General features: G+C 34.9%; 1 protein-coding gene, 1 non-coding gene and 1 pseudogene across 2 annotated transcripts; 1 reads left to right on the plus strand and 2 right to left on the minus strand.

Annotated features, from left to right (window-relative positions):
• Positions 1-15,801: 15,801 nt before the first annotated feature.
• Positions 15,802-20,280, minus strand: LOC149139002 (uncharacterized). Its single transcript, XM_089450552.1, has 4 exons — positions 18,319-20,280; positions 17,488-17,943; positions 16,358-17,394; positions 15,802-15,826 (listed from the first exon to the last, which is right to left on the minus strand). Exons 1-4 carry the CDS (start codon positions 20,278-20,280, stop codon positions 15,802-15,804), a joined length of 3,480 nt encoding a protein of 1,159 aa, XP_089306678.1.
• A 7,520-nt stretch (positions 20,281-27,800) lies between these two features.
• LOC149139003 (acyl-CoA--sterol O-acyltransferase 1 pseudogene) lies at positions 27,801-28,959 on the plus strand (annotated as a pseudogene).
• Positions 28,960-50,948: 21,989 nt separating this feature from the next.
• Positions 50,949-51,020, minus strand: TRNAI-UAU (transfer RNA isoleucine (anticodon UAU)). Its single transcript has one exon. It is a non-coding gene; the product is annotated as a tRNA-Ile (tRNA).
• Positions 51,021-72,089: the final 21,069 nt, after the last annotated feature.

Consider the following 72,089-nt stretch of genomic DNA (forward strand, 5'->3'; position numbering starts at 1 on the left):
TCGACTCTGCATTCACCTTGCGGCTTGCACAAAGGAGGGACTCTCCACCAGACTCACCATACTCCCTCAAACCAGCCATCCTCCCCCGCTTAAACTTCTCCATCGCTCTACTGCCCATCTGCCTCCCTCGAGCCGAGAGGACAGGCATTAATGCCGTCTCATCTCCGCTCTTAACTTCATTAAACCTCCTTAACGCGTGGTACCACCTTTGAATGTGGTCGTGACACCCGGCCATGTGATGGCCCGTGTCATTCTCTCTGCCTTTAATCACCCGCATCCGGGGGAACTCATGGAATATTAATATGCATGTGGTTGATTGATTTAATATCCTTTATATAGTTTATGCATGCATATTGTAATTAGGCATGAGATATAGATGCATGCAGAACTGTTAGGAGGTAAGTTCTATATAATCCAATAGACGAGGATTTCGTTACCATGCATGTCACTAGAGGTTTGATGGTTGCATGTTATAGCTCCTTCTTCCCTTCCAACTATAGTTGTGTTATAGAAATCATTTGATGAAGATGAGATAATGTGTCTATGGTATAAAGCTCCTTCCTGAAAGTGAGATAGCAGTCCAACTAGGGGAAAGGAACATGGAACCTTAAATATGTCTAAGGAAATTTTAAATTTTTTAGGGGATTTAGTCTTATTTTCCAGATGGGCCATCGAGGTTTGTTACAAATGGTATTAGAGCATAGGCTCAAACACTGAGGCCTATGGACCAATCCACCTTCATAGCGTTCTCATTAAAAATTTTGCAATTATGAAAATTCTATAATCCATAAAGGTGAAGTTTAAACTTAGAATATGGTCCTTGGCATTAAAGGAAAATTAGGATTCTTGAGAATGAATATTCACATGGTTATTGAGGGGTCAAATTTCATTTATATATATAATGTTATGACCTTTATAAAATAAGAACTTAATTGTTAATTTGTGGCATAATTATGCATAATAAATTATGCAAATGAGGTTTGTTTAAGGATGGATTGAAATACTTTGAGGAAGTGCAGACATTCGTATCCACACCATATAAAATAATATGACCATATAAAGCTACTTGAAATGTTCCTCATACGAAGCTAATAATTAAAAAAAAAAAAACAGGGTTATATGCCATCCTAAGGATATGTGGTCGTAATATTATTATATCTATATATATATATAGAGAGAGAGAGAGATAGATAGATACATACATACATACATACATACATACATACATATGGAAGATTATGTGACATCGAGCAACTTGACCAATTTTATATTAAAATATATCAAGGCAAATATACGCGGAATTTTTAAATTAAAGTGAAATTCATAGGCTGAGCACTGTAAAGTGCAGTAACAACACATGACTGCAATTCATTAATGCTTATTCAACAATGAAGAGGGAAGGCGATTGTTACAGGGTAACCAACCCATTCCCCGGACATTGCAGTTCTTTCCCTCCCTTCATATACATTTTTCTTTGCAGCTACAGAAGGGTGAAACTCTTTTTGCAATCAAAACTACTCTGTTATAACATCACTTTTACTAATCAATAATGAATCTATGCCTTCCCCTCTTCCTTTGATGGTTCGAGAAAGCTTCCATCTGTTTCTATGTATTGCGGTGTTATCCTTACTGTTGGGAATTCCCTGAGCCGAAGCCAGAATCATCAACTGATTATAACCTAAACTACATAGGAGGGTTTTGTGAGAGATTCAAATTTTTGGGCAGAGGCGAGTCAAGCCTAGAGGCTTCCACTTAGGACTGGAAACTTCATGATTCGACTGGATCAAGACAAGTTTCCAGAACTCAGTTCCATGTTCTTTTGTGAATAGTGATATTCTCTGCTATATTCTAGGTGCGGCAAGATCGGGCTATGCTTATCCTCATAGTCCAGCAAGGATTTTACATTCCTATGCACATAAATAAGCCAGCTCAGTCTTGGATGAGCTATCTCAATCTCAAGTTGTGAGAGTCGAGCCTAAGTATGAGGCTGTAGGAATAAGAAGGCTTACCCACCACCGTGAATGTGAGATAAGGAAGATTGTGCCATCACTTCCAATGTGTGGAGATCGAAGCGTTAGAAGGTGTTGAGCATTGCATATCCTTGTAGAGGCTTAATGCAGTTGGATGTCCCAAACTACAATAGGGTGGAGTATTAGAACAGCTACAACAACGACCAGAGGAGCTTAATATATGAAAGGTAACTTATAAATTCATTAGGGCGAAGGTTATATATGAAAATGAATATTGAATTATTATCACTTACATAATCATGTATATATAATAAAACGCAATAATAAATGACATCCTTAGTAATTTTATCCTTTAATATTATAGAAGTGGTTGTTGTGTTTTCTGCTTGTATACAAATTCAATGTACAGTTACAGATTATATATATGCATAAATAAAACATATGAAAAAAAGATGGAATACTCTTCGAATAGTTGTGAAAGCATATTGGAATAGTTATTGTGTTGCATGAAAAGGAGGCCAGTAGGCCATCAAAATCATATTTGTTTGAGTTGTGTGAAAGAAATCACACACCATGAGGGGTCTCAATGAGATCGTCGATGGCCACTGGCTAAACTGTATGGGATTTGTTTGGCGTCAACGATGTTTTCTTTTATATACTTGTGGCAAGCCGATACAGAAAATAATTGCTCCAGGAGTTTTCGCTCCACAGCAAGTAAGTCGTTCATTTCAGTTAATTACACAATTCCTCCACCAGAATATTCAACACCAACATGAAATCAAATAACTTTCACCCATGCAAAAATTATGGGTTGTACATTTTTAATAAATAAAAAATATATATATATATGGGAGTCACTTATCTTGATTCCATTGTAATTATGCCGAGGTGAAATGCAATAGCTCATAAAAATTGATTTCTTAGTCTTGAAATCCCCCTCAGAAAATTTTGTAATGCATTTAAAATTGTGGCTTTTTATCTGAGAGAGACTAGATAGTCGCCTAATGCTGTAATGAAATTGATTGTTCAACGCATTCAGAGACTGGTTCTAAATTTACATAGATCATATAAGATACTTAGGTTTAGTAAAGTTTTGAATCAGTTAAATATGCTAGTGTAATCCAATTACAAAACTTGTTTTCATGAAATAATATGTAAATTAAAACATCCTTTGGTTCACTGTTTCTCAAACCTATGTTAAGGTATGTGTCTCTGACCCAAGATAACCTGTAGAGCATTTCTCATTCAAACTAATATAATAATACCTCACATGCATTCAAATGCATTTCGTGCAATGACCATTTGTGTGCAGAGTATAGTAGTAACTGCATTGGCAGTAACAAAATATCAAGCATTTGTAGTGCACTAGTTGCCTCCGGAGATGATCAGTATATAATATTATATCATCCATTGAATATTGGATAATATAGCGATTAAAGTCGACTTGTAGATCAATATGAACATGGGGCACTATCCAATTCCTCATTAGCATTCAAGTTTCACCGAGGAAATGTTATTTCTTATACCTGTTCAATTTTCATTAAGGATATGGTTGTGCTTGTGCTCATGTTATAATAGGAATAGATGTAAGGGAGGATCATGTTGATTGAAAAATTTTAATCTTATTGAAGTCACCAGGGATATTCTTGTCCTTGCGGAAAATTAAAGCCAAGAATGAAATAAATTATTCCAAAAGGTAAATAGCAATTGATGAAGTTAAGGATATAGTCATCACGTTACTTCAATTACAAATAAAGCAAATTGACACTAGTACAAGTATGATGTAGGGACTTGGCTAAATGAAAGGATGATGGTATAAAATGGAAATGTTAAACCGTAGTAGGGTGTTATGCAATGAAAAAGGTTCTCATGAACAATGTTAAGAAATAAAGAGCAGGTAATGGCACAAATTTTTTTAATTTAATCCTCTATACAATGCATTTTGGAGTTGGAATTGTTCGAAAAATTGATTAAATAATAACAGGTATATATATATATATATATATATATATATATATATATATATATATATATATATACCAAGACCTATGCATTGGAAGGGCATACTAGTACCTATAAGCATTCTTGACACAATAATATGTAAACCATGATAATTAATAAGAAGCAAGTTCTAATGCTTCTTGATTGATTAAAAAAAAAGACTGTGTTAAGCTTATAAGTCACTCTTAAACAATATGAAATTATATATGGAGATACAGATAAGGTGTTGGGGTTAATACTTAACAAGTAGGAACCCTTCCAATTTAGGAATTGAGACACCAAGAGAGCTTGTGAGTATTGATGTTGTTTCTTATTAACATTGGCGTAATTGGCAAGTGTGGCCTGCATTTAAGATGTGGATATTGCTTGGTTTATTTTATAATAAATCTGCCATTGTAGTTAAGCAATGAAACATTTTTAGCATACATGAATTATTAAGTGGTTATGATAAGCAACAATGAGATGCAAACTATGAGAAATTCTCATATTTTAAACAATGGATTAATCACACCTTGAAAGAGTTATAGTCATATTGGAGGATTAATTAAGTAGGTATTAATTCCTACTGCTATATGAAAATCCTTATAACTAAATCATTAAGGCCTACATAACTATCTTCCCTAAACAAGTGGCGAAAAAGGAAGATGATAGATTGGGAAGATCAATGCCATAGGATATTATACTTGTGGTGAGAGAGGTGTGATGATGGTATGGTAATCATCCACTCTCGAATGTTTTATAGCATAAGAAACTGTGGATACAGTGAAATTAACAAGGTATAACGGTTAATAATTACTATCATGTCAAAGGTTATGCACAAATTGTAGTTCGCTACTATGTTTTTATCATAACATCTAATGTAAATATGGTTATGGAAGAGGGCTTACCCTGTTAGGTACTGACCATGAGCCTCTGTAATAAATATGGCCTATTGGTAGGATATGGTTAGTAGATGGTTTTTGAATGTGTTATGTATTAAGAGATGGTTATCTCCAGAATGTTGACTGAGGAAGCTTGTGAGCATTTTTGTAATTGACATATATCATCATGATATTAACATTATAGTTGGCTTCAATAGAGGAAGTCCATGTTTGCATCATTGATTTATTGTTTTATGATACATATAATCATGCATTGTCATGGACTATTTGATATATTGTTATCATAAGACTGGTTAAGGGGTCATCAAGATAAAATTGTTGTGGAAAGATTTATGCTAAAATCTACACATAATAATGAGGCATATGAATTTTCCATGTAAACACATGGGTGTACAACATTATAGCCTTATAACAATATTTTAGTTATCATTTGGTTGATGACAGATGTCAAGCATCCATGGCATGAAAGAGTCTCGACTTTAATGGATGGTTGGAATTATCTTGCAACTCATGATGAATTCCAGTATTGGTCTTGGTTCTTTAGGCAATTTATATAGAAATCATTGTACCAAAACCTTAAAAGATGTGGTTACCCCAATGCCTATAAAAGGGGAGTAATATGCAGAAGAAAAGAACATGATTGACATAATGATCACATTGGTAAAGTATATTGCAGAGTGGTTAAGTTGTTGAAACATAAAAAGGGAAATAATAAATCACCCGAGATAAATGATTTAAGAAGGAAGTATTGATCTAACAATTATTAAACTATGAGTTAATAGTCTTCTTAAGATGCAAATATGCATGAATACATACTATATTACTGATATTGTGTTACAAACACATGAAATTTGAAAATGATTTACACTTAACAAAACTTTCTCTGATTATAGAAATGAACCATGGTCATACAAATTCCTTGTGAACTGAGCACCATTGTTTTAATTGCTAGAAAAAGATAAAGGAATGCTTGGCATGATACTAACATGGTAGAAAAATATGTGGACAAATTTTTTGTCATGCAGGTGATACCATGGGAATGGTATGATGGGCTGTAGCACAAATGGTACTATGTACAACAATACATATAGTACCCGTATGACTACATATGTTACATGTTTGAAATATGATATGTATATCGATGTGTATAATACACATTGTGTGCAGGTATGCATGAAGACATTGGGTAGATGTCTGGCAGGACAACCGATTGGTGGTTTCACAGAAGAAGGAAAGTAAGAAGTGGTTCAAGGATAAGTAACCATGGTTAAGTTTGGCATACATACAATTACGAAGAATATATATGATGAATATATATGTTGTTATGTGAACTAATATTTTATGATATTGTAGGCATATTGAAGTGGAAAATATGCTAACAGATGTGTTTTATGCAGAGAAACCACAAGAAGGAGATGTTGAAAAAAGAACACAAAGGCTTGGAAGAATGCCAGAAGCGAACATGCATTCTTCAGATAAAATGAAAAATGAGCAATAGTTGCTTTAGTAATATTAAGTAACAGATTATGATATGTATCATAGTTAAAATTATGCATCTATAAATTCTCACAAATGGTTTGAAAACAATGTTACAAGTAGCTATGAAAGGAGAACACTCCTTGAGACCAATTTAGCTATGGAAGACGAGCATTCTTTGTGACCAATGTAGCTATGGACGAAGAGCATTCTTGGTGACCAATGTAGTTATGAAAGAGGAGCACTCCTTGAGACCGATGTACATCAGAAACAAATTGCATCACATGGCAAAGCCATGAGAGTTGTTGATTCAGAAACCTTCTACCTGTGAACGAGGACATGATGCAGTGATACACCAAGGATGGTGTAAAAAATTAGAAGGGAATATGTAACACCCCTCCCTTGTGTGCTAAATTATTGTAAACCTAAGTTGAGTTAAATATAGGTGTGATATTATCGCTTGTGTGTTAAATGAATGTAAACCTAAGCTGAGTTAAACCTAGGTGTGATACCCTCCTTTGTGGGTTAAACTATTCTAAACCTAAGCTGAGAAAAAGATAGGTGATATATAATATGAAAAGTAAAGGTGTTATTAAATAAATTAATAAAATAAATCACTTGGAGGGTGGAGCACCAATAGAGAGGAGATTCTTGCCAAATCCCATTAAGGAATGGGATAGAGATGAATCTTTCATGATAAAGCTTCTAGATGTGATTCTAGATAGTCTTGGATGGATTGGAGATCCATCAGATTTATGGGAGATAAAGATCCATCGGACATAAAAGCTTTGTGGGAGATAATGGAAATATTTTATGAAGAAAAGCCTCGTGGGAGATAAAGACGAGATTTTACGAAAAATACGTAGGCAAATGGAAAAATACATAAAAGCAAAATTCCACTAATGGAACCTAAATCATGAAAGAGGGTATTGAATACCCAGTGCATTAATCAATTAAGGACAGTTGATCCTTTTCAAGAACTTCAGCTCGAGGGGAATCGTAGGTGATTCATGGTTGGGTGGTGGTGCTCCTCCCTCCAAGTGATGGTTTTAGATTGATTCACATGTGTGGAATGTTGTATGTCAGTCTCTTACCCTTCATGTGATTGTTTTATTTGATCTAGTATTGGATATGTTGCCCTGTCTTGGTTTATGTGTTAGTATGATGCTATCTGTATTCATGTGATGGATTCCATTATTATGCCTATGAATGAGTAGGATATCAAATGAATCTAATGGTGATCTTCATTACATTAGTGAAGGAACCTTTAATGTTATATAAAGCCTCTAGTTAACATGGAAAATAGTGGTAGATGCTTGTAGATCATTATGGTATAATGTAAGTAACATAATAGTCTATGATGGTTAGATTATTTATTGCATAGATACTTAGTGAAGCTAGATTTCATTCTATCTGTTGCTTAGAAGTTATCTTATTATGGAACTGATGGAATATTACTATTTATGTGGTTGACTGATTTAATAGCTTTTATATAGTTTATGCATGCATATTGTAATTAGGCATGAGATATAGATGCATGCATAAACATTAGGAGGTAAGTTGTATATAATCCAATAGACAAGGATCTCGTTATTGTGCATGTCACCAGAGGTTTGATGGTTGCATGTTATAGCTCCTTATTCCCTTCCAATTGTAGTTGTGTTATAGAAATCATTCGATGAAGATGAGATAATGTGTCTATGGTATAAAGCTCCTTCCTAAAAGTGACATAGCAGTCTAACTAGGGGAAAGGAACATGGAACCTTAATTATGTCTAAGGAAAATTTAAAATTTTTAGGGGGTTTGTGCTTATTTTCCAGATATGCCATGGAGGTTCATTACAACTATCATCATGTAAATATACTTATATGTTTTACTTAAAAGCTTATGGAGTCTCGCCACCCAAAAGTGATATTTGTAATGACCTTGAATTTATGCTCGAGATGGTTTGAATTTTTCTTTAACAGTTATATTATACCACAGTTCATCTTCTGTTTATGTTTAATCCTTGATGGAACTAATGGTAATTTGTGGTGGTTTCCCTTCCATTTTATAATTGTAATCATGTTATCTAGTTTACACATGCCCTCCGCGGCTTTCTTGATAATATTTACTGAAATGAAATTCCCTTTTTCCAATCCCTCAATATTCATTTAAGTTCTAGTTTGTTTCATATATATGAAGGTCACTCAGACTTCTTCAAAGATTTATGCACGGTTGCTTGCAGCCTGTACTCACGCATACTTTTAAGTGTCAATGAGAACTCTATAATTGTTTTAAAGAATCTAGTAGTTGTTATTCACTTATATTTTTTTTTGGGTATTGATATAGTTGTTAGTCCAATTGTTTTTAATTCTCATGGTGTTATGTATATCTGTTTGGGAATTCGTACGATACTCCCTTCCAAGACATTTAATTATAATAGCATTTCTATGTGTGTATTTCCATTCCAAAATATTAGTATGAATGTTCATAACAATAATTTCTTACTGGGTAATTTCTTAATGGTTAAGTATAATTTTGTCATCCTTGTTGTGAGGTAACTGACTCCTCTCTCAATTTCCTCCGGAACCCAAGGATAAGACACATATGCCCAAGGTTGGACTATCTACAGAGGGCCTCCCGACGTTCACCAGAATAACCAATCCCTTCATTTGCTTTTGTTTAATACAAACACGAATAATAACAAATAGTTACTATTTCTAATAGGAAGTTATGGTAATTCGATTAACATGTATTTCTTGACCGAACTAACTGAGTTTTTATATCAACAATATCATTCTTATATTGTGGTAATTTTTATGTGGCATATGGTTTACTCCATGATACAAATCATGCTCAATGTTATGTTTCAGATTTAGTTCTTCTTTCTGTTTCTTATCCAAATAACTGCAAACATACAATGTAATATTTTCTATCGTTTTCATAGAAGTGTGAATTAACATAATATACACCAACATCGGTTTCTCTTTAGGTGCTCTATCTTCCACAAGTACTAATTCTATAAAAACATGAAGAAATTAAATCAATAACTATCAACATGTAAATATACTTATCTATTTTCCTTAAAAATTTAGGGAGACTCTCCACCCAACCATGAGGCTGATAATGACATCCAGTCTCCCCCTGAGCCTCCACTCATCCAGACAGATTAGGTTCAATCCTGAGTTGCCTGACCTCCAAACCTCAAGACCCCTTGGTCTAGTCTACAATCCCAACTTGCAAGGATTCTTTTGGGGTTCCACTGGCTCAAGTAGAGCTTAAGAACTCCTCAGAACAACAATATTCCACATACCTACATAGCGTCATGTGTGAGGTTGAAATTTTCTCTTCCTTCTCCTTCTTCGCTCCTCAAGATCCTTTCCCTTTTTCCCCAGAAAGGAGAGCCTCCCTTCCTTGGAACTACCCTTTTCCAATGAAGGGAAAGAGATCTAACTAGCCTAATTGTGTGGATAGTTTTTTCTGTTCAGTCATACATATTAAGACTTTCTTTTAATATTTAAAACTTAACCCAGTTTGAGTTGCTATATTTATTTGGTGTTCTACTCCAGCCGTAGTGGGTTCCCAGAGTTCATAAAAAGTAAATAAAGTTGAATTCATGAAAGCCTTATGGGTGTTTCACACAACCATTGTGTAAATAAAGTTAAAATCATAACATGAATTCATGAAAGCCTTATGGGTGTCACACACAATCATGATGAGACCCACTCAAATTAAGCCTTCTATATACATATTTAAAGTACACCAATAATAATATAGTTGTGAGTTCAAATATGCTAAAATATCTCAGAGTTAGCGTTTCTAAAAAACATTCTTGTAATTTTTCAAATGTGTTATAAGATTCCTAGTTATTCATTGTAATGAAAATAAAATCTTACAATTTCATAATAAAATTTTATGAAAAATAGTGGATATATATATATATATATATATATATATGAATTGATAAGAAATTGGAAACAATAATATTATATTTTTAAAGAATATAAAAAAAAATTAGATTACAATCTATCTTAATAATTATATATTTTAAATTTTATAAAAATTAAAAACTCATTGAAAATTTATTTTAAAATTAAAATATTATTAATATATGTTAATAATTAGATGAACATATTTAATCAAACATTAGAATTTTACTATCCATAAATATTCATTTACTATATATATATATAATAAATACTTATATTTTTATAAAATTAAAACTTTTAACATTTTTATAAATGTAAATTATAGTTTTATTTTAGATTAGGAAAAACACTAAACATAATTATTCTTGTGATGTGAAAATACAATAAAAATCAATAATGTGGTTGATTGATAACAACTATATATTAAAATGTTAATTTATTAGGCTTGTATGTTAATTTATTAAGTTTTTATGGTTAGCACCAATACAATGACACACACACACACACACACACACATATATACTCACAATTACAAAGAGATTATTATTAAGTTGTTTTTTAAATAATATTTAGAAGATCGATATTGTTTTATATTTTCTTATAATAATGGAATAAAAGTATTTACATTTTGATTTAATAACACTAAAAAATAATACTAACAAAAATATTTTTAATTTAAAGTATTATATATTTGAAACAAATTCCACTAGTCATTTTCTTGGGTTGAAACTTCCTAATTCCCAAAATAATTTCAGTCAACTAGGGATGTTTCATTCTCATTATTAAGCTCCACAAAACCTAAGACATTTCATTCCCATTACTAATTTCTCCTAAACATAGTTATATAGAAAAACCATAGAAAATAAATAATGATAAAAATAATACACAAGAATAATACACTTAGATTATGCAAACCATAATTTATTATGAAAAACTTCAATTGAGAAAACCAACAAACAATAAATAGATTATTATCTCATGAAAAACTTACAAACAATAAATAAATTATTATCTCAGGGCTTAAATGCAATTATGCTTTGATTGAAAAGTAGCCAAACAAATCAACATGTGGTTCGGTCAAGTAAGTGCTCTATTCAGCTAATACTTGTTACAGTGAAGAATACCCTAAGTTTTGAAAGCATTGATCACATATATTTGAAGGTCAGAAACCATCATTCTAAATCTCACAACTTTAACTCTTTAGCCAAATGAAAATTTATCTGACTTGTCAAATTTAAAAAGACACAAATAATTTCCATACCATTATAATATATATTATTTACCATCCATAGTCATAGTAATGCAGTTGTATTAGTAAACTCCCATATATTTTGGTGACAGACTTTCTGTTTCCGTCTTGAAAACATAAGTGGGCTCTGGAATTATGGAGGTTCCTTCCCCGCGATATGAAAAGCTTACCGAGAGTTTCACATCCAACGCGTCGAGAGAGTTAAAAAACCGACCGACAGAGAATTCAAATATCCGTCTAATCAAAAGTTATATGCAGGTCACCTTCAAAGTTCAAATTATTGGCATAAACGCAGTGGCATGCCCAATGCTTTTCCACAATCTTGAGTTGGTCCCAGCTACCATGTGCAATAAATATGTGCACGATTGACAATAACTATTGTGTTGTGACCAAAATAACTTTGAGTATTTCTAGTAAGAAACATTGTGTTGTGACTGAGTGCCATCAACCATATATGATATTTAAAACTATATTGGGTATATAATGCTTTTTTAGTAGGCTTACAGAAGTTTTTGATCTTTTTAGTCTCTTTAAAGAAAATTTTGACTTCTTCATAGTTTCATTTCTATCAGATTTCTTTTTAGACTTAAGTGTAACAGGTTGATAACAAGATTTTTGTCTTATATGTATCATTAAACTTTATATTAGTGTTTTTATGGATTTAAAGTTTTGGTATGACATGTTATGATGGTGAAAATTTTGTGTTTTGAGATGTATTGCATTGGAATAAAATTTCTTTAGTCATGACCGTTTGCATGGGTGTAAACTTTTTCTAGTCACCACATATAGCATCATGTAAAAGTTTCATTTTATGCAACATATAGTATTATAGAAGTTTTCTTTTGTGTGGCACCATGACATATAGTATATCTTAAAACTTTATTTTCTTTGTGACATAGCACATTGCATCATTTTTTTCCCATGCAACACAGTATATTGTTTCAAAAAAACTTCATTCTAATATATCACATCTCCTAAAACACTCTATTTTTGAGACACAACTCACTACAACAAAATTATGCTTCATGCTATACATAAAAGATAGAACATCTTCTCAAAGCATCAATCATACATATTAAATTGATCCAAAGTATTCATTTCCATGACATATCATAGTGTATAAAATTTCCTTCCCTTACAATAAATTAAGTTTCATCAAACTTTATATCTCTATGACATAGTGCGTTGCATCATATCAGATTGCTGAAAACTACTTTCTCATTTTTACCAGCATTTCTAATTGAGCTGCCATCACTAAGCTTATTGATGTCACACTCCCTTTCCAAAACCAAAATTACAGTCAAAAAAAAAAATTATGGTATGGTTATTACACGGTTAACCTTATATTTGAAATCTCCTAGTTAACATGCACTTGTCATAGTCCATCTAACACATATCCACAAGGAGGTTAGCGTAAGTAATAAGGGTCGAATGTTCCTTATTTGGTACCAAGGATATACTCCGGTTAATAAAGTTCGACCGCACGCTGCCCAAAACCTTTGTTAACCTTATATAATGATACAGCAATTACGAAAGGACGGCATTCATTTGAGTTTACTGCCATTTGGCAGAGCATTGCGCCAGCTCACCACAATCTAGACCAGGTGGCTCCTTATCACGTGAAGGCCATGTGGTCTGGGAGGGTTGACCAACCCCGGGTTTTGTGCACAGCTTCCCGCCCACAATTGACGATGGAGATCACTCGACACCATCGGACGGTCTGGCTTCACTTAGGGTTTCATCGGGTGTATAAAAGTGCCAGGGTTTCATTTCATGGATCATTTGTTCATTCGTTATTCATTGACCTCCTCCGCTGGTTACGCTGCAACATCCAGGCCCCTTCGTTCTGCACCGGATCGTCACTCCTCTGCCTTCTCCAGGTTTATCACGCCTCCCTAACTCATTTATTTGCTGGTAATGCTTCACTTCGACTTGTTTCAGTGCTAATATTTCTCGTTTATATCCCACTGGATGAATAATAATCCGACATGGTTCATTTTGAACGTTTGCTAGGTTTTCTCTTACACTACAGCTCGCATGCATCAACTGCTGAAGGATTACGCAAGTCTGATTCAGGTATGCCCCTTAACTCCCCAAGTTTTCTTCTGTCTGTATAGTGCGTTTCAGGGTTATGTTATGGCTGAGGCAGCCTACTTCTACCTGTGTCACAGGTGGCTCCTGGACCCATCCTTATGCGGCTATGTTTGACGGCCTTTCTGGAATGGTCGTTTTCTGCTGTACCTAGGTTATGGCTTTGATACTTAGATTCTTTTTACTGTTAAGCTCTGTTCCAAACTATGTATTCTGAAGCTTAATCATACCTAGGTTGATTCGGTGCTTTGTTGTTTACGAACAAGTTACACAGTTGTATAAACCCAACTTTATTCATCGTATTTAAAGATGTGGTTATCATGGCGGACTGGGTTTCCAAAGATCCCTGTTTCGGACTGAGTTTTATAATGGAAGTTCTGTTTTATTTTAATGTCTCAACTCCGTCACTAGAGAATGATATCGGTTTGTTTTCTGTTATTAATATTCACATAATTGCTATTATGTTAATCAACGACTATTCATAGCCTCGCTGCGACATTTGATGTGTCTGGTCACGGTTAAGGGTTTCATATCTAATCTGTTCTTATAGAATAAATATATGCCTCTGATTAGTCTCTGTTACTGCTAGGCTATTTCTATTCCGTGCCATGTAGATTATCAAGCTGGTAACGAGCTCTTATATGTACTGTGGTTATGTCATTGTTCGTTTGCTTCACAGATTTAATACGCTCTGGTTTAAGGTTCCTCCGAGTTAAGAAAACCTATGATTTCTCTACTGTATTGTTTTCTATGGCAATGCTTTCGGCCTACAGCGAGAGGATAGACTTACCTTCATTCCATGAAGGTGTAGCCTATCCCTTTCCGCGCACAGTCTCACCATATGTGTACTCATATGTCTGGTTTATGCGTTTATTGGGTTTCTGGTATCTGTCTTTCGACATGAGATTTACTTCTCGAATGCATTGATATTTCTTCATTTCTTTCTGCAACTAGGGATTGATATAAATGTTCATTTCAGCAACTAGGGTTTGATATAAATGTTTCTTTACTTCCGTTCTTCACTCGCCCGAAATACTTACACACATAACTGGAAGTAACTAATGTATGAAATGCTATTCTGTATAAACTAATATATTATCACAAATACTGTTTAACTGGTTTGGACGCATTCATAATTTCCATCCTTATAGTTCTGTCTCTCTTTAATTACTCTGTTGATTAAATGTACACCACAAGGTTATCTCGTCGGCTAAGAGTTATCAGACACTTCGGTGTCGGATTGCCTATGCCCTTGGTTAACAGCCCACTCGGCCCTTATCTACTCAGACCTTTACAAGCAAGGCTAATATCTTCCTGGTTAAACTATCGAGGAAATTAGCCTTTCTGTTATATAGATTTCCTGTGTTATTTTGTTAAATATTTCACCTGAATGTCTGAGACATGGTTTCATTCTATTTGTTTAATAATAACAATCTCACTAAGCTTCTATACGGTAACTCTTTAGTAAAGATATACTAAGTACTTCAATACTAGAACCTTTCTGAACTTAAAGTCTAAGATGCGTACCTGGTACTCGATTGCAGGGGTATATACTGTTTTCTGTAGTCACCTGAGAGTTTTCACTCTTAACCGCCCAACCTTGAGATCCACTACGCTGGATTCTCCCCCCTAGCCGTCTTGCAGGCCTGCAGCCCTCAACAAGACTTAAGCACCACGGTGCTGAGTTATCTGATCACAACCAGACATAACCCGTTTTACTTTCGCTCTGCAACTCCTCTCTCTGGAATCTCACCTCTGCCTGTTCCCAAACAGCCCAGAGGTCTCCTTCCCCAACCCTCTTCAGGGTGAGAGCAGTTGTCTTTCTTTTTCAGTTTCTTAACTGATTCATTTCTTTTAATAGAAAAGCCTCTTTTAGAGGCTGCCAGCATTTCATTCCACACATGTGTAAAAATAATTCATTTCATTTCTTTTAACAAACAATAATGTCTTTTAACAGAACAAGTTATCACCCAAATTGTTTTTACTGCAGCATTTACCGGAAATTACAAGTTACCAGGGTTATTACATCTGCCCCCCCTGGGATTGGACGTCGTCCCGATGTCCATTCTTACTAAAAAAATTAGGATAAGCTTTTCTGAAAAGTTCCTCATCTTCCCATGTAGCCTCTTCAGGGCTGTAATGCTGCCACAGTACCTTAATTTGGGTAATAACCCGTTTCCGCAGCCGCACTTCTCTCCGGTCGAGAATGCTCTGTGGTTCGATTAGGACCCCGCCTTCCGGTTCGACCTGCAAACAACCAGCACTTAGTCAATTTTCATTAAGCTTGGTTGTATAATTAAGCCAATTGAGGTAATTCTTACCCGTACATCTTGCCATTGGATGACATGTCTGGGGTCATACACATACTTCTTTAGGACAGAAACATGAAACACATTGTGAATCTTAATGTGACTGGGTAAAGCAAGTTGGTAAGCCACCGGCCCCACCCTAGCTAGAATCTGAAAGGGTCCAACATATCGGGGAGCCAGCTTGGCGCACCCACTCCACTGCAGTGTGCTCCTTCTAGTTTGAATCCTTACAAACACATGGTCGCCCACGTTATGTTCTGCAAATCTTCTTTTCCTATCTGCGAAACTTTTCTGTCTGTCTTGTGCAATCTTTAAGTTCGCTCGCACTTTCTTCACCATCTCTTCCATGTCTTGTAACATTTCCGGACCCAAACTCAATTTATCCTCTAACCCACCCCAACTTGAGGGTGTGCGGCACTTCCGCCCATACAACACCTCAAAGGGACTTAACTGGGTGGAGGTATGATACCCATTATTATAGGCAAATTCCACTAAATGCAAATACTCCTCCCACTGATTAGGCTTGAGCATCACGTTTGCCCTTAACATATCCTCCAATACCTGGTTGACCCGTTCCGTTTGGCCATCAGTTTGCGGGTGGTAAGCTGTGCTGAAATTCAGCTGGGTACCCAACTCAGCGAACAATGTTTTCCAGAAAATAGATGTGAACTTCACATCACGATCCGATATGATTACCTTTGGCATTCCATGCAAGCGGAACACATTTTGCATAAAGAGGTGTGCAATTTGTACTGCCTTGTAGGTCGACTGCACAGGTATAAAGTGTGCTGCCTTACTTAGTTTATCAACTATGACCATAATAGAATCATTACCCTTTCTTGTCCGCGGTAACCCGGTTATAAAATCCATGGAAATGGTTTCCCATTTCCATTCCGGGATAGGCAAAGGCTGTAACAGTCCCGCTGGATGTTGGTGCTCTGCCTTGATTTGTTGACATTCCAGGCATTTTGCCAAGTATTCCACCACTTGCCTCTTCATCCTTGGCCAGTAATACTCTTTCCTGAGTGCTGTAATCATCTTTTGATATCCTGGATGTCCAGCATAATGACTGGTGTGAAATTCGTCCAGGATCAACTTCTTAAGATCATCGGAATTAGGTACATACATTTTCTTGTTGAAATACAGCAATCCAACATTATCCAATGTGTACTCTTGCTGTAACTGTCCATGGTCAGACTGCTGTATCTGCTGCTTCAGCTGCTGATATGCTGAATCGCTGTCCGCTGCTATTTTTATTTGTTCTATTAACGAACTCCGCCACCGGCTGGCTGAAAGTTCACACAAACAATGAACTTTCCGACTTAAGGCATCTGCCACTCGATTTTCCTTGCCCTTTAGATGTTTTATATCAAAATCAAAACCACTAAGAAAATCTTCCCAACGACCTTGTCTCGCATTCAAAGTGGGTTGATTGAAGTAATGCGTTAAGCTATGATGGTCAGTCAATAACAGAAATTTCTTTCCGAGTAGGTAATGTCGCCACATCTTAAGTGCATGAATTACGGCAGTTAATTCCAAATCGTAGGCAGAGTATCTCTGCTCGTGTTCCTTCAACTTCCTTGATTCATATGCAATTACCTTACCTTCCTGCATTAATACTCCCCCCACGCCCTCTTTGCTTGCATCAGTGCATACCACGTATTCCTTATTAGGATCCGCGATTCTCAAGATGGGGGCGGTGGTGAGTAAGTGCTTCAAGCGGTCAAAGCTTTGCTGGCACTCTGCTGTCCACTTAAATGCCCTTCCTTTCTTTTGCAATGAGGTAATGGGGTAGGCTATTCTTGAAAAGCCCTCCACAAATCTTCTGTAATAGCCAGCTAGCCCCATGAAAGATCTGATGTCTGAAACATCCTTGGGCGTAGGCCACTCCATAATCGATTTAATCTTCTCAGGGTCAACCGCAATTCCCTCATTTGTAATTACATGACCCAAATACTGAATTTCCTCTTTAAAGAAATCACATTTGCTAAATTTAGCATAAAGCTGATGCTCTCGAAGGGTCTGCAACACCAATCTAAGGTGTTCCTCATGTTCCTGCTGAGAACGAGAATATATCAATATGTCGTCGATAAATATCAGCACAAACTTGTCCAAAAACTGGTGGAACACGCTATTCATCATACACATAAAAGTAGCGGGTGCATTGGTTAAACCGAAGGGTAGCACTACGAATTCGTAGTGCCCGTAGCGTGTTCGGAATGCAGTTTTGGCAATGTCCTCATCCTTGATCCTGATCTGATGATAACCAGATCGCAGATCGATTTTGGAGAACAACTTTGCTCCTTTCACCTGATCAAAGAGTTCGTCTATTCTGGGTAGGGGGTACTTGTTTTTGACCGTGAGCTTGTTCAGCTGTCGGTAATCTATGCACATGCGAAGGGTCCCATCCTTCTTCTTCACAAATAATACTGGAGCCCCCCAAGGTGACACACTAGGTCGAATGTACTGTTTATCCAGCAATTCCTGGAGCTGCATCTTTAATTCCGTTAACTCCGGAATGCTCATCCGATATGGTGCCCTTGATACTGGGGCTGCCCCTGGTATCAACTCAATAGTGAAATCTATGTCCCTCCTTGGGGGCAGACCCGGAATATCTTCAGGAAAAACATCTGTGAACTCCTGCACCACCGGTATGTCATTTATTGCAGACATCTTATCTTTCTGGTTCACATAACCAACTTGTACAGCGTAAATCTGGCATTTCTTTCTCACACATTTGGCCAGCTGGGTTGCAGTGATAGGTCGGATCTGAACAGGATGCTTAATTCCTTGTAATTCCTGCTGCTGGTCCATATCATCTTTATAGTATATGGTCTTGGTCTTGCAATTTACTAATGACCAGTGCTTTTCCAGCCAATCCATGCCAATCAGAATGTCATAGGATCCCAATGGAAGTACATTCAAGTCTGCTGTCACAGGCTGTCCAGCTATACTGAAAGCGCAATTATTAACTTTCGCTAGAACTCGCCTTTTTGCTCCCGTAGCTAGCTGGACTAGCCATGGGTTTTTAAATTTTTCTGATGGTAACTTACAATATTCCACTATTTTTGGACTAACATAACTTAGAGTAGCTCCTGGATCAATAAGCACAGCTACAGCAAGGGTTGAAATCTTACCTTCAAATTCCACCATGGAAGGTTGATATTCTGCCTGTCGGTCCTCCAATGCCGCATTGATCCTCGGTACGCTGCGTGCCACATCCCCTACAGTGGAAGCTTCATGGACTTGGGATATCTGATCTGTTCTTTTTCGCTGTGGACAGTTCCTAGCATAGTGCGGCCCCTCGCATACCCAACATTGAACTGGAGGTCTGGTTCCTTCCACCTCTGATTTAGCAGGGAGCTCACTCATCCTACTCTCGTTTGGCTTAGAACGGAAAATACCCTTACTTGTGCTTCTATTCAACTGCCCTTTTCCAACCCCTTTGCCACCATTTCCGCGGCTGCCCTTGTTGCTTCCGACATTTCTGCTACCTTTTCTCTCATTCCATTTCCTGCCTGGATTTTCTCCCTTTTGTTTGTTCTGCTGGTAGCAAATTCTGGCTTTCCTGATTGCCTCATCCATGGTTCGGGGGTTATCAAACTCAATTCGTTCTCTTATATAAGCTGGCAGACTACTCACAAACCTCTGCACCTTGGCCTTCTCCTCTTTTATGTAGGGCACATAACGCAATAGTGAAGTAAAGCGATTTATGAATTCATCCATGGATTGTTGTCCTAGTCGTAAATCATGAAATTCTCGCGCCTTCTCATCATAAAAGCGCTCAGTTAAATACCTCTCCTTGAAATATTTCTGGAATTTTTCCCAGGTTATACTCTGCTCAGTTACACCTTTCACGATTTTAATTTCTTCCCACCACAAGGTGGCTTTGCCCTGCAACTGGAAAATGGCCAAACGGGCCTTCAGATTTTGGTCATATTCATACAATTGGAAATATTTATTAATATTGATCAGCCATGCTTCCGCCGCTTCCTCCTGCTCCCCATCGAAAAGCGGGGGCTTGATTTTACGAAATTCACCCTGCAATTCCGTTTTCTGTCTCTTGGTAGCCTGCTGCTCTTGTACATTGTCAGAATGATCTTCATGTTCTTCTGAAAACTCAGGAGCGTAGTTCCGTTCCTCAGTGCCCCTTCGTTGCTCTGCACTAGGACTGGGTAAGGGTGGATTTTGTTTTTCAGATAAGCTCTTCAATATTCGTTCTTGTTCCATGGTTAATCGTGCATTGTCTTCCCGTAAGCGTGCCATCTCACCTTTCAGTTCCTGAACTGTTTGAAGTATTGCTTGATTAGTACTGTGTGTCTCAGCACCAAGCTGAACCCACATTCCTGCATTATCTGCTGGGGTGCTGCCAGCGCCCGGCATATCCTCCATCTTACTGTATAACTGTCAGCTGTTGAATGTCTCAATATGCTCCTGGTTACACAAAAACATGATTAATAACATTGTACTGTATACATGTATAACATAACTGTTATGCTGTTCCCATTGTTGTTCCAGAGGTCTCAGCTTTGGAACTTGGCTCTGATACCACATTGTCACACTCCCTTTCCAAAACCAAAATTACAGTCAAAAAAAAAATTTATGGTATGGTTATTACACGGTTAACCTTATATTTGAAATCTCCTAGTTAACATGCACTTGTCATAGTCCATCTAACACATATCCACAAGGAGGTTAGCGTAAGTAATAAGGGTCGAATGTTCCTTATTTGGTACCAAGGATATACTCCGGTTAATAAAGTTCGACCGCACGCTGCCCAAAACCTTTGTTAACCTTATATAATGATACAGCAATTACGAAAGGACGGCATTCATTTGAGTTTACTGCCATTTGGCAGAGCATTGCGCCAGCTCACCACAATCTAGACCAGGTGGCTCCTTATCACGTGAAGGCCATGTGGTCTGGGAGGGTTGACCAACCCCGGGTTTTGTGCACAGCTTCCCGCCCACAATTGACGATGGAGATCACTCGAAACCATCGGACGGTCTGGCTTCACTTAGGGTTTCATCGGGTGTATAAAAGTGCCAGGGTTTCATTTCATGGATCATTTGTTCATTCGTTATTCATTGACCTCCTCCGCTGGTTACGCTGCAACATCCAGGCCCCTTCGTTCTGCACCGGATCGTCACTCCTCTGCCTTCTCCAGGTTTATCACGCCTCCCTAACTCATTTATTTGCTGGTAATGCTTCACTTCGACTTGTTTCAGTGCTAATATTTCTCGTTTATATCCCACTGGATGAATAATAATCCGACATGGTTCATTTTGAACGTTTGCTAGGTTTTCTCTTACACTACAGCTCGCATGCATCAACTGCTGAAGGATTACGCAAGTCTGATTCAGGTATGCCCCTTAACTCCCCGAGTTTTCTTCTGTCTGTATAGTGCGTTTCAGGGTTATGTTATGGCTGAGGCAGCCTACTTCTACCTGTGTCACAGGTGGCTCCTGGACCCATCCTTATGCGGCTATGTTTGACGGCCTTTCTGGAATGGTCGTTTTCTGCTGTACCTAGGTTATGGCTTTGATACTTAGATTCTTTTTACTGTTAAGCTCTGTTCCAAACTATGTATTCTGAAGCTTAATCATACCTAGGTTGATTCGGTGCTTTGTTGTTTACGAACAAGTTACACAGTTGTATAAACCCAACTTTATTCATCGTATTTAAAGATGTGGTTATCATGGCGGACTGGGTTTCCAAAGATCCCTGTTTCGGACTGAGTTTTATAATGGAAGTTCTGTTTTATTTTAATGTCTCAACTCCGTCACTAGAGAATGATATCGGTTTGTTTTCTGTTATTAATATTCACATAATTGCTATTATGTTAATCAGCGACTATTCATAGCCTCGCTGCGACATTTGATGTGTCTGGTCACGGTTAAGGGTTTCATATCTAATCTGTTCTTATAGAATAAATATATGCCTCTGATTAGTCTCTGTTACTGCTAGGCTATTTCTATTCCGTGCCATGTAGATTATCAAGCTGGTAACGAGCTCTTATATGTACTGTGGTTATGTCATTGTTCGTTTGCTTCACAGATTTAATACGCTCTGGTTTAAGGTTCCTCCGAGTTAAGAAAACCTATGATTTCTCTACTGTATTGTTTTCTATGGCAATGCTTTCGGCCTACAGCGAGAGGATAGACTTACCTTCATTCCATGAAGGTGTAGCCTATCCCTTTCCGCGCACAGTCTCACCATATGTGTACTCATATGTCTGGTTTATGCGTTTATTGGGTTTCTGGTATCTGTCTTTCGACATGAGATTTACTTCTCGAATGCATTGATATTTCTTCATTTCTTTCTGCAACTAGGGATTGATATAAATGTTCATTTCAGCAACTAGGGTTTGATATAAATGTTTCTTTACTTCCGTTCTTCACTCGCCCGAAATACTTACACACATAACTGGAAGTAACTAATGTATGAAATGCTATTCTGTATAAACTAATATATTATCACAAATACTGTTTAACTGGTTTGGACGCATTCATAATTTCCATCCTTATAGTTCTGTCTCTCTTTAATTACTCTGTTGATTAAATGTACACCACAAGGTTATCTCGTCGGCTAAGAGTTATCAGACACTTCGGTGTCGGATTGCCTATGCCCTTGGTTAACAGCCCACTCGGCCCTTATCTACTCAGACCTTTACAAGCAAGGCTAATATCTTCCTGGTTAAACTATCGAGGAAATTAGCCTTTCTGTTATACAGATTTCCTGTGTTATTTTGTTAAATATTTCACCTGAATGTCTGAGACATGGTTTCATTCTATTTGTTTAATAATAACAATCTCACTAAGCTTCTATACGGTAACTCTTTAGTAAAGATATACTAAGTACTTCAATACTAGAACCTTTCTGAACTTAAAGTCTAAGATGCGTACCTGGTACTCGATTGCAGGGGTATATACTGTTTTCTGTAGTCACCTGAGAGTTTTCACTCTTAACCGCCCAACCTTGAGATCCACTACGCTGGATTCTCCCCCCTAGCCGTCTTGCAGGCCTGCAGCCCTCAACAAGACTTAAGCACCACGGTGCTGAGTTATCTGATCACAACCAGACATAACCCGTTTTACTTTCGCTCTGCAACTCCTCTCTCTGGAATCTCACCTCTGCCTGTTCCCAAACAGCCCAGAGGTCTCCTTCCCCAACCCTCTTCAGGGTGAGAGCAGTTGTCTTTCTTTTTCAGTTTCTTAACTGATTCATTTCTTTTAATAGAAAAGCCTCTTTTAGAGGCTGCCAGCATTTCATTCCACACATGTGTAAAAATAATTCATTTCATTTCTTTTAACAAACAATAATGTCTTTTAACAAAACAAGTTATCACCCAAATTGTTTTTACTGCAGCATTTACCGGAAATTACAAGTTACCAGGGTTATTACAATTGACATCCATACTATTATGGTAAAAACAAGTTTAGTTGATGTAAGTTTTTGGATATATATGTTGCGTAGGTTTAATTTACATCAATATGATTATGGTTATAGAAATACACACAAAGTTTAGTTTTTTTCGCTTTAATAATTTTTATTGCTAACCATTTTATTTAAAATTAAATAAAATTAATTGATTTTTATTTATCAACCAATTAAAACATAAAAATTTACATTTTAAAATTACAAATATTATTTTTTTAATCACAATTTAAATTTTAAAAATAAAAATAAATAAAAAATGGTGTTAATTAATTTGATTAACAACCCATTAACCTAAGCGAGTATCATGAAATGTTTTTTTAATTATGATCTTGAATTTTGTAAATTAATTTATAATTTATTAGTTAATAAAAAAATCATAACAATTTCAATTTCAACTTCTAAAAATAAATATAATCAAAATAGAAATTGTTAAATTTGTGATTTCAACAAATCTTTAACTAATTTCTAACCAATTAACTAAAAAATATACCCAAAAACACCCACAAATATTTAAAAATATTAATTATAACACACTTAACAGATGTTCAGATGCAATCATATTGCATCCCCATCCCGCTATTGGTACATAGCATAGTTTTATATAATTTTACCTTATTTTCCAAGATAGCACAATTTTACATTTCACTTCATCCGTGTGTTAAAAATTCTTAAGAACATCATAGTTTGAAAGTTGCATGGAAATTTTCTTCACCATGGTTATGTTCATTGTTCATGGTTTTACGTACCTCACATTCATCGAGTTATGTGCTTATTTTTCATCGTAGCGTCATATGCCGTGCAGGTCCATTTTCTTTTTACCATGGAAATAATCATTCTCTACAATTACTCTAGTATTTGAATCATTTTTAACCATTACTTTAGCATTGGCTTAGACTTTTCGTTTTTGTTTTTGGGCCTGTTTTATTTTATCATTTTTATTTTTGAGGTTTCAGTTCACAATATTAAGATGAAAGATCAAAGTAGATTAAGTCATGTTATACAAAAAAATATTTCAAATATTAATTATAATTGTATTTTTTTTTTTTTTTTTATGTTTTTGGCGTTATGATCTTAGATAGGTGTTTTTTTATTTATAAATAAGTAAAAGAAAAATATGTGGTGGGTTAACAATTATTTTATATTTTGATTTTTTTTAAAGTACATTTTTAATTCCAAAAAAAATGTTGAAATCACGAGTTTGAACTATAAACTTTCAGTAGTTAAAATGCTTCAAAAAAAATTTAAGATGTTAATCTATTGATGCATTTTAAATAATAAAAAATCACAATCTCATAAAAAAATTTATTACCAAATTAAAAAACAAAATATACACTAATAAAACTAAACCAAAATATATTAATCCCAACTCCTAAATCCCTAAACATTATAATTTCCCTATATAAATGTTCTATTATTTTTTAGTAGATTTAAAAAATTTAATTATAACAACTTATCTCTTTGACGACCTAACAACAACAACAACAACAACAATTGTACCTATCCCTTTAACTACCTTAGTATTCGTACCTTTGACATTACCATATAAATGCTTTGCTATCCGTAAATAAATTGAAAATGAACATTTGTCCTTATCCCTTTAACTACCTTACAACAACAACAATAACAACATTTTTCCCTTTTAACTACCTTACTATTCGTACCTTTAACTTACTACATAAATGCGTTGTTATCCATAAGTAGATTGAAAAACATTTATCCCTCTCCCTTTAACTACCTTACTATTCTATCCCTTCAACTACCTTACTATTCGTACCTTTGACATTACCACATAAATGCACGCTATCCGTAAGTAGATTGAAGAAGATTCATCACAACACAACCATCCTCATGGAGGTCATAAAGAGCTGCTGAAGGATTAGTCCCAATCCTTAAGACCGTGATGTCAACACAACCATCCTCATGGAGGTCATAAAGAGGTGCTGAAGGATTAGTCCCAATCCTTAAGACCGTGATGTGTCTGACATTATGATAACTATGAAATAAGTGTTCGGTTATTCCGTGGTAAGTCGAAAATGAATAGAACAACATGCATCTCATTATAATGTTGTGCCACATGGATATAAAGACCAAGTGTTCGGTTATTCCGTGATAAGTCGAAAATAACTAGTCACACATGCATCTCATTATAATGTTGTGCCACATGGATATAAAGACTAGTCGATGTCCTCGGTATCCTCGTCGCTACTCTACTCTTCTCGGTGTCCATGTCATTTGAGCTAATTTTTTTAACCATAAATAAAATTTAATGTGAGTATTTTAATCTAATTTAATTTTTGAAAACGCTAAATTAATCAAACAAAAATGCATTTTTTTCCATATATATAATAGGGTATTTTTTAGCTGATCTATATTTATGTTTTGAAGTTCCTAAGTGTAATTTAACCAATATTTTTTGGTACACTTTTGTTATTTAAAATACGTTTTTAAATATATAAATAGATTCAATATTTTAAAAACCTTGAAGTGGTCATATTATATAGAGTTTACATATGAAACTTGTGATTCCAACAAATTCTAATAAAATTTCTGAAAAAATTGATTGGAATATATGCAAAAAAAAAACTTCAAAACTAGCACATTTAGACTAAGGCATAGAAACTTGTTTTTCATTAGTCATATATAAATTGAAGAGGAGTAGTTAAGTATGAAATAGAATAGAAACTTGTTTTTCATTAGTCATATATAAATTGAAGAGTAGTTAACTATGAAATAGAATGAGGGGACACAAATTTTCATGAGATTTTAAATTTTTGTTATTTATAATATTTTTTTAAATTCATAAATGAATTCAATGTCCTAAAAATTCTAAGGATACTTGGATGGTGGAGATTACAACGTTCAAACTTACCATTCCAAGAAATCCCTCCCAAATCTAAAACATAATCAATTGGAAATATGTCCAAAATGTTAAAAACCTCCGTTGTTTAGAGTACATGAATTGAATTGAGAAAATAATCTTCACATATTTCTAGTTTGAGTATATTTATACTGAGTACTGTAAGCCATAATATTAACTATTTTATGTTTTAGAGTTTCCACATATTTTCTAGCCAATTTTGCTAAATCCAACAAATATTTGTTAAAACTAACACAACCACACTAATATTTAGGGTTAATATTCGTTGTGGACTAAAAAAAAATATTCGCCCAACCCAAATTTAATTTTTTCTTAAATTGATTCATCCAACTTTTATAGTCTAAAATTCTTTTACCTAAAAATCCTTAGAAATTTGAATATTTTTACAAAAATATTGAGAAAAGTTCTACAATTTGCATATTACGGACTAATAAGATTTGCTAAGATCTCTAAACTTTAAGATAAATTTCCATCCTTAAGATTCACTCCATTTTACTATGGATATTCTTAATTTATAAATAACCCTTATTACAATAATATGGCCAATACCATAGCTTATTAATACATGGCCAAAAAACCATAACTCATTTCATATCACACTTATTCATAAATTCATAACTACTTTGGAGATAAATCTCTAACCTTGATTTGTGAATACTATTAACAATATACTAAAATATTGGGTGGAGCTTAAATCCCTACCATCCACCTAATAATTATTGATAGTTAAATTAAAATTCTCTAAATTTTATTTCCAAATAGACATGTGATCCACCTCATAATTATTGATAAATAAATTAAAATTGTGAAAGTTCTATTCCAAAATAGACATGTCTATTTCATTTCTAATTTCAGCTCCCACTATCACATTGTAAGCACATATGGGGAAATGATTCTATAGGAAGCCATCAAATATGTAAGAGTAAGATACATGTATAATTTTTTTTTCTATTTTGTAAGCACATATGGGGAAATGATTCTATAGGAAGCCATCAAATATGTAAGAGTAAGATACATGTATAATTATTTTTTCTATTTTTCTCTAGGCAACCTATAATTGGTTTGTTTGCTATAAGGAATTTATAGTTTATTGTAAGATTGACTGTACTTTTCTTTAATTTTTTTGAATAACAAAAACGTAACATTTTCATTTCAAAAAAAATAAACATGTCTATCAACTTAATTACAAGTGTAAGTTATTTAATTTGCACAATCTACTTGCTTCAAAAAAAATTTCATAGTGCTAAATTTATTTGATAATAAAAACCTAACATATTTTAAATAATGAGAAATCACAATTTCACCTATAATTATATAACAAAAATACACAGAACAAAAAACAAAAAAACATAATAAAATAAACACCACCGAATAATAAAATGAACAAAAAACAAAAAAACATAATAAAATAAACACCACCACATAATAAAATAAACACCACCCAAGGAAAAAAAAAATATTCCCGTTAAAGACAAAAACACATAATATTCCAGTTTAAAAAAATAGTATATATATTTTATATCTTATGGTACTTCTCTGAGCTATATATCACAAGCTTGCGATCATCTTTTTTCCAGTCTCGAGTTGAAAAGCTAATACGGTCTGCGTTACGTTGCAGAGCACAGGAGATGGAGATGGAGATGGAGATGGAGATGGAGCTGGAATTAGAAGGATGGAAGAGTATGACCATTCTGGTGAATATTATATGTGGGATAATATACTCCTTTTATGTTCTCTCAAAGCTTCCCAAGGGATTCCCTCGCCTTTTTGCAGTGTTTCCTGTCATTGCCATGTACACAGCTTTGCCATGGCAGTTTTCTAGCCCCCACATGAGAGAAATCATTGCATTTGCATTCGTCTGGCTCGGCTCTTTCAAGCTGCTAATGCTGTGCTTTGAGGTGGGTCCTCTTATAAATCCACGGGCAAGATCGAATCTCTTTCATTTCATGGTCGTCGCTGTTTTTCCAATCCAGGTCCGCCAACTCAATTCAGAGGGAAATTCTGATACAACATCATCAAAATTGACAACTTTGATCAAAGTGACAGCGGAAGGATGCCTCTTAGTAATAGTCCTATTCATCTATTCATTCAGGACTCAGATTCCCCAAAATGTGATACTTGTACTCTATGCGGTGCATCTCTACTTGTTTCTGGATATCTTTCTCGGAAGCCTGTCAGCTCTTGCAAATGTTTGTTTGGGAGTAGAAATAGAACCCCATTTCAACAAACCCTACCTTTCCAGCTCCCTGGAAGACTTCTGGGGAAAAAGATGGAACCTCACTGTAACCAAAACTCTTCGCCCATCTGTGTATTATCCAATCCTGAACATTTGCTGGAATACCCACAAACGATTACAGAAGAAAAATGCAGGAAACCAGCAAATGGAAGTTAATCCAGAGAAGCCTCCTTTCTGGGCACGAGCAGTTGCAGTATCCTTGACATTTCTAGTTTCTGGATTGATGCATGAACTCCTCTACTTTTACGTCACAGAGACAAGAGCCACATGGGAGGTTACAGTTTTCTTTATCTTCAATGGTTTGTGCACAGCCATCGAAATCTGTTTGAGAAGAGGCTTGTCTCCTTGCATCACATTGCCAAAATCCATTACTATTCCTCTGACTTTGATTTTTCTATACAGTGCAGGATTCTGGTTGTTCTTCCCACCTATCACCAGATGTGGCATAGATATAAAGGCCATCGCCGAGTATGAGTTTCTGACAAGCTTCTTATTTCCAGTGAGGGTGCAAAATTGACATTGTCTTCATAAAATTTGTTCAATAATAAGATGGTGTATTTCTCAAAGTGTTTACATAAAGCTAGAATTTCTTAAAATGGTGAGTTTGAGTTTTCTACTTTACATAATTTCGATTTTTTTCCTTCGAAGATATTGAATCTATTCATATATTCCTAAAACTCAATTTAAACCATAAAATTCAGCAAACTTATAAAAAGTTTTATTATTTTATTCCCACCAAAATAACAAAAAATCTAATAATCTGTCCAGTTGTTTCTATTTTGATATCTATGAACGTATTGGACCGTATTAACCATAATTAATAAGAATTTTGTTGAATTCGCCGAATAATTTGGAAATTTCTTTGAATTCTACCTAAATATTGGTTCAAATTCTATTGGCTTGGCGTTCTATTAGTTTGTATTCAACTTGTTTGGCTTTCAATTTGCTTGGGTAAATTACCTTCTTATTCAATTCCCGTTCATATCGACCAAAGATGGATAAAGAGCCAATAAAATTATATATATATATATATATATATAAATTAGTTTTTTAAGATAATTAATATATATATATATATATATATAATTTGTTTTCTAATGGTTAAAAAGATATTGGAGATGGGGTGGTAGAAAAATGGTATAATGCATTGGGGACCCGACGGATCCCTACAACATATAAGGTGGAGGTGGCACGAGGCCCCACCACCATATAAATGAAGCATGGGTGAGTTAAGATGGAATCTGCACGAGGGTGATATTGATACTTTGTTTTTGGTTTGAGGAGATGCTGCAAAGAGGAATACATAAAATATGTTGGTGGCTAGGTCTTTGGCCCAACATCTTGGTGTCTAGTGATGGTGTATGATTGTATTGGGTTTGTTTGGCTTCAATGTGGTCTCGTCAAGTCTTGTGGGTTGAGGAGTGTTTTGAGTGGTGAGGTGTAGTGCACACGCTGTCTTGGCCTCTGGTGCACTTTAATTGGGACCTCGAGATTTGGAATTCTTTGCACTAAGGATTACGATTTGGCTCGGGTTGTTTTGAGGTGGTGTTGATTTGCATTTCTATGGATTGGAAGCAGAGCTCCCTTTTGGAAGTCTGACATTGGCTCTAGGTATTTGGTTTTATTATTTAGTTTGAACTATTTTAATTATTGTTAAAGAGTTTAGTTGGATTATCCTAGCCTCTATGGTTGTTTTTGGTTGTAATGGTGGTTGTGATTCCTATGTCTTTAAGGCACTGTGTTTGTTCTATGGTTTTCAAGTCTCTCTAGCTATATTGTTCTTGGGTTGGTGCGAACTGAAAGGAAGGGCAGTAGCCGCCATTAAACCATCTTGGATCTTCTTCATCTGCTTGTGTTCAAAGGGTACTGCTTGGGGTCCTCTATGGTTCCAAGGTCCCCAAACTTATACTATTTTGTTGGAGCTTGGCAAGTTGCATTGGCTCAGTCGTTGGGGTATTCTGAGTAATTCTTGTTTGGAACATGTGGTTGCATTGGTTTAGTTATAGTGGGTCACTAGTGGTTTGGGGTTCTACTTGAGAGGATTTTGTTTGCAAATGGTATTTTCTTTGCTATCTCAACAAAGTTAGTGGGGGGTTGTGGCCCGGGTAATATAGCTTGAGTTTCTTTGATAATTTCTTAAGTTTCCCTATCTTTTGTTATGTAATGAATTTCTTTTCACGCTAGCGTGGCACAATAAGTTGGGGGGTAGGGAAATTGGCACATTTTAGCTGAACTCACTTAGAGGGTCTTGACCATGAAGAGATCGTTGACCCGAATACTATTAACCATCTTGTACTCCATGATTCTAACCCTAGACAAGGCAACATTTATATTCAAATCCTTCAACTTAAAATTCATATGGAGCAAATAAGTAGAGACCAACATGACTATAGAAATGAGATCATTTCTTTTATGAAAGGCCTCTTGAGAAACCAATGTTATATGAAAAATAGACTTGTAAATTTATGGAGGGGAATGTGGAGTCTTCAGAAAAAGAAAGACTGCATTGAAGGCAGAATGACTCACATGGAGAAACATATCCATTGTGAGTTTTGGCCTCTATTGTCACCTGGTTTAGGAATGAAAAACCCAACGCCGAGCACATCATCAAATGTATAATGAGTACTTGTTTCATTCCATTATTCTTATTCTTCTAGGCTTATGTGCCCTATAGCTTCTGGTCTTTTTGGCATGCCTAACAACCTGTTGCAGTTTTTGGAAACTAGCTATTGGCCAAAAAATTTGGAAGAAGAGAGTCTAGTATGATTTTGGTAAAATTATATCCTTGATGTAATCTTTTTGTGTGAATGAAAAGACCTTATTTACAAAAAAAAAAAAATTAAAGATAACCAATATAAAAGACGTCATTTTACACCAAATTACATCAAAATTTCAAAACATCAAGATATAACTGCTATATTTCCATGTTTCACGGAGAACATCATAGGTGGTCTCAACCTACCACACGGGAAACTAGATATATTGATCACCTACTCAAAGTGAAGTCTAAATAAGAAAAAAAAAACTATTGGAATTAAACAAGGCTATCAACTACTAAGTTGCAAACAAAAATATTTCTATAAAACATAACCAAAAACGAGGATTCCAAGGATTTTAGTAGAGTAGGATCCTTGGCACTAGAGCTAGGAAGGGTAAGAGGCTTCTCATCATATTGGATATGGATTTTCATGTAAGCTATACTGGCATCCAAACTTTCCAAACATGATCTCTAGTATTGTTGGGCACGTTTGATGGTATTCAAAGTAGAGAAAATATCATTGTTCCTCTTGACTTTCATTTACACTTAACACGAGATTCTTTTCAATTGCCAATGTAGGGTAATGGAATTAAGGTATTGTTTCCATCTTCCCTTAGTGTGACTAGGGTCAGGAACCCACTGGGCAACCTTTTCAAAGATATCACAGTCAGAAAAATCTTGACAGTTGTCGGTTGTGAGAACTTAAAGGTGGAAAATCTCATATTGAATAATAGAGGGGGTGGTCGAATGGTAAATAGCCACATCCTCCTGAGCTTGCTTCTAGGCTCGAGAACAACCTTGGGAGCCACACCCTCCTCCCCCATTGGAAAATGTTCTTGTGTTGTTAAGGCATGGTGTTTAAGGGAATCCAACACCAAATGTAATCTGTAGGAGCCAATATATGAGAGAAAAGGAATGGATGATAGCAATAGGAGATATTGTGACAAGAACTAGAGTGAAATATGGGGAGGAGGTTAGATAGAATGAGCCAACATCAGATGATAATATGGGTAGAAATGATGGAAAATAAAATTTCTCAAACAGGGTGGAAGTACCAACAATTACTTCCAAACCTGAGAGCAGAGAAAAAATCCAGTGATCAACAACCATAACATAACAATCTAAACTAAAAATATCCAAAGCATAATAGAAAGAAATGAAAATAGAATTGGTAGAAACAAGGAGTACCCCACAAGAAGGCATCCTTGCTACTAGAGTCCACAAGTGTTAATCAATTGTGAACGAGATCCTAGCTTCAACAACAATGAGTTCTATTTTTAGATCAAACACCCTAGACTAGTAAGCAATCTTGCTAACAAAGCTAGGAATGACAGTGACAGAGTGCCCCCTCTCAGTTTGTGCATCCCATCCCCATTTAACTTTTAGGAACTCAAGTTGAACTTGGTCACCTTAGCATACTATAGTAGACTAGCATCTTACATTACTCTGAATGTACAACGAATTTTGTTGAAAAGGCATAGGAGCCAAAACAAAAATTTCACACACAAAACGCAAGAGCTACAACTCTTCTATTGATCACTCAAAAACTTGATGATTACAATGAACCCAATGAGGGATATTTGTATGTTTCCAACTAGCGACTCACCTAAAATAACTTGACGTGTAACCACACACTAAATTCGACTATGAATTAACTTGAATTGAGTCAATGCTCAGTTAAGTGACACTCTAATCTTAGATAAATCTCCATGCATGAGTTAATTAGCTATTTTAACACTCCCCCTTAATTACGACGGCTAAACTAAGACATGACTCATGACAATTCAAACATGCTTATTGGTCTATGTTTTAGTTGGGCTTACAACACCCAAGTTTCTTCTATAAAACTCAAACACATCATTTTCTAATGACTTAGTAAATATATCATGAAATTGGTCACTAGATTTATAAGGCTTCAAGTGAACTTCTCCATTTCTCACAAGTTCTCTAATACAATGATATCTAGTATCAATATGCTTACTATTTTGATGAAACGCACTATTCCTAGATAGTACAATCATTGAGGTGTTGTCACAATATATCTATGTTGATATTTTTTGTTTGTGCTTGAGTCCATAAAATACTCTTCTGAAACACATTTCTTGACATGTTGTTGATGTTGCTGCTACATATTCTTCTTTCGCTAACGAAAGTGTCACAATAGGCTGCTTTTTAGATGCCCATAAAATCATACCTGAACCAAGATGGAACAACTAATTGGAAGTGCTCTTCCTATCATCCAAACTACCTAAAAAATCACTATCTATGTACCCAATCAAATCCTTTATTTTTTTGCTTGCATACATTATGCCACAATCTCTAGTTCTTTCTATGTATCTCAGAATTTGTTTTCCTACACTCCAATGTGTATCTTGTGGAATCTCCATAAATATGGAAATCAAACTCACTCCTTGCATAATATCTAGTCTTGTAGTTGTGAGATACATGAGCCTTCCAACCAATCTTTTGAATAGAGTTGGATTGACATCTGATCCTTCATCATCCTTGCTTAACATTGTACCTGTTGCAACTGGTGTAGGGACAAGTTTGAAATTTTCCATTTTGAATCTTTTCAACAAATCTTTGGCATATTTATTTTGACAAATAAATATTCCTTTCTCCGATTTCTCAACTTCTATGCCAGGAAAATATTTCATAAGGCCGAGATATGTCATCTCAATTTTTTTCTTCATGGCTGCTTTAAATTCATCTAACTCAATATCACCTGTAAAAATGATGTCATCAACATCTAAGCAAAAAATCAAAATCTGTCCATGCTCATTTACCTTTGTGTACAAGGTAGACTCAATGTTTCTTGTGCAAAATCCATTCTTGATCATGTAGCAACCAATTCTGTTATACCAAGCTCTAGGTTCTTTCTTGAGTCCATAGAGTTCTTTCTTCAACTTGTAAACTCTATCTTCTTTACCTTCAACTTCATATCCTGGAGGTTGTTGCACATAAATTCCTTCTTCTAGAATTCCATTCAAGAAGGTTGATTTCACATCTATCTGGTATGCTTTCCACTTGTTCTGAGTTGTTGTGGCTAGAACTGCTCTTATAGTATCCAATCTGGCTATCGGGGAAAACGTTTCTCCAAAGTCTATTCTCGGTTGCTGCAAGAATCCCTTTGCTACAAATTGTGCTTTAAATCTATCAATTTCACCTTTCTCATTCAACTTTGTCTTGTACACCCATTTTACACTCCTTTGGTAAATCAACCAAATCCCATCTATCATTCTTTTAAATAGCTTCAACTTATTCATCCATGGCTTGCACCCAATTTTCATCTTTGATTTCTTCTTCAAAACGAAGAAGGTTGGAATGACAACAGTGAAAAATTTGAACTAACATCCAAATAATCATAAATATCTTTCAGACATGTCATATTTCTCTTACCATTGCTTGATTAATCAACTGATTGATTGTTAGGAGAATTCTGGTATGTTGATCTGCTTGAAGATCCATGCTACTTTGAAAATCTTGGAGTCCTTGTTGGTGTGTCTCTGTTTGGTGTCTTCACCTATGATTCTTGCTGCTCCTTTTCTGCTGCATCATTTTTTTCCATCAATGACACTTGTGCATCAACTGTTTTGTCACAGTCCCATTCCATTACCCTTGTTCTTTGAACACAACATCTATGCTAATTTTGGTCTTGTTGGTGATAGGGTTATACAATTTGTAAGCTTTTGATTGCTCACTATAACCAGTAAATATGCATTTTTCACTCTTATCATCCAATTTTCCTCTTAGATATTTAGGGACATGTGCATAAGCTACACTTCCAAATAATCTAAGATGAGATACGCTGCAAGACATATGTGACCATGATTGTTTTGGTACTCTGTTCATCACACTCTTTGTAGGAGATCTATTGATCACATAAATAGAACATGCAACTGCTTCTGCGCAATACTCATTAGACAAGTTTCTTCATTTCAACATGCTTCTTACCATGTTCATAAGTGTCCTATTCTTTCTCTCTATTACACCATTCCGCTGCGATATGTACTTGGTTGTAAACTGTCTTTTGGTTCCGTGTTGTTTGTAGTAATCATGAAATGCCTTTGAATCATATTCTCCACCACAATCTGACCTTAATACCTTGATCTATGGATCACTTTGGTTTTTTGCTAGGGCTTTAAATTCATTGAATTTTGCAAAAGTTTCAGACTTCTTCTTTAAGAAGTAAAACCATGTCTTTCTTCTATAGTCATCAATGAAAGTGAGGAAGTAACAACTTCCACCAATCAATTGTGTCCTCATAGGTCCACACAAGTTTGTACACACTAGCTCAAGAGGTTGCTTTACACTGTATGCAATTCTCTTTGGAAATCTTTCACGGTGTTTCTTTCCCAAGATGCAACACTCACAAGTACTAGCAGGTTCTTTGATGGGAGATAATCCTCTCAACATCTGTTTCTGTTGCAACAATCTTAAACCAGAAAAGTGGAAGTGTCCAAATTGAAAGTGCCATAAACAATAATCATTAGTACATGCAACTGTAAATGAACTGACCTAATCACTGTAATTCATAATTAGAGGAAAGAGTATGTTCCTCGTAATCTGCAGCTTTGCTATCAACTGCTTTCTTGGGGGCTTATCATATATAACACATTCTTGTCCTTGAAAGATAACTCTATATCCCTTCTATGTCAATTGACCAAAACTTATCAAATTATGTTTGAGACCAGGGACATAATATAGCTATGATATTGTCTTTGTCTCCCCCTGCTTGATCAGAATGTTTACCACTCCTTTTTTCTTCTACATTCGTAGTCTTGTCAGTCCCCAACTTTACCTATATCTTCACAGATTGATCCAAATTTGCAACCAAATCCTTGTTTCCTACCATGTGGTTACTACAACCACTATCTAATAGCCATACATTATCGGAAGGTTCATGCATGGTATGGAAAGCTATGAACATGGAGTTAGTACACTCTGTAGTGACATTAACTCTCTAGTTCCCTTGGTCAACTATTCTCTTCCTGCAATCATGGACATAGTGACCAAATATATTGCAATAATAACATCTCACCTTTGATTTGTCAACTCTTTGATTATTGTTGAAGCTTCTGCATTTGCTTCCACTTTCATGTTCATGCTCTTCTCAGTGATCTCTCTAACCACCATGTCGTTTGTCTCGTCCTCTGCTTCTTGATCTACTTCTGTCTTGACCTCTATCTCTTGAAATAGAAACTTGACTTTTGAAGGTGATTTCTAAAGTGGAATCCTTATTTCTGTCTATCCTTGCTTCATGTGACAGAAGTGATCCCATCAACTCATCAACTGTGAGTGATGTCAAATCCTTGGCTTCTTTTATGGTCGCTACGACAACATTGAATTTGGTAGACAAAGATTTGAAGACCTTCACAACCATTCTTTGATTTTTAATTTCTTCACCATAAATTTTTGATTGATTTATGACAGTCATGACCTAATTCATGAAAGAATCGATGTCCTTTGTGTCCTTCATATGTAGACTTGCAAAATCTCTCCTAGTATTTTGCAACTTAACAATATTGACTTTGACCATACCTCTATAGCTTGTCACCAAGGTATCCCATGCTTCCTTTACTAAAGATGTGATCATAATCTTCTGGAATAGCCAGTCCACTCCTTGTTGGATAAGCTGCAATGCTTGTGCATTCTTCTTCTTGTCTTTCTTCCATAGATCCCTCTGTGCATTAGTGAGAGCTTGTTATTCTTCTTCATTCTTAGGTTCTCAAAACCCAAACTGGACATAATCTCAAACATCATGAGCCTGCAACATGGTCGCTGTCTTAATGGCACACACATAATAATCCTTCCAGGTGAACAATAAGACCTGGGGCTCAAAATTTGAAAAAACCATACAAAACCTTTTAAATAAAAAACTCCTCAGAAACCTTTTATAACCTTTAAATACTCCAACCAAAAAACATTAACCGAACTCCTTTCAATCCGTGTGAAAATCTTTATATTAATCCTTTAATAATACCTACCTTTTAAAAAACTTTAATTTGGAAAGGAACATTTTTTTGGTTATTATAAAAAGATTTTTAAGACCATGTTTATATTAAGCCTTTAATAATACTTCTCTTTTAAAGTTGATCTTTATAAAATACTCCAGCCAAAAAATATAACCTAACTCCTTTCAACCCTTGTGAGAATCTTTATATTAAGCCTTTAATAATATCTCCCTTTTAAAAAACTTTAATTTGTGAAAAAAACATTTTTTTGGTTATTATAAAAAGATTTTTAAGACTGTTTATATTAAGCCTTTAATAATACTTACCTTTTAAAAAACTTTAATATGAAAAAAAAAACATTTTTTAGTTATTATAAAAAGATTTTTAAAAGTTACCCACGAAAGACCCATGTGACTTTCAAAACAGTTTTAAATAAACTTTATAACTAATAAAAAGGAGGCTCATTAATATAGTCCACGTGACTTTTTGTTCGAACTTTGGGACAATTAACACACGAACCTACCAACATACGGCAGACGCGTTTAAGAAACCGTGGGAGTTATTTGATCTTAGTCAAAATAAACCACCACCCCACAGTGTCGACCAGCGTTGCAGTGCAAGGAGAAACGTAGGTTTGCCTAATTCAGTGCAGGTTAAGAGAGAGGGAGAGGAGTGTTGATAGAAAAATTTTAATTATTTAACGATTTTGTTGTTTACTAATGATTTCACAATTTGATAAATTGAAAAGAAAATGTTTGTTTTCTTTTTACTTGTTTCTTTTTCTTTTCCTTTTTTACCTTTTTGTGGGCTTCACAAATCTTGTGATTTTTTCCACTTGTGAGATTATTTTGTTAAAAAAATAAGAGTTAAATAAAAATTTCACACACTAAAAACACAATTGCAGTTATTCTATTGATGACACAAAAACATAAAACACACCATTGCAGTTATTCTATTGATCACACAAAAACAAAATAATTAAATGAGATATATTTATATGTTTCTAACTAACCACTCTCGTAAAATAACTTAACATCCAACCACACACTAAATTGAATAATAAATTAACTCTACTTGAATCATAACTTAATTCACTAACTCTGTAATTTTAGATAAATTTCCATACATATTTAGATAAATCTCCATACATAAATTAATTAGTTATTTTAACAGATTTAAAATACAAATACCCCACCTCATGGGAAGACCTCAAAATAAATCCCACTTGCAGCGGGGATGAACGAGCAAAAACAATAGGGTATAATATTGCACTATGGACGACGTCGTAATGATGCAAAAAATATTTAATCATTAAAAATTTAAAATATTTTAATTTAGAAAATGCAGAAATATGTTTCACTCAAGGTTCAGAAAAGTGCACCGAATTACGGAGGCGGGTTTAGGGTTCAAAATAGTGGGTAAATGTGTATACTTCATGTCATCTGCAAATAAAACCTAAACATTATTTAAAACTATACAAAGATTTATACAAAGCAAATTAGCAATTACAACTATTTATACATTGAGAAAATTTATGTTCGATGAATTAAACACTTTGACAATTTATGTTCTAATTCTTCGATGTTGTGCAATTATTTTGAACGTATTGACCATGGTATCGGCGTCCCGCGCCGTTAAAATTTAGAGGACTAAGGTGAAAATTGAAAGAAAATTAATCTTTAATCTTTAAAAATTAAAAGTTATTTAATTTATTAATCATAAATTTGTTATATTGATGGTTGACAGAAGTGTTTTCGGAATCATTGATATTAGTAGTTTTAAAATATAATTAGAGATTTAATCAAATTATAAATTTAATATTAAAGTTTTTCTAATCAAAATGTTCTAGGTTTTTTTTTAAGACCCTAATAATTCATTTAAACAACGCAAATGAAAATTTAACCACTTAAATTTTAGAACAAAACGACAAGTATAATATTACATGGAAGCTGCACTGGGTTTAGGGTTTAAGCTGTTGAGATGGAATTAGAATCGTAGCAGTCGCATCTTCACTAATGAAACTTACCTTTTTATTAATATTTGAATGCAGTTGCATTCATTGGAGCTCAGATTGTAAACAGTGGGATATAGAATACAATCATTAAACGGAGCGTTGGATTTGATTGGCCATAACTACAAACAAAACCTAAACATAAACATGGTGTTGGGTCAAACATATTGTTAAATCAAAATTAACTTTTAAACATAATTTCCATTCAAGATCTTGAATTAAACATATTTTATTACAATAAACTCAATAGTCTCGTGAGAAATTTTAAGTTGAATTTCCAACTTTATGGAAAAAATATTCAGCTCTAATACACACACCACTGGATACATCTTATTGATTAGTTTAAAAAGACATCGCAGTACATACCTGAAGCATGGAATGACGGGATAGAAAGTAGGTGCAGAGATTTAGATTTAGATTTAAGGGTGAGGGTTTATATAATTTATTTTATTTTGATAGTTTATTGTGTAGGTTTAGTGGTTAAGATTATGTATTTTTTTTTAAAAGGTTATAGGTTTAAAAGGGTAAAATATGTACGCTTTTGTAGATTTAACCTTTAAATTATAAGGGAGTCTTATACACCAATACATGAGTCTCTTGTCTCACAAATAAAGAATCTCATATACTAATAAATAAATCCATTATCTCACAAACAAAAGATCTCATACACCAATATAATACCTGACTAATTATCATCTTAAAATTTAATAATAATAATAATAATAATTTATTATTTATATATGTGCTCCACTTCTATTAGAAAAATAAAAAATAAAAAAATTCCAAACATATTCCGATCCAATGGTAGGTATTTATGTCAACTATTACCTTTGATATATTTATTGTCTGTATATGTAAGTCCTCCATGTAGGTATGCAAGATCGAGCCTCTTTGAGTTTGTATATATTCATTGAACTTTTTCCCTCTTAAGGTGTATATCAATCAATTATTAGCTATTAATGTGTATGTCAATCGAGTATTATCTATCATTTGAAATTTGAATTACATTTTTTTTTACCGATTGTTAGGGTTTGTTTTAAAACGGATTCGCTGAAAGTTTTGAATCCCAATAACTGAACCAAGTGAATTTTGGTAAATACGGCATTTTGCGAATAAAATTAAGTTGGAAACTTTTAATTTTATAATAAACCAAATATAAAATTTATGTTAATTGTGATAGGTGTGGTTTCTTAGAATTGGGTCATCTATTTTTTTTTGTTATGAACGGTTCAAATTGAAAGATGTCACTGTAATTTATTCATCTCCACTGTATTAAGGGATGAAATTCACAATACTAATTTTTTGTTAGCATATCTAAATTACATATTTAAATTATATTTAAAATAATTTTATACTAAACTTGATTAAAAATTTACCTTGTCATTTTTTCATTAAAAACTATCAAAATTAACACAAAGCTGAAGCAAAAGATCATACGTTACGCGAAGATTAGGAATGATCATACTGCTGCCTTCTCTGGATTGATTGCCATAGCCCTCTACAGTCAGTCCATAGCCTTGCCATAGCCTTCTAGCTTTTTTTTGAAGATTAAGATAGATCATAACACTGAAGAGAAAGATCATATCTGAAGAGAAACACCATACCTGAAAAGACGTCGTTGAGACATCCACTTAATGGGGGTTGAGATACCCAACTAGACCACAGCACACAGAGGAGCCAAAGCCACATAGATTTGGTTGCAATAGGAATTCACTATAAATGAAATCTCGTTGTATTTCCTGAAAGAAACAGAAATACATAAATTTAGATAACAGCAGCTACAGCTGCTTGATTACAGAACCAGAAATACATAAATTTAGAGCTTGATTACAGAACCAACGAAATTATACAACCAAAAATCGAGAGTGAATTCTCTTCGTGGGCTAAGCATATGTATTTATACCAAAATTAATGCCGGTTACAACAATTAAAATATTCATTTCCGACACGGTGTTCCCCTTTCGTTATGCAGGCGGTGATCCAAGGCGGTGGCAAGAAGAGCCAAGGTGGTGGCGGTCTTGAAATAATTATTATAATTATTTTTACATTTCCTTGATTGGATAAAATATTCAATCATATTTTGAGGTTAGATTTGAGTATTTATTTCCACTCCCTAAGTGAAAATCAATAGGAATTTTTGTGGGAAATTCCAGAAACAAATTTATGTCTAATGTTTTGCAAGTTTACAACTTTCACATGAGCTCGTCCATTGTTGAATACTGTGTAACCCTTTCACCATTTGTTTCTTTTGCAGCAAATCTAGACCACCATAATATAAATGACCATATCTTAAATGCCATAACCATGACTCATCGAAATTCTTAGTTTTGTAAGCATTCAAGGATGGAGTCAATTCATTTCTCATTATAAGCAGAAACATCCTATTCTTTGTCATTTCTACTCTTGCTATCAGCTGCTTACTTGGATATTTGTCAATGATAGTACACTCATTATTCTTGAAGAACACTCTATAATTTTTCTCTATCAATTGTCCAATGCTCAATAAATTTCATTTCAAGCTAGGTACATAGTAAACATCATCAATTGTTCTTCTATCACCATCTCTAGTATAAACAACAATCATTCCTTTGCCTTTAACACATACCTTAATATCATTACCCAACTTGACTTTAGACTGAATACTGGTGTCTAGATTGGAAAACAAATCTTTGTTTCTAGTCATGTGATTGCTGCAGACGCTATCTAAAAACCAAATATCATTCGAACATTCTTGAGTCACGTTACAAGTCATAAACACTGGCTTCTGACTGTCTTCAAATTCCTCTGAGATGTGTGCAGATTGCTTACCAACATCTGCCTGCCTCTTCAAACACTTAGTAGCAAAATGGCCATATCTTTTACAATAATAACATTGAACTTTAGAAATATCATACCTTTGACTTCCTCGATGCCAGGTTCTATTGTAACTCCCCCTTAAATTAGGAGGACGTTGCTGAGATTTCTCTTCATGATCATAATTAGCTTGCGGACGTCTTTGATCTCTGTTGCCTCGTCCTATATTACTTAATCTTCCTCTGCCTCTTCCTCTATGAAATTGAAGCTGAGTTTTGAAGGCATTCTCCAATGAGCTATCATCATATCTTGACATCCTGGATTCATGTGCAATCAACGAACCAGTCAACTCTTCAATTTGCATTTGACTTGTGTCCTTGAACTCTTCTATGGATACAACAATTGCTTCAAATTTCTTTGGCAAACTTCGAAGGACTTTCTAGATCACCCTCTTGTTTGAGAGGTCTTCTCCATATTGTCACAATTGATTAACAACACTCATGACTTGAGTCATAAAGCATCCACAGTTTCACTATATTTCATTTTCAGATTCTGAAAATCTTTTCTCAAATTCTGCAGTTTGACATTCTTTACTTTCGCTACACCCTAATAACATGATTCAAGGATGTCCCACACCTCCTTCGAAGATTCTGAATTTGATACTTTTGAAATGATCACGTCATCTAAGCCTTGTTGAATAAGGCCAAGAGCTTTATTGTCTTTCTTTCTGTTTTCTTTCAACAATGTTCGTTCAGCATTTGTAAGAGCCATCATTGCTGCCTCATTAGCAGGCTCAGGATATCCATCAATAACAAATCCACAAAGATCATGACAACGCAACAATGTTCTCATTCGAATAAACCCGGAATCATAACTTTTCTTAGTTAAAATAGGAATTGACTAAGTAGTGTTGGTATTTGAAGCCATTTTATTTTGGTTTTCCAAGTACTTTAATTTCTCCCAAAAAAAAACTCCTCGACTCAATCCACAATGGTAAAAAAAACTTTAACTCATTAACCACTTAATGTTAATAAGCTAAGTAGAGCCACACATAGTGAGACAAAAATACTCAGATGGAAAAATAAATATATCCAATGCCAAAGGAAGTAGAGATTTAATATAAATTTCCTCCTTCAATTGTGTAGATAAAATTGCTAGAAATAAAAAAATGTCCCCATCTACTCAATTGAAACTTCTCTCAGTTTAAAAAACATTCTCAAAAGGCCTTCAAACATGGAATTTGAAAAATAATTCTACTCCCAATCAAAAACTGGCAATATCATGACAGAATAGCTTACAACATTGGTAGTTGCGACTTATGGCAGATTTATCTCTTCTTCCTTCAAACTTCAAGCTTCCCCATCCAGACACTGCACACTGGCCTCACAAACCTTCAGCAGAATATTGCAGCGCTATTTGACCACGCTCAGCAATGGATCCTCACAAAATACATTCTCCTTCACTGTCAGATTCCAGCGCTGCACAACAATTACGGATTCAGTGCAGCATTAAACAACTCTAGCAATTTCAATCACAAGCGCTCTGCATCAGTGATCAGTTTCTGCACAACAGTTCTGTTCAACCTCACAGGAAAACAAATTTTAGGTATACAGAAATGGCTTCTCAAGCAAAGTCCAAACTAGCTCTGATACCAGATGAAAGAAACAGAAATACATAAATTCAGATAACAGCAACTACAACTGCTTGATTACAGAACCAAATAAATTACACAACCAAAAACCGAGAGTGAATTCTCTTCCTCCGCTAAGCATATGTATTTATACCAAACTTAATGTCGGTTACAACAATTAAAATATTCATTTCCGAAGTGGTACTGCCCTTTCGTTCTACAGGTGGTGAGGCAGTGCTGACCTCCAGAAGAATGAAGAGCCAAGGCGGTGGCAAGAAGAGCCAAGGCAGTGGTGGTTGTGAAATAATTATTTTTACATTTCCCTCATTGAATATAATATTCAAAGAGGTTAGATTTGAATATTTGTTTCCACTCTCTAAGTGAAAATCAATAGGAATTTTTGTGGGAATCCTTTTTCGGAATGGAAATAACTTTAGAAAACTTTTCCTAACCATGATTTAATAAAGGAGATACTAGCCCCTTGAAGATGATATTCAGAATGAAATATAAGGAACTGCCCAACTCCCTGATCTTCTTTGCAATGAGGAGGATATCCTAATTGGTGCTTTGTGATGGAGTAGGTTTAGACCAAGACAAACCGACAGATTATCAATTTATTAGAAAGTTCTCTATAATAATTTCTAGTTTTGTAATTAGCTAAAATTGTAATAGAATGGTGAATTTAGTTGAGAATGAAATATAATGTTTTTGCACAACTTGCTGGAGTTCTAATCAATGAAGATGGTACTCTATTGGTGCTCTGCGTCAGAAGGTAGATATCTATCTGAGCTTGATGCCTTTCTCTGCCATGAAGAAGATATCCTAATCGGTGCTTTGTGCCATATCTGTATAGGTGAACTGATTATCAAAGTTCGGGTTATTTGATTTAGTTTATAGTTTAAGTGGGTTCAATGATTATGATGATGTATTTCTTTGTAAGATATTATAAGTTAAAATTGAAGAAATAGATTATATTGAATTTTGTAGACATGTTGGAGTAACAAAAAAAATCTAATATAACCTTATAATTATCTTTTAAATTATATAAGTTAATTATCTTTTAAATTATATAAGTTTATTTTTTTCAGACATAAATTATATAAGTTTATAATTAACCATTAAATTGTAAATTAAATTTTTGTATGATATTTATATTTATATAAGTTTATAATTAACTATTAAATTATAAATCAATTTTTTGTATAATATTTATATTTTCATTCTGAAAAGACTGGGCACAAAATTCTCTTGATTTTATCTTTGGAGAGTGGAAACAAATATTCAAATCTAACCTCAAAATTGTATTCAATCATGGAAATACAAGGAGATTTCACTTACAATGAATTTCGATTGCAACTGAATCCATGTGGTTTTATGTTTTTTATTCCAAATTTATCATATAAATTTAAAAATTCTTTATAGATTATTATATAGATTTTATTTTATTTTAATTTAACAGTTATTCACATTCATGAGACATCATAGTTGAAAAAAAAAAAAACAAAAAAACCAATTAATCTAAACTCGTTTTCTATCCGAATTCAATATATTATTGGTTTATTTTTTAATTATGAATATTTATATTTTTTTTGAAGAGGATTACTTAAAATTATTTAAAACCCATGCTTATAGGTAAACGGTCTTTGCCAATAGAATCTAAGCCATTCAGTTAAATTCCTTGATGAAAATTTCGATCGCATTACTCATAACAATATGATAAATGCGTCTATATTTTTCATTGCAAGTTTAATTGTGTTAAACATGCCTGGGATATATTTCCTCAATTGGACATAAAATTGCGTAACTAATATTATATGGAATAAAACTTTATCAATAAATTTAATAATTTTTATAAATATAGAGTGTTGTAGTAATACCTTGTACTTATAAAGTGTTGTAGTAATACCAAAAATGGTTGGATAAGGAAGTGAAATTGAAATCTGAAACTGTCTTTTGCAGTTCTAGAGCAATATCTGTCGTTCAATATTCTTCGACCACCGGTTGCTACTGCCCCTCAGATTAAGTGCATGTTACTCGGTTGATTATAAGTTTGGATTATAATGTTGTCCAGTCAGTGAAGAAAAGGGCACAGCACAAAAGTAGCGTTGATCTCCATTGTTACCGTCTCCGGTATTGGCCGGTGGATTATTGGAAAGGTCCATCAAAGGTTCACACTAGACGGTTGTTGATATTGTTAATATACCAACAACGACTATTTTCAAAAGAACGAACACAATAGATCGCGAAGCTAAGACACCAATGTTTCAAGAACCAGAAGAGATGAAGGAGATGCAAGACAAAGGAAGTTGGAAGACAGTAGAGAAAAGAAAGAAAGCTACAACGCCAATCTCGCCAAGAAAGACGAGGAGCCAGACAAGTAAAAATTAAGAAAATTGTAGGTCCGATAGACCAATTTGGTCTGACCATCATCATCATCATCATCACACATGAACTTAAAGATCGAATCACATTCCGCTTTAGATCTAGAGCTTCGTGCAGCTTAAAGTCTTGGATATTTTCGATTTATTCTTGATTTGTTATTCTTAAATCAATAAAATATATTGTGATATTAAATTTTAGTAACTTCAATAAGGTAATATTAATAAGTTTTATTTTAATATTAAGGTTAATAATAAAGTTAATAAGTTAAAGTTAATTTTAATAAATTTGATATTAATATTAATATTTAGTTTCATATTGGTGTTAATATGAATTTTTAATAATTAATAATATAGATATTATTAATAATAAGTTATCATCAATATTGATGTTAATATTAATAGAATCATAATATCATCAAAGAAATTTAACTCAAGAAGTATGGTTCACAATTTGTGTCTCAAGTAGTGTGGGTTTAAGTGGTCCTTGTGACATTTGTAAACGATTTATTTAACCACGTAAAATAGTGGCATATTATTATTGATATTAAGAGTAAAGTTATTATATAAATTAAATGACATTTACCTTGTAAATACTAATAGCATCAACTCATAATTAACACATAATATCTTATTTCTTAATGCATGTAAGATGTTAAAATTGAAAAAGAAGACATAAAACTAACTAAATCATAATTTTTTTAAAGGTATTATTATATTGTTAATTATAAAACAAATTAATCTATAAAGTAAACATACATACATTTGAAAAATATGGAACAAGATTCTTATCCATAGAGATTTACTCCCATCTGCCGTGGAGATTCATGATCTATAAATAGGGATTGTTACTACACCATGGACCAAGACCATGTTAAATTATTACAACACTCAACATTTAATTAATCAATTTAATTAAAAGAGAAAGAACAACATAACTACTTTGGAGGTAAATCTCAGTATTTGATTTATGTATACTACTAAGAATATTCTAAAATATTCTATGGAGGTTAAATCTCTATCATTCACTTAACAAGTGTTGATAGTTAAATTAAAACTATGAAAACACTTTATATATAGATATATATATATATATATATAATCTCCTCCCACATTTACTCAAGTTAACGAGTCCACTTGGGTAAACATGTGACGAAGAGTTACTATGATGTGATTCAACTCCCCATGTACAATCAAGGAAGAAGAACAGATAAAACAAAACAAAATTGACCTTTCTGGGGAGCTACCAAACCTTCAAGAGACAACCAATCCTTTTAAATGCTCAACCTATGAGACAACTTGTCATTTTGCTGACCTAGGCCCCTAGTTGCTCTTATGACAAGCCATGCATGCAAATAAGACCCTCGAGTTGCTCCCACAACAAGGCATGCATGCAACTATGCCCATTTTCAGGAAATTTTGAGCAAGCGACTCGAGATTCTCTGCCACTTTTTCAAGGCTAGGTCTGAGGTCTCTCCCTAAAACTTCATGAAACTTCTAGAAATGATAAATATCAATGAATTAATGCTACTATGAAAACATTGATACAAGGACTTGACCCGACCCCTACTAGCCATGATATACATTTCATCAAACATATCGCAAATATGTAATTTAAGGGAATAACCACAAATCTAAGCATAAGGGTCTCATACTTATCTGAGAATCGTGAAGAAGAATTGATGACTTATCACAATAGTTTTATTATTATCTATAGGTAATCTATTCATTCACATTTCTTGTACTAATCAAATCATGATGAGGGCCATAACCAAAGTTTGTCATAAACCCTTCTTGTAACTAGCATATGACCAACATAATAACAAGAGTAGAATAACCATAAAAACCAAATATTAAAAAGTACAATTACAGATGAAATACCAAAGGAAATTAAGGATTAATTATTAATGTATGCATAAGTCAACCAAGTCAAGGACTTCCACGAAACACTCGACCATAGATTGGGCTAAACCAAACCTTTCTTTCAACCAATCACCCCTGTGCCATATTCTAAGCATGAATGTGGGACTCACATTACAACCAATCAAGGCTTCATCTAGATTTACCGTATATGCACCAAGGGATTTGTAGGTCCGAAACCATCATTGATACAACTAGGATTTACTGCAATCCCACTAGATCACTATGCCCTAAAAAAACATGGATGCCTTCAGTTCTCTCCACCTAAATCATGAGGAATTTGTTTGTCTCTATCCCTAGGCTTTACTTTATATCCCGCCATTCACCGGTCGAGGATTCCTAGGCCCAACGAGGCTCCACCTCTAGGCTTTACCGTATATCCATCATTCACTAGTCGAGAATTCCTAGGCCTAACGAGGGCATGCAGAATTAGGATTTACCGCAATCCCACCTTCACGAGTCCAAGGATTCCTAGGACTTGTGTTTCTCCCCTAAGATCACCCCACTCGGTTTTGAAACCATCTCGTAATCCAACTCAACCAAGTAAGAGAAGCCCCATTAGACCATGGTTATTCAGAAATGGAAAGGCAAGGCTAGAAAACACTATCACACCTCGCAAGACCCATGTCAATGAGAAAAAGAGAACCAAAACTACACATGCATGTATCATGCATGCAGAAACTAGGAAAGAACTCATACATGCAACTTGATTCCTACAAGTAGTATCATTGTAGCTGCTTGAATCCCAATCTTCCTTGTTTGATCCTTGCTTCCTATTGCTTTCTTGTCCTTCCTTTACCTTCCTTTCCCAATGCTAGAATTTTCCAAGAATACTCTAAGTGTCTAAGAGTATTACACAGAGAGAATAGAGATAGACCTCAAAAACTAAACTGACAAAAGGTTAAACTTACAAAAAGTTGTGAGATAATCCTCAAAAGCCTTCTTATTAATAAGGCCTCTATTTTATTCATTTCCCATTATTCTCCTTCATTTTCCTTCTCCATGAAAATTGTGACCTTTCACCTTCCTTTTCTCCCAATTTCCATTATTTTCACAAATAAAATGGAAATTATTGTCTCTTTCATTTCCAAAGCCTTTATCATTGATCCGAATGAAAAATGGCATCTACCCATGGTATTCATCCACCCATGGTATTGTAAGTGGCATCCACCTATGGTATTGTATGTGACATCAACCCATGGTATTCATTCGACCATGGTATTTACTCACCCATGGAATTTAACCATGGTATTGTAACAAAAAAATACTATAAATAACAAGTCATGTTTTGTAAAAGGACAGATTGTCCACCACAATGTAGTTTTTACAGTTATTATCTGTTTTAATAAAAGAAAGTTCTTTTGTGGTTCTATTTACTGTGTGTTCTCTCTTTTTCTTTCTGGCATTACAATTTTTCATATCTTGGGGGCCTCTGCCCCCAAGCTCCATTTCAATTTTTTAGATCTTGGGGGTCTCCCCAAGATCCATATCAGTAGTATCAGATTCAAGTTACAACTCCATGAGAATGAGGGTTTGATGCATATTTTAGTTTCAAAATTTTTCATAAATATTCAACAATCTTCATGCATGTGGTACAACCCCCACAGAGATCTTTCATGGGCAAAGCTGGAAGAATTTTTCTTTTTCAATTTTTGCAGGAATGTTTTTTTGGGCGGCATGTTTGCAGATCATATCTAAAACTTTTTGTACAAAATTTATAAAAACAAAGAATAAATCTGGATGCTTTGCAAAAAAATACCCAAATAAAAAAAAATATCGGCCGAATCAGAGCTCGGATGAGGGAGATATTGCTGATTTAAAATCAACTATGTTGCAGAATTTTTTGTGGCAATAATTCGTGGATGACGACTCTCCTATCATTTTTTGCAGTTTTTCCGCAGAACTTCAGAAACCTAATTGCATATGTGAGCTCCTCCTAAAAAATCACCCAATTTAAAAAAAAATTGGTTTAATCAGAGTTCAGATGTGGGAGATATTGTTGATTTAAAATCAGTGATTTTTTTCAAAACTTTTGTGACAGCAGAACAATTGCAGCGCGAACCGAGGATTACAGAGTGTCCAAATAAGGATTTCCAACACATGGGAAGATGCCAAATGACCATTCTATTTCCAAAAGTAGGTGATAATAAATATTCTGACTTATATTAACGGAGTTATGTCCATTTAAAATCTGGAGCAGCATTTAGAGTGGGTTCCCTTTAAGGAAGTGCTCTCCCACCCTGCTTTAGTAGGAACCTTCCTCAGATTCATCGGTTTCATCATAGTAGCATTCGACTTGGGTTCTTTGGAGATGTACCCTCCTACCCCATGTTATGTAGGCACCTGCGACTTCATCAACAATCAAAATCATGGTTATGGGTCAACTGCACAAAATCCTCGTCATCGAAGTCCATTTGCTAGGCTGCACACTGTGAGTATCATAGTTGGTCATAAGCATTATAGGGTATATCTATCCTTGGAGCTTGTCATGGTTATAGGTCATCCACAAACCCTCACTTCATCGAAGTCCATTTTCTAGGCTCCACACTATCATTATCACAGTTGGTCACAAGCATTATAGGGTATCTCTATCTTTGGATCTTCATTCATCACGGTTATGGCACTGCAACACAAAGGGGGATTTAAAGACAATATTTAAGACAATTTTTAGGTAAATTGTTTTAATTTGAGACAAAAAGAAACTTGTGTATTGTCCTAAATATTGTCTTTAAGTGGATGTCTCAAATTAAATTGTCTTAAAATATTGTCTCTATAAAGACAATATATAACACAAGCATTTTTGTCTCTCGAGAGACATTTTAGAAAATTTCATTTTTTCATTTTTGTCTCTCCAGAGACAATTTCATTTTTGTCTCTATAGAGACAATCGTTACGATTAAAGACATATTGTCTTTAAAGAGACAATGTATTTGATCCTAACTATTGTTTCTTGAGAGACAATAAAAAATAATGAATCTATAAAAATATTTCACCATTGAAATAAACCAATATTAAAAGTATTTAATTAAAAACAAACTACAATATCATTTATTAATTCATATTAGGACACAGTGGAATCGAACCACCAACCTCCTACTTATAAAGCAGGTACTCTACCATTGAGCTAGCACCCTTTAAAGAATTATGTGAGAATTATGGTAGTCCTTGAAATTGCATATATAGGCATTGATTTTAAAACTAGCAATTGCACCGAGAGGTGCAAAGGAACACCGATAGAAGTGGGAATGTGGAAGCCAATAAGCAAGTGAAATATATGGAAAGTTCAATTACAAAAAACTCAAAGACACCATATCAATCCTTTTTAACCCACCTTGCTTGCCCAATAAAAGTTTTGGAGTACTTGTTCCAGCATTTTATAGGCTACTTGAGAAGAAAAAAAGACACAGAAACCAATGTGACCCGCTGCTAGAAATTTATCAACAATTGCAATCTTCTTGGAAGGCAGTAGGTCAATATTACTCCAAGCTTGAAATTTTCTTTTTTAAAACTTGGCTATTATCCATCTCCAACAATCAACAACTGAAAAACTATTTACCAAAGGACCTGCCCAAATAAGAAATAGTCTCCCCAAGATTCATAAGCTTTCATTTATGATTTAGCCAAGTAGGGGATTCATCTTTGCCAAAATGAAACCCTGTTTTTTCCTTTCTAACAACTACTCTTGCTCCTTTTGCAAAAACATCCGAGCAAAAATTAGTACCCTCCATAAACTATTGAATCAACGAATGTGTTAAATTTGAGCCATCTGCAAAGTGGAAATTTGGGTATATTACAATACATATCCTGAAATTTGATATCATATGGATAACTTACATAAGAGAAATAATGAAAATATTTTACAAGTGAATTTTCGGTGGCTGAATATCAATTCTCCAACAACTTTATTAGAGATAATAATACTTTGATATTTTTTCCAAAGAATATCTAGTATTCAAATAATGAGGTGGAGATTGCAAGATACCTTTAAACTGGGGTTCATCACTCATTCCAGCCACTAAAATGGTTTATATATCAATGCTTATTTTGTACATAGTAAAAGTGGCCAGCTTTTAGGAGCTCTTTCTAGTGGACAAAATCTTGGAATAGCCTGGTGATTTTACAAGGGTGTGAAAGGCTTCACGTAACACTCAATCCATTCCCTGCATCCCATCAACATCGAGCACCATTTTGTGATCTTTCTTCAAGAAGGTATCCAACCTTGCAAAAGCTAAATACCTCCCCTAAGATTGTATCTAGATACAACAAATCTTGTTTCTCTTTTCTTTTGTGTTCGACAAACAGAAGCAAAGAAACAAAACTTGGGAAAAACTGTCTTTTGTAATGGTAATTGTCTCCTCCCGCTCCAGGTAAGAAGATACTAGAAATGAAAGAGCGTAATGGGGCATGAAACTAGATCACAATAGTGCTTGCCAACACCAAGGCTGGCAATACCAAGCAAATACAATTTTACGTTACCCATGTCTTCTCAGAAAGATTGGTTGGGCTTTGATCCTAAATCTTGCAAGGTCAAGGATCAACTTTTTGTTAATTTAGTGTTGATCATCTTCCAATGCTTGGAGTATACATTGTCGATGCAAGAGGCTAGAGATTAGGAATCAATCAGTTTTCCTTGTAAGAGGGAATCACATACATATAATTGTCTCTTGTTTTAGTATTGCCAAAAATCCCCACAAGAACACATTCCATCCTTGAAATGATGATACTAGCTAACATCCCTCACAATAAGTTCTTGCCCTGCAATTTTAGAAATGAGTTTGGAAGAAGTATGAAAATCACCACAAATGCAAAGATTCCTGATGATTCAAATAGGCATTCTCCTAGGAATACTAATAATCCCAAACACAATCACGAGTTTCTCACTATGATAGGATAAAAATTGTTCTTTCTAATCATCCTCTACATCGTGCAAAACAAAGTTTGTATTGGGCACATACCTTTCCTCCTTCATCAGCTTGGTTAATTCCTCCAACTTCTCATAGATCACTTTTATTTGTGGATGCCTTCTTTCTTTGACAGTGAAACTATGCACCCTACCTTTGACTTCAATCTATTTGACTCTCGGTTACTTTCTTCAATCCTTTCTCTGTCATCTTTTTCCTCACAATTGTGAGACAATCCCACATTCCAGGTTGCAACATATATATTGTACAAAAGCACATATGCTAAAGCATCTTGTGGTTCCAACTTGAGAATATGTTTTGTTTCTTGTTTCCCTAAATCCACATTTCCATGGATTCTAGAGGAAGACAACAAGGTCTGCCATACCAAAGCATTTGGTTCAAACAACATTTTATTTATTAAATCTTCAACCTCATTCAATTTCATCATCTTTCTAATGTCGCATGTTGTCTACTACATGGCTATAAGGTATGGTCACAATGACCTCAGATTGTGCGCTGGATAATCTAACTGAAGCAAACTTCAGTTGTGTGTGTTGTGATGTTGAGAGTCGAGAGCAATAGATGGAACAATATCAAATGTCTGATGACGTGATGGAGTAGTGAATTAATGCTAGTAACAAACAACACCCTATAATGTTCAAAATCATCAAAAGATTGATAAAATAGAACCCACACACAACAAGTCAACCTGGAGGGGGGCCTAGAATGAAAGTCACTTGTACGGATGATGTGGAATGAGGGACAAAATAGAGTGGGTCTAGGCATAAGCACAATGCAAGCAATAACAAGGATAACTAAGAAGCTCATGAATGAATCCATCTGAAAGTGAATGATGATGAGGACAGGCAAGAAGGTCATAAATGAATCCAGCGAAAGCCATAATTCTAGATTGCATTCTTTAAATGCAGGAGCTAACATGTGACTACATAAAACCTCTAGGATTGTATGCAAGAAAATTCCCTGGGATTTCTACGAACCATTTTAGAATGAAAAAATCTTGCAGAAAATTGCTACATATGCTCACCTGCATTTGTTATATTTTCTTCAACTCCCCAATTCCTCCGCATCGTCGTGCTTCAGCCTGCATCTTTCATTCAATAGAGACAGGTTAAGCAAGAAAATTATTATATCGAATTAACACTATGGAAATTCACTGGAATATATATGATGTTACATGTACCTTTAGCTTTTGCTCTGCATACCTTTATGTTGAACCCTTCCACCATGAGTACTCACAGTCATGTAAAACACAGAGTCTCTTGCACATAAGGGATGAAAAGTACTTTGGCAGTGGCCAAAATTGCATTGTGAAACCACAAAATATTTCTATCAGTTAGGGCAAAAAAAAAATATAGATTCCGTGAGAATTACCAAGGATAGAACAATCTACTAACCCAACAAGTGTTATTATAAGTTTCAAAATTTCATATACACTGAATCCTAACCTTCAAACAGGCACCTTACCGATGAAAAATACTACATGGAAACATATATCATTCTCTAAAAAGTATTTCCTGAATTTCATAACATACCAATTGTTAATTTTAACATTGCACAGATCCACCTTCATCAATATATTAATGACCAAACCATTCAGTGAGATGCTAATAGAGGTCTCTAACAACATCCCACTAGACAGAATCTAGATGCAACAATCATGCAGAGAACAAGTAAAACAAAATAATTCAGCATTCTCAAACTTATATGAATTATTGGTAGTGAAGCAACATCTCAATTTAAACATACCAGCCCTTCAACAAGCTCCATTTGACCCCTCCTGAACATATTCTCCAACAACCACTGCAGGTTCACAAAGGAAATGAAGATATCGTAAGGGAGAAAATATATTGCTCCTCACCAAATCATTAACACACAAGATAAAATCAACAATAAGATTTTTCATAATTAACTTCTTGCATTCTTCTAAAGTGAAGACCATACAATTAGAGATTTTTACCTTAGCACAAAATACATGAAACCACTGGCCATCAGTAGTCCTCTTAAAATCACCACTCAAACCACCACATAGAGCACAATTCATACCACAACCAGGCATACCATGGCTAGCTATAGTTGGACGCCTCATGCCTTGGAGTTGGTATTGCCAGTTTAAAGCTTCACATGGCTGACAATACCATCCTCCAAAAGAATTCCTTAAAATACCATAGCAATCTTGGTGAACTGCTACCTGCAATATAATGTTGACATGAAAATTTTAAGATACCCAGTATAATCCACTGTAACAATACTGCAGTAAATAGAGAGATAAAAATAAAATAGAGAAAGGAATAGCTAGATTACCTTGCAGTAATTGCAAAAAAAAATCTTGTTTGAGCGAGTAGATTCTGGTAATCTACAAATATCACACACTTGGTGAGCTAGATGACACCTAGTAACAATCAAAATGCCTTTCCGATGGAACTTTTTCAACAAGGATCGAGGACATTGTCTCTTTAGCCCACAACATTGTCTGAGAAGAAGAGCTTGGGCGTCCAGTAGTAATGTTGCCTTTCAGATGTTTCTGCAGTGATACTTTCATTGGCTATGATGTAGAAAATATGCCAAAAAAAGCACGTTTTACATTATTCAAATCATCCGAGTGTGAACACTTGCGGAAATCTAACTTGACGTAGACTATGCTCGTCAATTACATCTCCAATTCCATCCTTCCTCGATGAACTAATCCTATGAGAAGCTGCAGCTACTGCCATGGCTGCAGCCAAGATAGCATGTGCCTCCTTATGTCTCCTCTCTTTCCCACCCTGCTTCTTAGCTTCTCTTTCCTCACTGGCAATGCATCACATCTTTGCTTCCACAATTCCTATTTCTCTTTAGAAAAATTCATTATCACCCTAAGAATTAAATTCTCTGCAAAGATATTCATGGAAATATTATTATCAAAACAGACAGGGAAAGAGATATTAAATCAAGATATTCACTGATCTAGAAAAGAATGGATGTGAAGGGTCCAACCAGAATGAGAGTGATTTTCCCTTGCATTTTCAAGCAGGTTGTTTTGCAAGAATATAATTTCTCCTTCTAATTCATCTTCTGGTGCCATATCTAAAACTTTTGTATTCCCCGCCTCAGAAAGCTGCTTCCATTGAGAATTTTTTGACATCATTTCAGTATTGGACAAGATAGAAGCAACAATTTCTTGCTTGGCATTTGGTATTCCACAAATGCAATTTTCTTTGGTTACTCCATCTCCTGGTTGTTCTGCTCCAAAAAAGCTGAGATAGCAAAATTTAGTAACAAGCCACATAAAACATGATATTGTTAAAAAAAAATGAAATAGCAGGAGAAAGAAATGCACACTCTCCCAGTGCAGTGCGTTCTTTGGTCTCCTTTTGAAAGGTCCAAACCCTTTTGAAGTTTCAATATCTCCTCTGTATGTAGGGATGCATAAGGCACTCGGGTGCCTCCTTTCCACATCTGCATTTTGGTGATAGAAATTTCAGTGTCTCTGAAGAAATCTCTTGTTCTCCACGAATCAGTGGGAAAAAATACCAAAGACTTACATTTACATTAAAATATAGAACAATAATAATTGATGATGATGTAACAGGAAGCTACAAAATCTCCAGCAAACTCAATTATAATTTAAGCATGAGTGCTTTCTTACTTCATACTAGTCTCTATTGGTACACCATCCTCGTTACAATGTTCTTCTTGATCTCCTACTAAATTTGAACCAACAATATATCTTTCCATTAATTCATCCAGCTCTTCCCTAGTTAAGCATCCCTTCAAAGAAATGTCAATACAATCTGTTTCAGTATTCCCTGATTGTGCAAGCTCCATATGGTTAGACACCTTCATAGCATGTACTTTGAAGGAATCATGCTTTCAATTACTGCTCAACAACAGAATTGCTGATTCCAGCTAGAACATCTGACACACAAAAAAAGCTTCACTAAACATACCTATATTAATAAATCTAGACTCTGCATATGATCACCCAATGGCTATGGTACCTTTGACACTCTGATCAAAATCTCAGATAACTTGTTATCTATCATAGACCAGAAGCAATTTATTAATTTTACTCATCCGACTGACTGCACCTCTAAATAGGTTAAACACATACCCACTTGTAGATCTTCTCTGATCTAGATCTCCAGCCCAGTCTGCATCAACGAAGCCACAGATATCCAAAACTCTGTCCAATCCTAGTCTTCCTTGGTAGCACAAACCATAATCACTAGTGCCACGCAAATATCTGAAGACCTGCTTCACTGTTGTCCAATGCTCCTTCCCTAGTTTTGACATAAACCTGCTCAATACTCCCACTGCATGTGCAATGTTTGGTCTAGTACAGACCATTGCATACATCAGGCTACTGACCGCACTTGCATATGGAGCATGGGACATGTCCTCTTCCTCTTCTTGTGTCTTGGGACACTGTTTAGCAGATAACTTGACACCTACAGGAATAGGAACCTTCACCGGTTTACTCTCCTACATATTAAACCTCTGTAGTATTGTCTCAACATACTTCCTCTGGTTTAGCCAGAGCTTCCTCTTTGCCCGATCTCTTTTAATTTCCATGCCCAAATTATAATTTGCAACACCAAGATATTTCATGTTGAATTTGCAGGACAATTGGGTCTTCAAATCCTAGATAATTTCTTTGTCATTTCCAACCAGCAACATATCATCCACATACAAGACCAGATAGATAACACAGCCACCAATTAATTTAAAATACACACAATGATCTACTTTGCTTTTGGTGAAGCCAAGTCCCCGTATAAATGTATCAAATTTCTGATACCACATCCTTGGTGACTCTTTTAACCCATAAAGAGACTTCTTTAACTTGCATACCAGTTCTTTCTTACCCTTCATCGCAAAGCCTTTAGGTTGCTTCATGTAGATCTCCTCTTCTAGATCCCCGTGAAGAAATGTTGTTTTCACATCCATCTCTTCTACCTCAAAATCAAAAGCAGTAGCAACAGATAAAAGTAATTTAATAGAATCTACCTTGGAAACAGGAGAAAAAATATCACCAAAATGAATTCCCGGCACCTGGGAATAATATTTTGCTACCAACTGAGCTTTGTATTTCTCCACCTTTCCTTCTACATTTGTCTTCTTCTTGAACACCCATTTGCTGCCAATGGGTTTCTTTCTAGCTGGCAACTTCACCAGATCCCATGTCTCATTTTTATGCAACGATGTCATTTCATCAACCATGGCCTCTCTCCAGAGTTTTCCATCCTCCGAATCTATTGCTTCCTTCACAATTCTGGGATCATCATCAGTAACAGATAAAGAAAAGTTTGAGTAGAAAGCAAATGGACTATACCTTTCTAGCTGCCTTCTTTCTTGAACTGATCTTCTCACACTCCAAGTTTGTGGCTCTTCATCTTCTGATTCCTCTTCTGCTGTAGAGTCCGATTCTTCCTCCTTTAGCTCATACTCTATCTTCTCAGGTTCTTTGATGGGACTTCATGTTTAATAACATCTTTCATGTCTCTGAATACCACATCTCGGCTGTACACAACCTTCCCTGTTACTGGGTTCCAAATCTTATAACCCTTTAAACCATCCTTATACCCAATAAAGATGCACTTTTCAGATCTAGTATCCAACTTGGTTCTTTTCTCCTTTGGAACATGTACATATGCATCACATCCAAATACCCTCAGATGTGAAAGAGAGGGTTTCTTACCAGTCCATACCTCTTGTGAAGTCTTATCCTCTAGCATTGATGTAGGTGATCTGTTGACCAAGTAACATGCTATCTCCACCGCCTCTGCCCAAAATTCTTGTCCTAACCCAGCACCACTGAGAATGCTTCTTTCCCTTGCCATCAACATCTTGTTCATTCTTTCTGCAACTCCATTTTTCTCAGGTGTGCATGGAGTAGTCTTCTGTTGTGCTATACCACATTTCTTACAGAATTCTTCAAATTCCTTACTGCAAAACTCTCCACTGTTATCTAACATCAACACTTTTATCTTCTTCTCTGTCTGGTTTTCCACCAGAGCCTTAAATTCTTTAAACATGTCAAAGACTTCAGATTTCTTCTTAAGGAAATATATCCATGTATTCATTGAGAAGTCATCTATAAATGATACATAATACATAGACTTACCCAGTGATGGAAACTTCACGGGTCCAAACACATCACTGTGCACAAGCTCTAATATTTGTTTCGCCCTCTTACCACCAGAGGAGAAACTCACCCGATTCTACTTCCCATATACACAATTTTCACAGAAATAAAAATCCAGAGAGTTATTACTCATACCTTCTACCACACCTTTACCATGAAGTATTCAAAGGCCTTTCTCTCCAATATTTCCAAGCCTTTGATGCCACAACATGGTCTTCTCTCCAGAGACCACTAGATTTTCTGCTCCACTTTCAGGGACCACAGAACTGTTGCATTCATTAACAACAGTGCTACCTTGTAGCTTGTACAAAGTTCCAATCTGAACTCCCCGCATCAATACCAGTGCTCCCCAAACCATCTTGCAGGTATCCTTCTCAAACACTGTTTTTACCTGCATCAAGCCCACTCTCTATGGGGAGTGAAGTGAAAGGATGCACCTGAGTCAATCAACCATGCCTCATGATCTACATGTGTACTTGAAGAAGCCAAGTACACATCCCCACCTTCATATGTGGTGGTTTTTGCCTCTGTAGAAGGAGCATCATCAGATCCCTTTCCTTTGTCAGGAACTTTAGATTTACAATCCCTTTTGTAGTGCCATTCCTTTCCGCATTTCCAACAAACCACCTTTATAGGTTTTACTGGAGATTTAGATCTCCCACTCGATGACTTATTTTTGTTTCTATTCTGCGACGGTCCTCGTATAGATAAGGCATCACCATTCTGGCTCTCCATATTTTTCCGTCTCATCTCCTCCGTCAACAAGGATGAGACTATTTCATCAAACTGTAAGGCAGTTCCATTGCTACCTATTGCAATAACTAGACTATCCTACGAATCTGGTAGAGAACACAACAAACTGATTCACTTATCTTCATATGAAATTTTAATATCAACAGATAATAACTGACTTACCATAGTATTAAATGCGTTCAGATGCTTTATCACCGAGTCTCCATCTTTCATCCTCAAGTTATACAGCTTTCGTAGGAACTATTTATTCACTAGAGACTTAGATTGGTACAAAGTCCCTAACTTGTTCCACAAAGCCTTAGTTGTAGCTTCCCTTGATACATTCAGCGATACTGAATCTGAGACACACAATCGTATTATGCTTTTTGCCTTCCGATCCAACTTCTTCCATTCTTCATCAGACACTCTTGTTGGTTTATTACCCAGACCTACCATGATCCACTAATCTTTATCCACCAACAGATCCTCCATATTGAGTTTCCACAACTCAAAACTCTGACCATTAAATTTCCCGATATCTATCTTTCCACCGCTCGCCATATTCTTTCACCACCAGAATCGATCCCACAGATCTCCCACTGAACAGGGTCTACCACAGGCCCGAGTGAAACCCCTCAGCAACAAAGGCATCCCCTTGAAGCTAAAACAGCTCTGATACCAAATGTAGGTTTTAACCCCGTACAGAAATTACCTGCATACAAATTCTAAAACACAGAAAATAAACAATGCGAGAGCATAACACATCAAACACATATACACAGAGATTTTCCCCTGGATCCCGAAACCGAGACTACCATATTAATTTTTTATTATATTCCTTTCAACGTTACAATACATATTTATACATGCCGAAGTATCCAATAACATGGACCGAAAACCATTGCGTCCAAAACCATGTGTGAAAACCATGCATAAAACCACAAGTAGGTCCGCCCAACCTAATATAGGGTCCAAAAAAAAATCCTAGGGCGCTGCCCCGGACCCCACAGACGAGGGCTACCCGACCCCCTCAAACCCTCTTATGACCCCTCCATTGCGCAATCGGCACAACGAAGGGGGGGTTGTGCCCCCAGTCTAACGCCCCGGTTAACTACATGGGCCAGCCCTCGAAAAAATATAACACAACCCAATAGTTTGAACTTTGAAGGTACTGCTAACTTGCAGATACCAAAAATCTTGTTCAGCCCATCAATGATAGAAAAAACACCCTATGAATGTTGGAATTTTCATGCTCCATTATTTCGTATGATAACTAAGCATAAGGGAAGAAAACATTGTATTGATGAAGTTTTAAGGTGTTTGCAATGGATCACTAATTTCAAGTAGCACCCTCATTTTGCACATGCTACAGTAGGGTAGGAAAAGGAATAAAATCCTTTGAGCAATAGTGTAGCATGAATAAGCTCCCTTGATCACTAAATTTGATTTCATGTTGTCATAAATAGATGCCTTGCTGGTCACAGGATAGTTTTCACAACTAGACTGTTGGTCAGGCCTTTGACAAGGTTCAAACTGGGCTCGAAAACTCAAACCAGGTCCACTATAGTAGAATATTTGTACAGATAATTGCAAGTGAAACACAACAATATCAGCCATTTCAGATATAAGGTCATGCCTCAAGGGCTCACATTTAGTCATGCTATAACCAACCACTCAAACTAAAATTAGGCCCCCTTGGTTCAATTCTGTTGGATAATCTCAAGTCAAACACAGCTGAAACATACATTTTTTATTTAAATATAATAGATGCTCACTTCCTGATACACATAAATAAATAAAAAAAGGAAAAATTATATGACTTCTCCATTCTCTTGAATACTCAATTGCACAGTGACAAATTTCCTAGAGGCATGTATAAAGTTAAAAACAAAAAATTTAAAAAAGGTGGCATGTCAGCTACCCACCTATTGCCCTAATATTTGTGGCACTATGGACTCAACACGCCTCAAACTATGATCCAAATCATGCTTGGCCTTCTGAGATCTTATCAAACTCAGTCCCATGTAATGGCCTGAAAAAAACAGAAACACCAAGTATGAGACAACTCATATGGCAAAGCACCTGTCATTGTATCAAGTTAAATGTGGAAAGGATATACTTCTAGTGCAAATTATTTTTCCCAAACACACAACTAAGAAGCATCATAAGGTTTGAACATAAATTCCCAATTTAAAAAGAACTAATAAATTTTTGTAAGAAAATTAAAAACCACAACTAAAACTTATGCCAAAGAATCATAAATCTCAACATCATAGCTTAAATTTTTATGATTGCTTTGAATGTTCTGCTATTGTTTTCAAGGTTTGTTTTTCTTACTGTGGAAATCCAAGACCAATGCTAACCACCAACAAAAATGCACTCTAATTCCATATGACAATTGCATGAGAAATCTACCTTCCAATTTGGGTTCAAGATTTGAGTGCTTACAATGCCAACTAGATAAATAGGCCTCTGTTTACGAATTTGCAGCTCCCAAAATTTGTTGTGACAACATAAAGAACCATGACAATTTACGAATTTAGCTCCATAGATTCAAATATGAATGGTTAGATTCAAATATGAATGGTTGTTCATGAGTGCCCATGCACATGCCTTGGTATTTGATGCCAAAAGTACACAATGGTGCACTGATTATTAGCTTGGGAAACATAGTAAACTGATTATTAGCTTGGGAAACAGAGCACAAGATTTTCCCACAACTGATTATTATCTTGGGAAACATAGCACAAGCTTTTCCCACAACTGATTATTAGCTTGGGAATATGTATGAGATTTTCCCACAATAGTAAATCCCACAAGAATATGTATGAGTTGTACATTTAACATTTAAGAAAATTTATAAGTAGGAGATCACTAAAATGATGTTTGCAGTAGTCAGCAAACCATCCAAATGATTTTAGTGTCGTAATATAGTTTATAGAAATTACTTGGATCAATATACCATAACCAACGTACCACGAATGGATGAAACACTGGAAGTGTGAGGGAATTACACCAAGAAACAAAACAATGAGTTAAATCCCAATGTGGATGATTGTCACCAATGAAAATGGTCTGAAATTTCCACACAATTACACCAATTATTTGAGGGAAAGTTGACTCTCAGCGAATAATGAACTAGTCACTAGAATTCCAAGTCAAATAACAAGGCTAGATGTGCATTCAATTAACCTTGACAATCCTATGAATTGATGATATTGTTTTGATTCAACAATTCATTGAATTAACTGTCATGATGCCAACATCTTGGTGCAAGGAACTTGGCAAGGTTGAGCAACATGGTCACATGTATTGCCAAACTAGTCACAAGGTGAATGTGGACTTTGTTGGAATCACGTCTTGTGAAACAACATGTGCATGGAATCATGGACCCTAACTCTAAATATACCATGATGGAGTATGGTAGGATCAACTTGCCACAAGATCAACTAAAGCCCACTGGGAAAATGTATGTATTACTACCACAGGCATCACCTAATTGTCAACATAATATATTTATGCAAATTATGTCAAATGGGAAATATTGGCTAAGTCCAATGAAAATTAGGTAGCAAGCCTTGTGGGGCTTTCAAACAATAATATCTTGATCTCAATGACAACATAAGTGAATCATTACAGTTTATTTTTTAACCAACCATGTCAGTAGCAAATCTTCACAAAATTCAGGCATGCAAAGATTTCTTTTAGTTCTAAGGAATAACCTAGTTAAAGCTATTAGTATATGACTTGGACTCTTGCATATAGTTATATGGGATTCAGTATACCTACATGAAATTTGCATGCTATGCATGTCTTTGAGATATTGTTCCTAGAAGGAACATAAGTTATAATAGTTTGAAGGTTTCTCATGCCAACAGTGGATACCAACTTGTGTCATTATTTTCCATTCTTAGAAGCTCTAGTTTGTGTAGTTGTGTTGTATTCCAATTTACACCTTAAAAATCACTTGTTTAAGTACTTTAGGTTTCTAGGTGATTTTTCATGGTCTATAAAAACTATGCTATGTCTCCTGGTGTGTTAACCGGTGCTTGTTAAGATACATTCCATAGGTTATGATGTCTATAATGCAACGAGAAAAACAAGATATGTTAAACCAACTTCAACATTTGCAATTTAATTCCAAGGGAACACCATGTGTACATGTACATTTTTATAAGTAATGTTATATAACTAAGCTTACCAGAACTGAATAGAATGTACAATTTGGATGCAACTTCTGGTATAGAGCCAAGATATCAAATGAAGGAAACAACCCAGCTTCTTGTGTAAGCATAATAGTCAACATTATGACGGGAAATAAGGGATGCAAATTTAAGCATAAACCTTTGAAAATTCTTATTCAATTTTCTTTTCTACAAAATCATTATTCAAACAATCATAAGAAATAATATTTTAGGTCAATTCCATAAATAAACATAAAATAAAAGTTTATAACCAACAACATTCTAGGGTAAAACTGTTTGTTGCTTCAAAATTTAAATTATACACATTTATTTAAATTTTAAGCTCATTAGCATGCTCCTGAAAATCAAATCAATTGATTCATGCACATTCTTTCTGACATAGTTTCAGGATGATCAACACACAGTAAAGCAATACAATTTTAGTGGTAGGATCAAAGAAGTGGAGAGTGCAAAGGATGTCAAAAAAGTTTCATAGTTTTAATGTTTGTGGTTCCTACTAAAGTCTATAGAAAGATCATGAATTCTTATGGGATTGGTTACCCCTCTTCTGGGGGGTACCTATAGTGATATTTTTCACTTCCATGAGCATTTTTGTGAGTAAAACACTTTGGGTACTCTAGATAGATACAATAGATGTAATGCATATGCACACTCAAAAAGCCATAACATACTTCTACAAAAACTTTTGAAAACTTTAGGGTAGTTGAAATTTGAAAGAAAACTTAACAAGCCCATAAATGAAAGACAAATGGAAAACAAAAAATTATCTTTATACCTGAGCAGGGAGAAGGTGTGTCTTGCGGTACACAGTCTAAAACACGGCCATCGAACTCAAGAGGTTCATTTCTTTGACCAGTGGTGAAACCCTAACTGTTCTCGTATCTGAAATATTTGAGAAAGGTAGCAGATAGTTATCTTTTGAATGATCAAAATGTGGAAACAAATAAGATTTATGCTCATGTGTTGCACCATAACAAGTATGTTCATTATGTTCTTGAAATAGTGTGCCACTAGAATCATAATAAGGGGAATTTCAACCCATGATGCCTTCCTTACTTAGAAGGTTTAACCAATGATCACATTGTAGAATTTTTTCATAATTCCTGTCAAGTATTCCTTAAGAAAACTACAACAAATGTCTTCTCCAAAACATACAAATGCAATTTTGTTTGGCTTAAAATAAAATGGAACCTACAAAATCAACTCTCATCCAACAAAATTGTGTAGAGGTTATGACAATTCACTCTCCTTTACCTGTAATAATCATACAAAAAAAATAACAATCATGACCAACAATGTTGAGCAGACTCCTATTGCATATGTATGCAACATGTGAGAAATATGTATCCTATGATGAAATACCTAGGATTTCATGTCATGCGGTTTTAGTCTATAATTAATCTATAACCAATCTAGATCCATCTTAACTCCAAATCTACCAAGCACTCAGAGGGATCAAATCTCTTTTCACTCTAAAAGAAGTTTGCATCTCAAGAGATTTGATCCCTCTCGGTGCTTGGTAGATCCAGAGTTAAGATGGATCTCGGATAGAGTTAAGATGGATCTAGGATAGTTTGATTTCCCCCTTTAAATAGGCTATATTCCACATCAAAACCATGGGATCTCAATACTATGGGTTGTTTTTGTTTTTATTATTAATTTGTTTTTGTAGGGTTTATTTTTGTTATTTTTATTTTTATTTTTTTTATTTTATTTTGACCGAGTTAAAATTTTTACATTCCATCACATTAATATTTTTATTTAATTTAATTTCTATTTATATTTATATTTATGGGACATTACATTAAGTTACAACATCTCTAACAGAGCCCCCCACAAAGTAATTACATAGAGTAAAATTCATACTAATAAATGCATATTGTTCTCTGTACATGTGATAAACGATAAGGCATACTATAAAATTGGAAAATACCTCATAGCTGAGGATTTTCACATCCAGCCATAGCATGTAGAGATAGTTAAGTGGAAGCGGAGATACCAGGCTGTGACGTGTAAAATAAGTTACATATGTCTAATGTTGAATTTCAATAGACCTGCATGAAGATATTCAACTCCTATTGTGGTGGATTCACATGTTAGGAAAATGGCATTTACATTCCAAGCATTGAATATTGATTTGGCTAATTTCTTGATTTCAGAGGTTGTGTAACATTAAGTTCTCAAGAATGTTAAATTAGGGTCACAACTTGCTATTGGCGTAAAACTTGCAACATGTACCAAAAGCTTGGGGTTGAGATTTTAAATATATGACATTTTTAAATGCGAGAAGCTCTTTAAACAAAGAACTTTCAATTCTGGTTGAATTTCCTTATTGGGCCGCTGAGAAGGTGCAACTCCTATCATTTCAATGCAAGTAAGAAACATCTCTTCTCACTGACTGAAGATATGGAATTCTTAATTTATATTCTCTAAACATGACGAACATTCCATTCAAATAAATGTCTACAATATTTAATCCTTGGGAAATGAATACCTTATTGAATCAACATATCTTATGAAATGAATTGATGACCAGCATAATTTCATAAGATGAACAGCATATACATGTGTGGCCTCCTATAATGTCAGAAGCAACCTACCAAACAATATTCATTCTTAGCTGAGGATATGTATCCCTAAAGAAAAGTGATGGCCTGGATACATGGATGAGATAGAAGAAAATATACTGCTTCAGATATACCTGAGCTTTAGCACCACATCACTTTAGACACAACAATAAACAACTCGGATACTTATTTCAATCTCTAAGGTTTCAGGTTCATTGTCTGGAAAATTGGCCCCCAAAGAGGTTATATTTCACTATTGAACCTCTATCTTTCCCTTCAAACCGGTCTCCAATACTTCCCAAACAAGCTTACGTTTTGCAAAATAGCATTTTTTCACCAAATCGTCTTTGTATCTTGAAATGTGCTAGCATCGTAGTCATTTAACTTAATGAAAAGTCATTAAATCTGAGTTACTTTGTACAATTTTACAATTTCCATATGTGGCTATAAAAAATTGATGAACTTATATGCAACTTGACAGTTAATTCTTGTACATTACCTCCCAAGAACCAATTATAAAAAATCAGGCTAGAAAATTAGAGGCCTTGTGCTTATCGACAATAGATGGTCCTGCCACACATTTTGAATCTTTCATTATGCCCACATCTGGGCTTCAATTATCTACAACTAACGAAACTGTCCAATCCCTTTGAGAAAGATTCATTTAAATAAGTTCTATGAAGGAAGGTGTTTTCTTCAATGTAAAACCCAATGCGCTAGGCTCCTCCAATAGATGTAAAGAAAGAACTTGAGAGAGTGTTGTTCTATTTATAGGGCTCGCATGCTAATTCACCCAACATGAAATAGAAACACAAGTACAAAAATTCTCTAATGAAATCCAAATCATGCAAAGCCCGAACAAAGTTTTGAAAAAACACAACTTTATGAAATTCCTCAACAATACCAATAACATATAAAGGAACATATAATTATTCATAATTATTGATACCTTACAAAAACATGCTCATAGTGCTTCATTTACAACAAACAACACTATGGCTGCTAAAAAGAAGTTGTCGCTATATGATTTTTCTTTGATTGTTTGTTAAATGCAATCATTATGTTTGATGCTTGGCATCAAGAAAAAATGTTTTGGTTCAGTGGCAATATTTAAAAAAAGTTTTTATATTGGATTTAAAATTTTGTAGCTTTTGTGTAGTGAAATGACATTTCCTTTGTGTGTTTTAGAAAGATCTATAGTCTATTATGGTCATTTGGAAATTCCAAGTACTCTACCAAGAACATATAGATTTAGAGGTTTCGTATCATACATTGTAGAGTAACCCACTATGTTCATGGAAAAATTGATAAAGTGTTATGTATCCAGAACATAACAAAGAGTTTATATTTCTGAAAAGTTTCCATCCAAGTTATTATTCCTGGTTGTACCTTCGTAGGATTTCTTGTAAAAAAGAGGCATTGATCACATCACAAAATGATAAGTGTTGCAGACATGTTAACATAGAAATTTCTAACATACTGTAGGCCCCATGTCCAATGTTGTATGGTTCTCTACACAAAAAAATTAGGGATTTAAACGTCATGTACAACATATAAATCCCCAATCCTTTCTTTCTGCTTCCTGTTTTTGTGTTTCACTTTCATTTTGAAGTGTCCAGGGTATCTTATTTTCTGTAGTCACAAACCAACCTTGAAATTATCTGATATGTTGTACTGAAAATGGTTTGCTAAGTAATATGTTCCACAGGTGGACCTCTCTCAAAATGACCTCCATCTAGCATGCACTCGACTTTGTATTGGGTGTGTAAGATGAATGGAAGATGTATAGGTGAACTATAATTATGGTGATTGCACATTCAGGGATGAGATGTTTCCATCAAGCACATCTACAGAACCTGCACAGTTCACCTGAGATCAATCTGATCTTGTAGAATAATTGTCATGTCTATCTTCAATTAATTTATGCTGTGACGAATCTCTGAAGGCTGATCTTTTCAAATGAGTATCAGTGACTTTTTCCTATAGAAAAGTCAGCCTGTGTGCAATCACCACGTCACCTCCTTTCACAATTTTCTATTGATTAATATTAATGTCAAATCTATCCAAGTAAGCTCCCACAATGTTGATTTTGATTAGCATCTTGTTGTTGTTCTAGTAACTAATCTACTAATCTTTCCTTAAGTGTTGTTGTCTCATTAATATCTGTCCTGTAAGAACTCTCTCAGCGTAACTAATCTACTAATCTTTCCTTAAGTGTTGTTGTCTCATTAATATCTGTCCTGTAAGAACTCTCTCAGCGAAAACATTGGTCATGACATTCACACCATTTATTTCCTCATAAGGTAGATTCTAACAAAACTCATCATGTTGACAATTGTTAAGGAAAAGGTTTTAAAAGTATTCACCTACCAATAAATGAGGTCAACCCCATGTTCTCTATTTGGTAAAAGCAACAAAAACATCAGTAAAGACACTTAGACCCCTACTCCACATATCAATTACATTGAAATAGGTACTTCATTATGGTATTTAACTGGACAGTCCGCTGGATTTTGGTTGGTACATCATCCAACTGAGGTAACACCATGGAATTTCTTGATGTTGGAACATCAGCCAACTACCGTAACACCATGGAATTTCTTGATCATGTGTCTCTGTCCACATATTCAACCCAACTTATATCTGAAGAAATATCCTACTCTAGCAGGGATATAGAGTCTTCCCTTCTGAATATACAGGTTATAAACATTTGAATTAATCAGAAATTTATGAGATCATGACTCACTTTATAATTAAGGCTTTTTTTTCTCTCACAAACGAACTGAATTTACAATTCTAAACTAGATAACACCTATAACTTGGTTTTTATTTACAAGGAATAAAGAAAGTTTATAATTGAAATTAAGATATAGTGACAAATATCACTCAGACTGCATTTGTAAGACAAATCAAAGTAATAGGATCACTGTAGAATCCACATACATCAACCGCGGGGATAAATATTTAGCATTTCATACCATAAACAACTGGTCTCCGCAGTTATCATCTTTTCCACGCCAGTAGTAACTGAGCAGTAACCTTGAATTCTAGATTTCCAGTAGGAAAAAAACGTTCAGAATAAATGCTTACAGTGGTGGTGTCAGTTTCAGACATGTTGGCAGTTGTTAAGAGCGTTAAACACTTTCATGTGGAGCAGTTGTAATAGTTAGTATGGGTGTCACAATATAGACCAACTTATCTGTAACTTCCTTCTAAACAGGGTTAGAAGATAAATTTTGAGGGTTAAACTTAAGGATTGTTAGCAATGAATGTTCCAAGGCTATAAAGGTTGTTTAGAATAATATCACTTCTTATCGCATGGTCAGGTAAATGTATTTATCTTTGAACCAGTACCCAACACTCATGCCTGTCTAGAAAGTTTCAGCAAAAACGCTGCAGTTGAACAATCGGACACATAACTAACTAATTTTCAGTTGAGAACAACCAATTGGAGAAAATACGGATGCGAAGGGGTTGCACTATAATGTTTCATACAGTTCAACTAACTAATTTTCAGTTGGAAACAACCAATTGGAGAAAATATGGGCGCGAAGGGGGAGCACTATAATATTTCATAGTGTTAAATCATACTTCATTTTTATCTTCCATACTGCTAGGAAACAAGTAGCATAATAAAAAAAAAAAAAATTAGATATCATTTTTTGGGATTCAACTGCCTTAAGTAAGTCATTCATGTATAACCATTTCCATGAGAGGTAGTCGTAACTTACTAATTTTTCATGATTTTTGAATAGTTCACTTAGCACTCATTGCATCTGCTGATGCTTACAGGGGTGAAGAAGTGGGATTGAAACTAGTGAAATGAATCACAAAGCATCAATCATCACTTCCGGGGCTTGCACCCGTTAACCAGGACTTCCCAAGAGGTCACCCATCCCAGATCTCCTCTGGCTCAAGCGCACTTAACTTAACTGTGGAGTTTTCCCCACAATCATGCCCACTTAGCTTGCTACCCCATTTGCAAAACCTTAGCAAGTATTGTGCCTCATAAACCATTCAAGTAGAGATCCCTTTACTATTTTTAAATGCAAACTTACTGTAATTTAGGTGAATTGGAGAAAAAAGTAGGCCGAAATAAACATGCAAACAGAGGAAAACAGTCCTCGTAAATTGAGGTATAACGTGAGCATGGAGAATCTTAAAAATAGTTTATGTTATCTCAATAATATGACCAAAAAATTCAGAAACACTGATTTAAACGGAGGGAATTATTATCTATGTATATAAGAACCACAAAAGGAAAAGGAGATTCAGATCGCTGGAACCCTGTCAGAAAAAATAATGACTTGACAGTATCGTACAAGCCCTCGCAGGCACTTGTGAAGAAACTCGTACCAAAAAAACACAAACCAATGACTGTTTCAGAATTTTCACCGAAGAAATAATGTATGAATATGAAAACTCACCTCACAGTGGCAGAAAAAGAGAGGAAAAAATCCCTTAATATTGCAGGCAAAGAACTCCGAAACCTTAACGATCCCCGCGGAAAGGGGAGTGTTAGGGGGTGGAAATGAAAAAAGGAAAAATGGGTACATGAGCAAAAAATAAAATCTCTAACGTAGGAGCCAAATATAAACGCGATTGAAACTTCTTTTCACGTCAGCCTTGAGTGGTCCTCTTTTTGAGATTTTTAGCTCCCTATGCAATCAAATCATTCATTGTTCACAAAATTGGTCTATTTTCAAATTCCTAGTCGCCTTTATCATAAACACAAGAGGTTTCTTTTCCTTTAACCTTTACTTCACCTAAATCAAGTTTTTTATACCAGCATACCCCAAGTTGGTAAGAAAACGAGTGGATACATCATAGAAAGGGATAAAGGGGGGAGCAATAAAAAAAAAATTTGGAAAATTGGGTCGTACTAGATGGTGGGAGACAAAGAAATTGGGTTGTATTGTTGTTCTTTTTAACAGGTACATTGTTCATATTTGTGTAGTTTTTTTGGGAATATTAAAGGCATTTATAAATATAATATGATAAATGGTAATTTCATTCACCCTTTTACTATTTTATTTGTAAATTTCAAAGATATAATAATTGGATTTAACTATGTGTATAATTGGATCCATCTTAAGTAGGGATCTAACATGAGAGAAGAGGGATCAAATTTTTTCAGGTGTAAACTTTTTAGAGTGTAAAATTCCATAATTCTATTTTTAATTGTTTAAATTGTATTTTTGAATGCTAAATAGAGTATATAGGACCAAATAAAAAAATTAACCATAAAAACTTATTTATTTTTCTATATATAGATATATATGAAGTTGGCATTGACATAAATTAGTTAACATAGATCTTCAAATAGTTTATTTAAATCTCTTGTTGAAATATTTTTGAAAAGTATAAGATTTAAACATCTAGTTCACACATTTTTTGACTTCTAATTACTTTACAACATATTCATTTATTTTTCTATTTATAACATAATTTTTATTTTTTATTTTTATGTTTATAACATGTATAAATATCCTACTCTAGCAGGGATATAGGAAATATAGAGTCTTCCAATCATACTTTCTTAAATTTGAAAGGAATTCCCTTTCGAACATTCTCCATTTTCCACATTAGAATAATAGGCGTGTGATCATAAATATATGACATGTATACCGTCGACTTCAAACTTCCAAGACTC

Source organism: Pinus tabuliformis, chromosome X, assembly GCF_031772625.1.
Source record: "Pinus tabuliformis cultivar Carrire ecotype Pingquan chromosome X, CPIR1, whole genome shotgun sequence".
Taxonomy (NCBI): Eukaryota; Viridiplantae; Streptophyta; class Pinopsida; order Pinales; family Pinaceae; genus Pinus; species Pinus tabuliformis.

What these genes read in the sequence shown, in the direction of transcription:
- LOC149139002 (XM_089450552.1), bottom strand. Translation starts at nt 20,280, where the DNA reads ATGGAGGATATGCCGGGCGCTGGCAGCACCCCAGCAGATAATGCAGGA. An exon ending in TGTCACCTTGGGGGGCTCCA is followed by an intron (nt 17,944 to 18,318) that starts GTATTATTTGTG and finishes CGTTCTCAGCAG; the next exon opens with GAACATGAGGAACACCTTAG. An exon ending in TATTAATGCAGGAAGGTAAG is followed by an intron (nt 17,395 to 17,487) that starts GTAATTGCATAT and finishes CATGCACTTAAG; the next exon opens with ATGTGGCGACATTACCTACT.